General features: G+C 42.8%; 2 protein-coding genes across 3 annotated transcripts; both read right to left on the reverse strand.

Annotated features, from left to right (window-relative positions):
* Positions 1–1,929: 1,929 nt before the first annotated feature.
* GRK7 (G protein-coupled receptor kinase 7) lies at positions 1,930–37,285 on the reverse strand. The gene is made up of 4 exons (XM_004278229.1): positions 36,584–37,285; positions 34,793–35,230; positions 11,911–12,185; positions 1,930–2,936 (listed from the first exon to the last, which is right to left on the reverse strand). The coding sequence occupies exons 1-4, from the start codon at positions 37,187–37,189 to the stop codon at positions 2,600–2,602; spliced, it is 1,656 nt and encodes a 551-aa protein (XP_004278277.1). The 5' UTR covers positions 37,190–37,285; the 3' UTR covers positions 1,930–2,599.
* A 22,984-nt stretch (positions 37,286–60,269) lies between these two features.
* On the reverse strand, positions 60,270–66,887 carry RNF7 (ring finger protein 7). Of its 2 annotated transcripts, none has more exons than XM_004278230.3 (3): positions 66,572–66,887; positions 62,825–62,872; positions 60,270–61,213 (listed from the first exon to the last, which is right to left on the reverse strand). In XM_004278230.3, the coding sequence occupies exons 1-3, from the start codon at positions 66,744–66,746 to the stop codon at positions 61,095–61,097; spliced, it is 342 nt and encodes a 113-aa protein (XP_004278278.1). In that variant the 5' UTR covers positions 66,747–66,887; the 3' UTR covers positions 60,270–61,094. The 2 variants fall into 2 exon arrangements, with proteins under 2 accessions (XP_004278278.1, XP_012391604.1); XM_012536150.3 differs by having other exon boundaries at positions 61,157–61,213; positions 66,579–66,858.
* Positions 66,888–72,089: the final 5,202 nt, after the last annotated feature.

Here is a 72,089-nt window from a genome sequence, read left to right on the forward strand (position 1 = left end):
CCATGTCTCCACTTATTCCAATTAGATTTTTCTTTCATTGTGTGTAAAAAATTTCCTTCTCAACCACTCCCCAGGAAGCAGCTCTCTTGCTTCTCTCACCTCCTCTGGAACTTTTAATGAAGGTTCAGGTCTTAATAGTTTGTCCTTGGACCAGGAATCATTCGACCTGCTGCTACTTACTGACCGTGATCTTCAATTTAGTATGCCCTTACTATATGCAAGTCAAGCACTATGTGCTTCCTATACGTTATTTCTAGTCTTCACAACAACCCTGCAGAGCTGTGTGACCTTGGACAAGCCACAAAACATCTATGGGCATCAGTTTCCTCTTTTAAAATGTGAATAATAACACCCACAGGAGACTGCATGCTACACTACACCACAGGGCCTTTCTTAGATGGTTGTCTTATTTCTCTACTGTGTCCCCAACATCACCCAGTGCAGGGCTCAATGTATAACTAGAGCTCGACACATACTTACTTGGTGACTGTTTGAATATAGGTATCTTATTCAATTATTTTCCTGAGTTACTTCTAAAACATGAAACAGATTTGCATTTAAAGTTTATCAAAAGCAGTAGGCATTCACATGAAAGAACCAATGCAAGTAGAAGTCACTTTTTAAAATGTCTGATGTTTATAAAGCTAAATCCTGAGATCTCTACTCTTGGAATGCTCTAGTTAATTGAATTTCTGTTAACTGTTGATTAGGTTTTGTTAAACAGACTTAGAAATTTTTATCAAATTTTAATCTACTTTCTTGCCTTAGGAAGAAGAATCTGCAGGACACACCTGTATTCTGCTTTGGTGATTCAGGACTCTACAGTGTCTCTAGGGTAGGGTTTGGAGCTTCAAGGAGCTCACTGAGGATGGAGGATGAGCAGGTGAGTGGCAGGTGTTCTAACCCAGGACTCAACTCCATGGAGGTTTCTTCCTCCTTGCTCCAGATATGGTTGATGTTGTCTTGTAGTTGAGGATTACTGTTAGCTGGATTCCAGTTAACCAAAAAATTTTTGGCCAGTGTTTTTTGTAATTCTTGGTACCTTTACTCAAGGGACAAAACTTTTAAAATAACTTCAGCCAGGTTTCTCACCTTTGGGCCAAGGAAGATTTCCTTAGGCACACATACATCTTAAAAAAAAAAAAATATATATATATATATATATATATATATATACACACACGTATACACACACACACACACACACACACACACACACACACACACACACATATATATATATATATATATGGTCACCCCAGATGTATATTTGTGTCATATATATGTATATATATATTTTTTGCGGGGGGGGGGGCGCTTAAAATTCTCACTTTGGCTGTGCTTTCGAGAAGTGCTAATTCTGCTATAAAGTGCTGGCTGGGCAGCCACCTGAAATGGGGGCCACTGTTTGTTCAAATCAGTTTCTAAGCCCATATGTCTCCTTCAGGTCTTGAAATAGTCAAGAGATGTACTTCCCAAGATATGTGTAAAGAACTAAAGTGTGCAAGGGCAAGGAAATCTACAAGATGAATACGGATTATCTTCAGTTTCATTTAACTGCAATTGCCAAAGTTATGCATTTTTTTGGGTATTTGAAAAGTTGTTGTCAAAATGTAAGACTGAGGTTTTGAGCAACCAAAACAGGGACCCATATGTACTAACATTTAAATCTGCATGACTGTGGTTCCCAAACTTTGTTGCACACCGGAATCACCCAGGGAGATTTTGAAAATCTAGATGCCCAGGTTGTACTCCAGACCAATTAAAATCTGGGAGTGGGAGTCACATGTTAGTATTTTAAAAGATTTCTGGGTGATTCCAAAGTTCAGCAAAGTTTGGGAACTGATGGCATACGGAATTATACAGGTAAGCAATTTGTAGACTACTACCTAAAGAACTCAACTTACAGAATACTTTAATCCCCAGACCTCATGTGTATTTACGTTTAACATGCTTCAACATTATAATAGTAGAATATTTCAGAAATAATGAAAAGAGACTCTATAAATTAAAAATGATTCTGTAATCTGAAATATTTCCAAAATAGTACAATCCACTCCTTTTTTGCAGGGAGGGGGAAAATCAGAAATATTTATTTCCACGTTCAAAATCCCTTTTATAAGTACAGAAGAAGGAGAAATACTGAAAGATGAAAGGATGAAAAGATATAAACAAAGAAAAACTAAAATGATTGTTTACTAAGAATTGCAAATGCTCGTTTTCTGAGCATACCACAAAGTTCCATTCTCTGTTCTTAGGACTTTGTGTAATTGTCAGGGACATGATGACAACGGCTCATGCTTTTAGTTTAGCAAAATAAACCTGAGGGTTCCTTTTCAACCAGGTCTCAGTGAAAACTGAGACTGTACTCTTCTTTATGAAGGAAGAAAGAAAGGAAGTAAGTTAGGGGGAAAGGGAGGAAGGAAGGAAGGAGAGAAAATACGTCTTAGTGGTGAGCTCACCTATCCTTTGAACTGTTTTGTGGTTGAAATGCCCTTCCTGACTGATCAGTGCTCATTCAACAGATTTTCACGTATTAGGAACATTCGAGGATTATGTCAGCTGAGACTCCTGCTGCCCGTGTGGTAGAGAGAACAACTTATAATAGCAAACATATACCAGACTTAGACGAATTACCCTCCCCGCAGCCTGCGGGCCTGTTGGGGTCATTCAATTCGGCAAACAGCCCCGTTTCTATAATCTCTTCCTGCCAAGCTATAGGGACAGCACCTGTTGCAAATCTTTGGAAGAACTGCGTATCTTTATCATCAAATTCAACTCCTCGAACCTCAGAGAAATCTTCGATTTCACCGATATCTTTGGCATAAACCACTGATGGGTCTGGCACAAATGGAGGCTCAACTAGGCCAGCTTCCAGGCGAGGAAAGTTGATGGTTTTGAAGAAATGGTGTTTCCTGGGATCATCAGACTTTTCTCTGTGAAGAAAGGAGATGGCCAGCCTGAGACACAGTAACAAACCCAAACAGGAACTGTTCTAGCAATTCAAAATACGTGGCCTTCTTTTCCTAGAATACATTTCATTTTAATTGCAGAGACAATATCACATAAAGAACAATTTAGGAAAATAACAACTTTCAAAACCACCCACAGGGAATTCCCTGACGGTCCAGTGGTTAGGACTCCATGCTTTCGCTGCCAAGGGCCTGGATCCGATCCCTAGTTGGGGAACTAAGGTCCCACGAGCCACAGATGGCCAAAAAAAAAAATTTACCCCACACTTCTACTATATGCAGATAGTCGCATTTTCATTGTTTGTAGACCACCTTCACACTTAGATGTAATTTTTTTTTTTTTGCGGTATGCGGGCCTCTCACCGCTGTGGCCCCTCCCGCTGCGGAGCACAGGCTCCGGACGCGCAGGCTCAGCGGCCATGGCTCACGGACCCAGCCGCTCTGCGGCATGTGGGATCTTCCTGGACTGGGGCACGAACCCGTGTCCCCTGCATCGGCAGGCAGACTCTCAACCACCGCGCCACCAGGGAAGCCCCTGGATGTAAATTTTAAACAGCGAAGTAGTTGAGATGACTTTTGTTCTTGGTGTTTCATGGAAACACCAGCAAAATTCAGTGGGGTCAGAACCTGCTTGCCTGCAGCTTCCAAGGTGCTCACTGCCTCTTGCTCTGTCCTTCAGGGTTACATAGGACAAGTGAAGCATGTCTCTTCTTACCTGACCGCCACTTACATTTTAAAAGACAGCAGTCAGATCTCCTCACTCTTCATATGACATGATTTCTAGGAGCCCCACCTACCTCCCTCAACTGCCACAGTAATCTTTAAAGACTTTTAAATAATCCATTAGCAATTTTTAGCAGCATAACTGAGCATACATTCGGTGCTCAAGACTACAGTTGTTTGTTATCAAACCCTCCTTCCCCATGCTAGAAATTATTCTAGTATTTGCCTTAGAATATGGGGGAAAAAATGTGTGTTTCCAGTTAATTGTGTAACCTTTTATATTAGTTACCTATTGCTGTGTAACAGATTGCCCCAACATTTAGTGGCTTAAAACAACAAACATTTGGGACTTTCCTGGCGGTCCAGCGGTTAAGATTCTGTGCTCCCAGTGCAGGGGGCCCGGGTTTGATCCCTGGTCAGGGAACTAGATCCCGCATGCTACAATTAAGAAAGAGTCCACATGCGGCAAATAAGAGTTCACGTGCTGCAACTAAGAGTCCTCATGCTGCAACTAAAGATCCTTCATGCAGCAATGAAGATCCTGTGTACTGCAGCTAAGACCCAGAGCAGCTAAATAAATGAATAATAAATATTAAAAAAAGGCTTTATTTAAAAAAAACAAAAACATTTATTATTATCTCACAGTTTCTGTGGGGCAAGAATCTAGACTTGGGTTAACTGGGTGCCTCTGACTCAAGGTCTCTAGAGACATCACAGTAAAGCTGTTGGTCAAGGCTGTGGTCTCATCTGAGGGTTCGACTCGGGTGGGGGGTCAGGGTTGGGGTAAATTGCTTCCAGGCTCACTCATATGGTTATTGGAAAGCCTCCATCCCTCACCATGTGAGCCTCTTCACAGGGCTGCCTGATACCATTGTAACTGTCTTTCTTCAGGACAAATGGTCATAGCAAGAGAGAGATAGAGAGAGAGCTCAAGATATAAGACACAGTATTTTTATTACCTAATCTTAGAAATGACATCTCATTACTTCTGCCACATTCTACTTGTTAGAAGCAAGTCAGTACGTACAAGTAAGTCCAGCCCATCCTTAAGGGAAGGGGTTACTCAAGGGTGTGGATGGCAGGAGGTAGGGATCTTTGGGGACCATATTAGGGGTGGTCTACCATACACTCCTCTTGGTTCTTCTTGAGTCCAAGTTTTAAAGAAATAAAAAGAGGGCTGTTTTGTGGCATCAGGTTCAAACGATTTTTTTCTCTTTTTCATTTTTTTTAAAAAGATTTATTATTTATCATTTATTTATTTAATTTATTTATTTATGGCTGCATCGGGTCTTAGTTGCGGCATGCAGGATCTTCGTTGAGGCATATGGGATCTTTCATCATGGCGCACAGGCTTCTCTCTAGTTGTGGTGTGCAGGTTTTCTCTTCTCTAGTTGTGGCATGCAGGCTCCAGGGAGTGTGGGTTCTCTAGTTGAGGTGCACAAGCTCAGTAGTTGTGGCATGCGGGCTTAGTTGCCCCACGGCATGTAGGATCTTAGTTCCCTGACCAGGGATTGAACCCGTGACCCCTGCATTGTAAGGCAGATTATTTACCACTGGACCACTAGGGAAGTCCCCTCTTTTTCTTTTATATGAGTAGGTATGCTGGTCTGACTAAGAGATGTCTTCCTTTTGGAAGAAGTCAATTTCTGTCATAAATCAACCTTAATAAAGTTAATTACATTCATGGTCTTCCCTTTTTCATTTTTGTTCTAGTAATCAGAAAGCTTTTAGGAAAGGGATTGAGAGCTTCCCTCATACATCCCCTTCAGAGACTCCCTACTGTGTTTGAGGATTACTGCAGCAGACTCTGTCCAATAAGATGACTAGAGTCTAAACTCAATAATCACGTTACTAATAACAAGTGGAAATGACCAACATTTATGCAGAGCTACACTCTCGGCTAACACAACGTTATGCTCTTCACTTACTTTGCCACATTTAACCATCACAACAACCCTATCTGTCTTTTAACTGTATTTTAAACCTCTTTTAACCTCTTTATACTTGCTTTTGCAGTTATAAATAGCTGTGTATCTGAGAAAGCCAGCAAATATAGGTGAATTTTTCAAAGGAAAAATTGTAGTCAAATATTATTATGGAAAAGAGAAACTCAGTCGAAGGCTTCTGATGTCCAGCAATTCCCCAGTTCTTGTTTTGTGATTCAAGCCTAGCTCCATCCAGAAAGGCCCATCCAGGACTCTTTGGACTTTTCCCATTATGACCCCACTGAAAAGAGAGGTATGGAAAACTGTATCATAAGATACTATAAGGTAACTCTGTTCTCCCCAAAGTCACTGAGTCTCCATGAATTGAAAGAAAGGGAAATGCAGGCTTGCCATCTATTAGAACCTACTGATCAGACTTCCCTGGTGGCACAGTGGTTAAGAATTGGCCTGTCAAAGCAGGGGACACGGGTTCGATCCTTGGTCCAGGAAGATCCCACATGCCACGGAGCAACTAATCCCGTGGCCACAACTACCGAGCCCGCCCGCACGCTGCAGCTACTGAAGCCCGTGTGCCTAGAGCCCATGCTCCCCAACAAGAGAGGCCACCGCAATGAGGAGCCCGCGCACCGCAATGAAGAGTAGTCCCTGCTCGCTGCAACTAGAGAAAGTCCACGCACAGCAACGAAGACCCAATGCAGCCAAAAAAAAGGAACCTACTGACCAATGTCTGTGTGGTTTACATCCTGTAGAGTAAGAGCCTTGAGGGAGGGTTACTAAGATGAATTGAAACTTCAAGGACGGATTTTTTTTTTAAAGTCAGATCTACTGAGGTATAATTTACACAGCAACATTTTAAAGTATCAGAAAGATTTGAGGAATGGGGGTTGGTACCAGATTTTAAATGTGTCAGAACAAGGATAGAGGTAAAATTCCACCCAAGTAGATCAGGAATGAACCTCAGGCCTGTGTGTCTCAAAGAGAACAGAGGAGTTAGAATGGGACCAGGTGCCATGAGGAAGAAGCTTGTACCATCTTGATGGCCGCTGGCAGGTATGAACACACTGTACCAGAGGTCAAGAGGGCACCTTTAAAGTCACTCTGAGCAGATTTAACTTGGATAAAGGAGAGTGCCCATGGGCTCGGTGACCGTGGGGAACTTGCCATACCAGTCCTCACATCAAGATGCACAGTTCTCTTATCTAGGAAATAGACTCACAGATGTAGAGGACAGACTTGCAGTTGCCAAGGGGCAGGGGTGGATTGGGAGTTTGGGATTAGCAGATGCAAACTATTATATACAGGATGGATAAACAACAAGGTCCTGCTGTATAGCACAGGGAACTCTATTCAACATCCTGTAATAAACTATAATGGAAAAGAATATGAAAAAAGAGTATATATATGTATAACTGGATCACTTTGCTGTACAGCAGAGATTAACACAACGTTGTAAATCAACTCTACTTCAATAGAATAAACTTTTTAAAAAAGGCACCGTTCTTAACTAACATCTCAACCAGGCCCAGATGGCCTTGGCGTGTCCATTAGGGATGGCCAACTGCAGCCTTTTTGCAACTAGTCACAGAAGACTGGGGAAAAACGGGCCACACTGAGGTTTTCTTTATGTTCCGCCACATCCCCAACTAGATGCCCCTGGAGGGCGGGGCCCGTGCCTTATGCCCCTTTCCAATAAATATCTGTGGGTGCTGATGGTAACAACAAAAGACTAGGCTCTCCAACTTCTGCTCCTTTCCCTCTGCGTCCAGGCTACGGGCAAGCTGATCACTTGGCTATTTTGCACTAGCCATGCTTACCTCAGTTGTGTAATTAGAGTGAAGGTTATTTGACTCCTGAACCTTTCCCTGGCAGATTTGTTCAGGGCTCTTTTGGCCCATCATCATGCAGTGCCCTTGGGCAAATAGGGGAGACTATGGAGGGTGGCAGCACCTTTTGTAAGGGCCAAATCAGCAGCTGCAGGGAGACTTCTCCTGCTTATTGAATATATTTCAGAGCATGGACAGGGGCTATTGTGTTACCAAACCCCACACAGAGATTACAATGGATTTTCTAAGAACAGTCAATGAAGGAAAGATACCAGCTGCCCATACACGAGGACCACGCGGTGGGGTTTGGTCTGCCAAGAACAGTGGCTATTGGCCTGAGAAGCACTTAAGTCAGAGACTTGCATGGTTATTTGCCCTTACTTGGCTGCACTGTCTGATTAGAATAAATCCTGAAAAATACTTAAGTCTTCACCTTTTATTTTATTGGAACACGCCATAGTTGACCCTATCTGGAGTCCCTGTGAGATGATCAGAAAAGCTTTTGGCTTCTCTGCAAAATTAATTCACAGACCCATCAAGGCAAAAGAGGAGATTCCCTTCAGTGATGTCTAAGGAAGGAGAAGGGTTTTTTTTCTTTCTTTCAAATGCTCGTGAATGCAACAGGGAGGGGGCACTTGACCTCTCCGCTGTGCAACACATTGTCTAGGTATTTGCTCGGCTTTGGAGGATGCCCACGAAAGCAATCAAACATTATCTCATTTGAATGAATGTTTAAAAAATACAAAGAGTTGAAATGAAAACGTTGGAAGGTTTTCTCTTTCACTGAACAGCTGGTTTTTATATGCTTTCTCTCTAATGTTGTAAACAGTTTTTATACAAAACAGTCACAACAACAAATGCTTTTTGAAAAGGTTTTGCTTGACAGAGCAGCTTCAGGCCATGATCCAGTGCTTTAAGGTGGCGTTTTCCCGAAGAAGTTAGTCAATGTTTCATTTTACAGATTCAAAGTGTGCTTATAGACCGCCTGGAGGGGTGGGATAGGGCGGGTGGGAGGGAGGGAGACGCGAGAGGGAAGAGATATGGGGACATATGTATATGTATAACTGATTCACTTTGTTATAAAGCAGAAACTAACACACCATTGGAAAGCAATTATACTCCCATAAAGATGTAAAAGAAACAAAAACGAAGTGTGCTTATAAAGTACTGAGATAGATTTCTATTCAAAGACACCAAGTGGGTTGTGTCCCCTTCAGGGAAGTCATCTAAAGAGACTGTTCACTTCTTTCACTGCCTTGGCCACTGTTGGTACATTCTCTGATTCCCCCCGCATGGGCTTGAGAGCCAAGATGGTAGAGATGGTCTGTGTTCACCATATCCAGCTCTCCTCTCCTTCCTGGACAGACAGAAAGCAGGACTAGTCGGCTCCCTTGCCCTTAGGCAGGGCCCGAGGACTCCTTCTGTCCAACAGAAGTGTATCTGAAATGACCTGTAAAGTGGGTCTGAGGCAGGGCAAAGCTCCCCAGGTTCTCTGCATGCTCTCTTGTTGCCATAGCAACCGAAACCACCAGTTCCAGTGGGGCTGAAAGGTGGAAGCAGCCTGAAGCTCTGAGTCACCATTCAGAAGGGAGATACCTGGAGAACCCCTGGACCCATAAAGGACTTCATATGAATGAGAAATAATCCTTTAGTTTTAAGCCGCTGAGACTTTGGGATTTGCTTGTTATCACAACGTGGCCTATTTTGACTACACTAATACAACAATGTTGGAATCTACACAGGAAAATCACTTCCACATCAGTGAAGAGTTCCATCTCATTTCAAAATACTCATTTGTTAGTTTCGCTATCTTTGAAATGCTTTGAAAGTCATTACAAATGAATTTTGTTTCGCTATTTTAAAAGATCAGATCAAAAATAAAAAGCTTGCCTCCATACGTAAACATTGCGAGCTAAGGCAGCCCTGTTCTAGAGGCTCCGCTGACAACTACTCAGAAGATTTAGAGTAATTTGCCTCTCGAAGTTTTGGTGTAATATTAAAAATCAGTCATATTACTTTATGGTTGTAACTTTCTTTCTGTATGTATTTTTAGATTTTGAAAATTCAGTCCAAGTAATTTAAGACACACGAGCTCGTAGTTTAGTCAAAATATTATCTGATATCACCCTTAGAACTAATTAATAATAACTGCTATCACATTGAATGATTCCTAAGCTATGTTGTATCTAACTTTGCAAGCATTATATCTAAACCTCGAAATATCCCACTGAATTAGTTAGGGTTCCTTAGAGAAACAGAACCAAAAGGGCGCTGAACTGTCCAAAATGCACAACAGTGGCATAAAAATTATTTTGAGCTGAAGTTATTTGAGAGTCAGCAGATGCAGGTTTTGAACTCCCCTTTGTCTGCCTTTAAGATAAGCAGAGCCTTGGAAAAAAACTCAACTCATAAATCTTCTCTCCGGGTATTTCAGGAGTTTTGGAACCAGGAAAGATTGACTCTTATCACCAGTGACAGAACTCAGCACCATACCTAAATAGACATTGCCACAAAGCTATCATATCTCCCATCTATTCTTCTAAGGGCCATTTATCTTTCCTAAAAGTCAACTGTTCTCCCATAAGTGCCCTTACCCCACTATTTCAAAGAAGTCATTTGTTTTCCTGTAAGTGACCTTCTCCCCATCCCCCTCCCCTATTAAATGGAATATAAGCCCTCAATTCTAACTGCCACCTAGTAACATTTTTTTTTTTTGCAGTACGTGGGCCTCTCACTGCCGTGGCCTCTTCCATTGCGGAGCACAGGCTCCGGACCCTCAGGCTCAGTGGCCCTAGCTCACGGGCCCAGCCGCTCCGCGGCATGTGGGATCTTCCCGGACCGGGGCACGAACCCGTGTCCCCTGCATCGGCAGGCGGACTCTCAACCACTGCGCCACCAGGGAAGCCCCCTAGTTACACTTTTTTGTGAACTCTTGTGTATGTACCTAAATAAAAATCTGTCTTTTCTCTTGTTAATCATCTTTTGTCAGTTTAATTTTTAGGCTTCCATTCCTAAACCTAACAGGGTAGAAGAAAAGTTCTTTCCTCTCCCCCCAGTACATGTGTATGTATGAGAGAGAGAGAGAGAGACAGAGACAGAGAGAGAGAGAGAGAGAGAGAGAGAGAGGGAGGGAGGGAGGGAGAGAGAGAGTTTATTTTAAGGAACTGGCTCAGGCAATTGTGGAGGCTTGGCAAGTTCAAATTCTGCAAGGTAGGCTGTGTGGCTGGAGACTCAGGGAAGAGTCACAGTTCAAGTTCAAAGGTGGTTTGCTGGCAGAATTCCTTCTTCTCCCAGGGAGGTCAGTCCTTTTCTATTAAGGCCTTCAACAAATCGCATGAGGCTCATCCACTTAATGAAGAATAACCTGCTTTACTCAAAACCTACTCATTTATGTGTTAATCTTACCTAAAAAATACCTGCACAGAAACATCTAGAATAGTGTTGATCAAATATCTGAGTACTGGGGCCTAGTCAAGTTAAGACATAAAATTAACAATCACACCCACAAAAAAATCCCATTTTGTATATGAGGATATTGAGACTCCAAGAAAGTAATTCAGTTGCTTGGGGTAAAATGATCAGTATGTAGCCAAGCTGGGTATGTAGGTATGGTGCTGAGTCTATGTCTGTGACTTGAAAACCCTTGGTTTTTGTCCTTACATAACACAGTTACTCACTGCCAAGGGTCTTTTCATAGATCAGGTTTTCTTATTTTTTTCTTCTAAAATATCTTGATCTTATTATTCCTTTGTAGGCAATAAAACTTGACTTTCCTCAAAACTAATTTCAACTGTACTTAACATAGCTGGCAACATCATATGTACTTAATAAATATTTGTTGACCGATTAATGATATTTTACAGAGATGTTTAAAGGGGCAGAAACTTTCACTTTAAAATACATCTTGGAGGACTTCACTGGTAGCGCAGTGGTTAAGAATCCACCTGCCAATGCAGGGGACACGGGTTCAAGCCCTGGTCTGGCAAGATCCCACATGCTGCGGAGCAACTAAGCCCATGTGCCACAACTACTGAGCCCGCGTGCCACAACTACTGAAGCCCGTGTGCCTAGAGCCCATGCTCGGCAACAGGAGAAGCCACCGCAATACGAAGCCAGTGCACGGCAACGAAGAGCAGCCCCCGCTCGTTGCAACTAGAGAAAACCTGCGTGCAGCAACAAAGACCCAGCACAGCCAAAAATAAATAAATAAAACAAAATTTAAAAACTGCAGTATTTATTTTTAAAAAAATACGTCTTAGAGATTGTTCCATATCAAGTGTTCATAGTGTTTGAAAGTGTTGAAAATACTTAACCACATAATATACAAATAATAACAGGAAAATACTACTACTACTTAATCCCAAACCTTTGTCATTAATCCAAAGTATTCTCCAAATCCCTGTGGAAATGCTGACATCGCTAATCATGTCTTTATATGATAGTTACCTGCTTCCTAAGCGTTGCTCTGGTGTCTTAGCCAAGAAGAGTCTGCAAATGTCTTTTGCTTCCTCTGTGAAGTTATCGTGTTGGAATCTGACTTCCTCTTCCAGTGTTCTTTGCTTTAAATCCTCTTTACTGACTTTTTCCTTGTAATCTTTGAATGGTGTTCGCCCAGCAACCATTTCATAAATACTGCATCCCATTGCAAACCAGTCCACAGGATAGGAATAACTCGCTTTTTCCATTAGGATTTCAGGAGCCATATAACCATTGGTTCCAGCCTGTAATGCCCCAAACAAAAACAAAACAAAACAAAACAAAAACACTAATGTGAGTTGAACAGACACTGCTGACAGCCTACTCAATACCCTTTCTCCTTTTCTTTCCTTGTTGAGGGAACCCTAATTTACTTGGAGTGGCCATGTGTCTAACCTATTCTATTCCCTGCTTTCCCAGCAGCCTCTGGTGCAGTCAGGGCGGGCCATGCAATCCATTCTGGCCAATGAGACATAAAGAGGACTTGGTTGGAGTGCATTATGAAAGAGAGAGACACGGCTGATCTTGAAGTGGGAAAATCACCTAGACTCTCTTAGTCCCCTCACCTCATCTTTAAGGTAAAAAGTTCACGCGGCTGTCTCTAAGATCCCCTAAGTCCTGCTTCTGCTTTTTATTCACAGATAATAGAAAATTAGATGCATGATTTTTTTTAAGTGGAGCTCTTTATTGCTAATATTGGACGTTCACATAATATTATCTAGTCTATGATTTTTTTACTCTATTTGCTATGTAAAGATACTAATATATCAGCCATCTTTGCCTGTTTGTCTCTGCACTGAAAATTTAATACAGAAATTTTAATCCATAAAATTCCACACATGAAACTTCATTTAACACGCAAGACTATATATTGTAGGCACAATTCTACCGACAATATATACCAAATGACCATTGGGTTAATGTGTGTATATATATGTATATATATTTAAATATATGTAGCATACAATTTACCATCTTACCATTTTAAGTGTTTAGTTAAAGAGTATTAAGTACATTTATGTTGTGTAATGAATCTCCAGAACTCTTCATCTTTAAAAGCTGAAACTCTATACCCATTAAACAATTCCCCATTGGGCTTCCCTGGTGGTGCAGTGGTTAAGAATCTGCCTGCCAATGTAGGGGACATGGGTTCGAGTCCTGGTCCGGGAAGATCCCACATGCCGTGGAGCAACTAAGCCCGTGCGCCACAACTACTGAGCCTGTGCTCTACAGCCCATGAACCACAACTACTGAGCCCACGTGCCACAACTGCTGAAGAGCCTAGAGCCTGTGCTCTGCAACAAGAGAAGCCACCGCAATGAGAAGCCTGAGCACTGCAACAAAGAGTAGCCCCCGCTCGCCGCAACTAGAGAAAGCCCGCGTGAAGCAACGAAGACCCAACACAGCCAAAGAAAACAAAGCAAAACAAAAAAAAAAAACCCAAAAAACAATTCCCCATTACCCCAACTGCCCAGGCCCTGGCAACCACCATTCTACTTTCTGTCTCTATGAATCTGACAATTCTAGGTACCTCATATAAGTGGAATCATGCAGCATCTGTCTTTTGTAACTGAGTATAATTTCAATACGTTCATTCATTCAACAAATATTTAATGAACACCTGCAACATATCTTGTAATTATAAAGTATATAGTTACATTATGTTTTCATAAAAACTAAGGTGCTTTTGATTAAAGTATAATGTATAACCTTTGCAGCACTTAAAAATGCAAAGAACACCGTAAAATGACAATAAGCTTCTATTAATATTTACATAAAAATGAGAACATAAATTATTGGCAGAGTTGTGAGAAACAGATGTGCTCTGTAATTTGACTCCGATTTTTAGGAGAGCAGCAAGACACAGAGCATAGACAATGAGATGTATCAACTGTTCCTGTTCTTCAGCCAGGTCACTTGACTTTGGAGCAAGTAGCTCAAAGAATTGATTCAGAAGAAAGGGAAAGGGATCTACATCGCGATGTTCGTAGCGTCATTATTCTTCACGGTTGCAAGCTGGAAACACCCAATGCCTTTCAATAAAGACAATAGACCAGGAGACTTCCCTGGAAGTCCAGTGGTTAAGACTCTGTACTCCCACTGTAGGGGGCATGCCCATGTGCCCGCCACGCGACCAAAAAAAAAAAAAAAATAGACTAGAGTCTAGTGTTAATACCAAGAAGTGCATATATGTAATGGGTTTTGCATACTGATTATACTGATTATAAATGTGAATTCAGTACCTCAAAAAAGGTTGGAAAGTATTTTTAGTTGTTTACTGGGTGATTTTTTTTCTGTCTAGTTGCTTAAATATATGTTTTTAATGTACACAATATATGTAATACCTTAGGAACATTAAATTTCATGGATGATTTTTACATGGATAACAACAATGAAAAACATAAATGACCTAAGCACTAATGAGGAGTAACTGGCTTGAGCAAGAAAATTGTGGAAGTGACCTCGGTCTGACAGGCTGGGCATGAGTCAGCATGGCACTGCTGTTTTCGTAGGAGTGTGTATGTAATTTGGGTGACCATATGTTCCGGTTGGCCTGGGACAACAGTTTACATCTGTTGTCCTGGCATCTTGTCCAGAGTTACGTCTGCCAAAACAAAAGGGTGCTGTAGGCTCCTCTGAGGCCCAGGATACAGTCTTACTCATCTTCGTATCAAACTGGGTATTTACCCCCCGAGCCTCCCTTGCTGCACGCCCAACAAAATGTTTCTTACGTAAACAATAGTGAAGATGGTAGCTAGATGTTTTCCATCCACTATCCAACAAATATTTGTTAAGCCACACCCTGCAGTGATTTCTAGGGATACCAAGACATACTAGGTCTGGCCCCTGACCTTGAGGATTTATAGGCTGGTGGAGACAGGTCAAAAGGTTAATTCAGTAAAGGAGGGTAAATGCCTTAATGGGAGTGGAAAACAAACATAGGGAGGCCAGAGGGTGTGTGTGTGTGTGTGTGTGTGTGTGTGCATGTCAGTGTGTGTGTTGGGGATACTTTACTGAAAAGTGACAGCTGAGCTGAATTATGAGGGAAGAACCTTCTCACAAAGAGAAGGCTGTCCAGGTAACGGACATGTGCAAGAGACGGAGTCCGGAAAAATGTGGGGTGCTTGGGGAACTTTAAGTAATTTGGCATTTCTGGAGTATAAGCTCTGTGGGATGCAATGGTGGGAGGGGAGACTGGAGGGGGAGATGTAGATGAAATTGAGAAACATTGTCTGCCAAGGTGGCGAAAGTCCATTCCCAGGCTCCCTATTCCCTTTGTCCCTTTACTACAGAGCCAGAAGGCTAAGCACTCCATCTCCCGACCTCACATGTTGCACTGAGGGTGGCCATGTGGTAATGTGATATGAGCTTCACTGAGAGGTGTGCAAGTTGAAGGCACTGACGGTTGGGCAAAAGCTTAAAAAATGGGGGAAATATCCAGTGAGAACACGAGTAAAACTTCAAGTAAGTCCTTCATAATGTTTAGTTTTCATGTAAGAAATACACACTCATTTTTTAAATATCTCATTTTTAAAAGCTCATTCTCTAATTTTAAGTACTTTGGAAAGGAAAAAAGTAATATCTATCAGAGGAAAAAGAAAGTTAACTAGGCCAGAAAATAAGATATATATTTATAAATTTCTTATGTCAGAGAGCATGGTATTAAAAATGTGAAGGTCAAAGCACATGTTGACCTGCAAATTTTTCATCATTGCTCTTATTATCTTACGTAACCTCACCCTGAATGACTCCGAATTTTGTCTGCTCAACAACAACAACGACAAAATGGGAGAAATACCTGAAAGATATAAGATGGATTAATGGATCAACAGAGGGATGGATAGATGGATGGACATGTGATAAAGCAAGTCTAACAAAATGTTATAATGCACAATGGAATATTGTTCAGCTATAAAAAAGAATGAAGTATTGACACATGTTATGACATAGATGAACCCTGAAAACATTATGCTAAGTGAAAGAAGCCCGTCGCCAAAGGCCACTTACTGCAGGATTCCACTGAAATGCAGTATCTAAAATTGCATGCAACCAATTTTAGTGTTGTTTAGGGTTGGCAGAAGGGGAATGGGAGTGATTGCTAATGGGTAGGGGGTTTCTTCTGGGGGTGCAGAAAATATTCTAAAATTGTGATAATGTTTGTATATCTCTGTGAATATACTAGAAACCATTGAACTGTACACTTTAAATGGGTCAATTTTATGGTATTTAAATTATATCTCAATAAAGGTGTTTAAAATGTCAAAGGTAAACTCTAGGTCATGGGTGTACAGGTGCTCGCTGTGAATTCCTTCAACTTCCCTGTATGTCTGAAAGTTTTCATAATAGAATGCACAGGGGAAAAAGGAGTAAGGGGTGGGGGGATGTGATGCCAGACGTTACCACACTGGCTGCTAGTTCATCAGGCACATGAAACTCTTCTGCAAGAGTCACAAGGAAGAACCACAGGGGAGAGCAGAGGAGGGGCATCTATCGGCCCAGCTCCCTCCCATCTCCTACTTCCATTAGTCAATAGTTAACCCCATATGATATCACTTATACGTGGAATCTAAAAAATACAACAAACTAGTGAATATAACAAAAAAGAAGCAGACTCACAGATACAGAGAACAAAGTAGTGGTTACCAGTGGGGCAAGGGAAGGGGGGAGGGGCAATACAGGGGTAGGGCTTTAAGAGGTACAAACTAATAGGTATAAACTAAGCTACAAGGATATATTGTACAACATAGGGAATATAGCCAATATTTTATAATAACTATAAATGGAGTATGACCTTTAAAAATTGTGAATCACTATACTGTACACTTATATAATATTGTACAACAACTATATTTCAATTAAAAAAGAGAAATGTCATTTTGAATTCTCTGACATGTAAATGTTTAATCATATATTGAGATTATACATCACTAAAAATAATAAAAAATAGAATTGTTAAAGCATGAAGTAAAAAAGAATTATCCCAAAGCTAGCTTGTCTCTATTTCCAGATATGTCATCCAGACCCTTAGCAGTTGTCTGGAAAACCAGGTCCCACATCATACTACAGTATAATATTTCACCCAGCTCTAAAAGTGGAGGAACAACTTGGCCTACAAGTGGTGTCAACAGGGTGTTGCCCGAGAGAGAGGAAAGGAGGCTGTAGAGAGAATGTAAGAGGGTGTGTGAGGTCTGTGGCCCAGTACACCAACTTCATGAAATTTCTCAGTGACAGGCTTTGCTGTGAGGTATTTTTCATCCCTGGTGCTGGCTACTGGCTGGCCTCCCAGTCCAGAAACTAGTGGCTGTCAGTATTGGGAAATTTTCTGAAATTATTTCTTTGATCATTTTCTCCCTTTCATTTTCTTTCTTCTCTCTCCCCTCCCCCCTTTTTTAAAATCCTGAACTTATCCTTTGTGTTTCTTATTTTTGCTCCTACTTTCTATCTCTTTGTCTTCTGTTTTCTTTCTTTCTTTTTTTTTTTTCTGGGAGACTTCCTCAATTTTTCTTCTAACTCCTCTATTTTTTTAAAGTACTTTAATAATGGGAAATTTCACACATACACAAAAGAAGACACTAGAATAATAAACCCAGTGTACTCTATACCCAGCTTCAACAATTATCGACACATGACCAATCTTGTTTCCTGTGTCCCTACTCAAGCCCAATGTCCCCCACCCCTGCCACTAACTTAGATATCATTTGTAAGTATTTCACTATGAATCTCTAAAAGATAAGGTCACTTAAAAAAACAAGCAAATAAACACAAAGCACTGCAAACACCATTATCTCACTTTAAACATAACAATAATTCTTGAATATTATCAAATATCTGGACATATTTATACTTTCCCAATTGTCCTATACACTTGCCCCCTAAATAGTTTGTTTAAATTTAGGTCCAAGTAAGGTTCACACAGTGTGATTGATTGATATGTCTCTTAAAGCTTCAGGACTATATACATTTTTCCTCTTTCTCTCCTCATCCCCCGCAAGATTTTGTTGGGAAAAAAAACTGGTTCAACTGCAGTTTCCCACAGTCAGATTTTGCTGACTGCATTCCTGTGGTGTTATTTAACATGTTCCTCTATTCTTTGTATTTCCTGTAAGTTGAGAGCTAGATCAACTTACAGGAAATAGCTAGGTCTAGAAACTTCTACTGAACTTTTCATTTCCGCAAATATGTTTTTATTAACATACAATTAACACAGAATAATGTGCTTATACTTTGGGTTCAGTACATTTTGATAATTGACTACACCCATGTAAATACAACCCAAACAAGATAAAGAACATTTCCATTCATTTCCTTTGTGCCCCTTCTGGTTCATTCTCCTCCCCTCTTGCCAGGCAACCACTTTCTGATTTCCGTCACCATATATTAGTTTTGTTTGCTCTTGGATTTCACGTAGATGGGACTGTATGGTAGAAACTCTTCTGTGTCTGACTTTTTTTTAACATAATGTTTTTGAGATTCATCCACGTTGTTCTGAAAACATATTTTTAATTTCCAAATGTCCTTGTTCTTCTCTGAATGTTCTTTGTTTTACAACATCTGTCCTTGTTTCATGGATGCAGTATCTTCCCTTAAATCTCAAAAGATATTAATTGTAGGTTTTTAAAAAATTGTTCTTTTCTACTCCCTGCATTGTTCCTGTCTCCTGCAATTTCTTTCTTCTGTTTGTTTTGGCATTGTCTTTCATTTTGGAGGGTTTTTTCAAGTGACAAGTGATCTTTGACTCTCTGTTTGTATTTAAGAGTGTGACACCAAAATGCTGACAAGAAGCTGGTCAACTGATGGGCTTCACTGTAGGGTGATTATGCCAGGCTGTGTCACTGGGGACCCTACCTGTATCTGTAGACCTTCTGTGTTAGGCTGCTCAGTTTCCCCAGAGGGAGATCCTCCAATATCCCACCTGAGAGGTGTCAGTCTGTTTGCCCTCACTGTGGGAGCTGAGATGGGAAAGGGGCTGAGGGTCTCCCTGTATGTAGTATTTCATTCCCTACAGCTCTGAGTTGGGCTATATGTTCCTGGGTCATGCTTCTCCCTGGCTCAGTCTCTTGAGCTGGGGTGGGAGAGGCATGAAGAAAGACTATAAACAACATCCCACTGCATTTCAGACGGTGGTGATTGGTAAGTTCTACTCAGCCACATTTACTGTGAGCTTGCTCCGTGTGTGGCAAGTTTCCAGCGAGCAGATTTCAGAGGCGAGTGACTTCAAGGATTAAAATCGCTAAGCAGGACACTGGATAGACATCAGTCGCTCAGTAGAAGGTGTAGGGTAAAAAGTGGGCAGCATATGCCAGTCGTGAACAAAGGATTGTGAGACACACACCGGGAGAAAAATTGGAAATAATAATGGGCAATACTTATTGAGTGTTTATTACATGCTAAATATTTTGTCAAGTGCTTAACGTGAACTTCTTGTTTAATCTTCATGATAAACCTATGAGATAGAGCCTATTTTATCCTCCATTTTGCGGATTAGAAAACTAAACCACAGAGAGGTTAAATCTTGCCTAAGGTCACCCACCCAAGATTCACGCACAGGCTTGCACTGTGAACCACTACATTACACTGCCTCTGTGGAAACAGGCGAGGTAGCCTTTTCTTATCCTTCCAAGTTCCCTTCAGGATTTCTTTTCTCCCTCTAGAGTATCCCCCTTCCCTCTCCCCATCTGCCAGGTACTAAGTCCTCATCTTGGTCCGTTCTTGCTTAAGCTGCTTCTCTTCTTTTCCCAACAAGTTCTCTGTTCTTTGCTGGCATCACTGCTCAGGCAAGCTGGCTGGCCTGCTCCACACCACAGAGGTTGCTGGTCGGTGGGCACCAGACCCTGAGCCACGCTGGGACCAACTTGGTCCCACCCCCAGGAAACAAGTGAAGAATCGCTGGCCGTCTTTACGGCACTATAACCCCTTGGAATCTTGGAAAGAGCGCTAATGGCATGCAGGGTAACCTCAGATTCCTTCCAAATAATTATCAGGACTCTACCTCTTGGCCCTAAAGACAGAAAATGTCAGTGATGGAATTCTGAAGGGCACCACCTCCTTGAAGAGTGGAGGTATTTCACAGAGGAGAAGAATGGAATTAGCAGTGTACGCCAGAGTCCAAGCGCCCAAATTCCATCGCGGCCTCCAGCTGAAAAAATGAATTGCCTGCCCTTTATGCCATTTGTCTTCGGCATGTGAACTGCCTCCTCAGAGTGGGGTGGGAGGAGAGAACGGGCCAAGCAGCATGGGGCAAGGTCTAACCACGCTGACCTCTCGTGGCTCAGTTTAACTCCTGCAGTTACAAAGGGCCCCCCCGCGCGTCAGTCTCTGTGGCGTCAAAACAATGTCTTTCAGATCGTGAGACCAGGAACTGCCATTGCCAGGGCCGTAGTGATCACTCGAGTGTCAGCAGCAACAGAACTCCGTGGTGGGTTTTGTGTAGAGTTTAACTTTTTTTTTTTTTGCTTCATTTTGTTTTGCTTTGGTTCTAGAGCGCCCTTTGGTGGGTCCACTCCGTCAGCACCTGGTCAGGCAACACAAAGTATGCCCAGCATTCGGGGCATCAAGCATCAGGAGGCCAGATGGGGTCCAAACCCCTCCCCCCGGTGGGCAGCAAGAAGTCCATCTACCACTGTCATCGCATGTGGGTTGCTTAGTCCCATCAGGGCCACCTGTCACCTACAGGTGTCCAGACTTTGAGGAAGGTGGATCAGAGCCAGCTCGTGGGGACCTGTGCGGACACCCCCTTCCTTGCTCTTGCTGTTGGATGCTGGCTTCCACTGACCCTGCAGCTGTTGTCACTCTCACCCCTGGGCCCATGGGAGCTAAGTGGCAGGGCCCAGGCGGGGCGGGGTCTGCACATTGAGTAGCCCCGTGTGGCTCTGGGCAGGAGCGAACTGTGACCTCATCCGCAGTGATGAGAACAGGGTGTGGCCTTTCAGTGGGGGGCTTAGAGGGCATAGTTCTCATCCGACTAGTTTTAAACGTCCATTAAGAAGTGTGCGTGTCCCCGCGCATGCTTGCGTGTGTATGTGCAGGTCCTTCAAGGTCAAGGTCACTTCCAGGTCCCAGTGAACCTGAAAAGTTGGCAACCTTAAATTCCATCATTAAAGGAAATGCCTGTATCCTGGTGCCCTTGGTGTGGCCAGGCCAGGCTGGATTTACTGAGCCGCGCGGGGAGAAAGACGCCGTCAAGGAAGCTGTTTCTGCGTTTCCCGATGGCCCAGCAAACTGGCCGGCGGAGCAAGAAACCGCCCGCGGATGCCTCTTCCCCCCAGTTCAGCACAAACCAGATCCACTCGACAGCACAATCCAAACAGAAGAGGGAATCAGAATGTACATCTTTTGTTTGCCGTGGCAGGAGAACTGTTGAGCAGAGGAAAAAAACAAGCTGAGCTTAGCGCTATCGGCTGTTTCCTGGGGCTCGCTCCTTCCTTCCTCCGAGGGGGGCCCGGCCGCTTTGTTCTCGTTCCCAGCTGCTCCTCTGCGCCTTTAAGCGGTGGCCTTTGCAGACCTCAGAGGAATGCGGCCCGGGACCCCAGGGGACTTTGCTCCAAGGCTCCGCCCTGTGTGCTCAGCCCCGGGCTGCAGCCTCCAGAGCGCGGACCTAACTTTTGCTCCTTGCCCTCCCGCCCCGTCGCTTTCTGCCAGCCGCTTCCTGGGCAGGAGAGGGAGCCTCACCAGAGGGGCTTTCCTGCTCTCCTGACACCCCTGGGAAGAGGGGATCCAAAAGAGGGATCCCTGCAAGAACGAATTCTGCAGCTATACAGTCTGGCATCGGTCTGCTCTGGTGCAGATCTCAGCTCTACCGATTACTAGCTGGTCACCCCCAGGCCAGTTACTCAACCTCTCTGAGCGTCACAGCTCTTACCTCATAGGACTGTGATGAAGATTAAAGCCATAAGACACACGGCTTGCCTTTCCAAAGCCTGGCACATAGCACGCCCTCAATAGGTGTTAGCCACGCTGGTCACCAAGCCAGGTTCTGGTTGTCTCAGGCAGGGCAGCTACGCAAAAAGAAAAACCCAGAAGCCTCTAAGACTCCATCAGATTGAAAGACGGGCCTGGTACATCATCAGAGATCAATAGCTGGGATTCTTCCACTGGAGTGTGTTCTTTGGCGGTTTCACATTCTGCGAATCTGTCCAGCAGCAGGCTGATGCCTATTTTCCATGGTGACTCTAAGACACTCAGAATAAAATCACAGACGAAGCTCCACGTGGCTGTGAGGAAGTGAGACAATGGCACGTGGCTGCTCGACTCAGCTTCCAGGCGAGCTGCGCCTTCATCCACTGCCCACCGGCTGCAGCCTTGGGGTCCTGCTGGCTCCTAGTGTCCCTCAGAGAACAGAGCATGGCAGCAAAGGTCCTCTGAGCAGCTACAGTGCCTTTCAGGTGAGGCAGAAACAATGCAACAGTGGGGATCGTGGCAGAGGGTCTAGCGCTGGGCTTCTTGTAAAATTATCACAGCAGTCATTTTGTGAGTGCCTACCAAGTGGCTGACCTCTGCTAGGCATTCATCTACTTTGATCTTCTCATCAAGCCTAAGAGGGGAGCAGTATCAATCAGGCTCAGAGAAGAGGCATGACTTGTCTGGGGTCACATGCAGGACTATGGCGAGCCTAAGCGGCACATCTGGGCCAGTTAGAAGGAGGTTCTCCGCCTGGGTTTGTGGTCAGCCTGTGCGTCTGTACACAGCAGCCACAGTAAGTGGCAGAACCAGATTGGCAGACTCACTCTCCTTCCATCTTTTTGATCCCGTGGACCGTATTTCGTCAGCTGCACTTGATCTGAAAGGATGCTCTGAGCTTCCAACGTGTTTACCTCAAATCAGGTGAGGCGGCAACCGTTTGTTCCCTGGATCGCATCATCGTGCATGACAGCCCTCTCCTGCCACACCCCGCGAGCCTCACGACCCTCTTTCTCTCCTCACTGCCACAACTCAACAGACAATGTGCCAGCCTGGCACTTCCCACGGAAGATGGAGGGCCAACCCATGCTCCGCGCACTGAGCCACGCGCAGTGCCAGATTCTCTTCCCTCTCCCCTCTGTTTCCTGTATCTGTGAGTCTGTTTCTGTTTTGCATATACATTCCCTTGTACTATCTTTTACATTCTCCATATAAGTGGTATTATACAGTCTTTGTCTTTGACTTAGTTCACTAAGCATAATATTCTCTAGGCTCATCCATGTTGCTGCATACGGCAGGATTCCATTCCTTTTTATGAAGGAGTAATATTCCATTTTACATATATATTATACCCCCATCTTCTTAAGCCAACTGTCTGTTGATGGGTGTTTCCACGTCCTGGCTATTGTAAATACTGCTGCCGTGAACATTGCACTCCTCTCCTCCTTACCCTCATCCCAACTCCCTCTTCCTGTTGGCCCTTCCAAGGCTGATTTTGTCACTTTCCTGCCTGGAAACCTTCAGTGGCTCCCCAGCACCCTTGGCATTGGGCTCGAATGCCCTTGTCTGACTCCTGCAGCCTCCTAGGGCCTGACACAGGCTCCGCTCTCGGTAGCACCTGTTGTCTCCCTCACAGCCCGTGACTCCACCTCCAGACAGCTGCAGAGTCACACTGTTCTCGGCCGAGCCCCAGGCCTCTGGCCAGGGTTTTCACTGCAGCACTACGGACACGGTGGATCATTATTTGTGGGGAGGGGCTGTGGTGTGCGTTGTAAGACGTTCGCAGCATCCCTGGCCTTTACCCAGTAGATGCCAGTAGCAACTCCCCAGTCATGACAACCAAAAAGGTCTCCAGACATTGTCAAAGGGCTCTAGGGGCCAAAATCGCCCTCAGTTGAGGACCACCACCCTATGCTGATCCCTGTGCCAAGCCCACTCTCCTTTCTCTTCACCTGCTTCACTTTTTTTGTTTTAACATCTTTATTGGAGTATAACTGCTTTACAGTGTTGTGCTAGTTTCTGCTTTATAACAAAGTGAATCGGTTATACATATACATATGTTCCCATATCTCTTCCCGCTTGCGTCTCCCTCCCTCCCACCCTCCCTATCCCACCCCTCCAGGCGGTCACAAAGCACCGAGCTGATCTCCCTGTGCTATGCGGCTGCTTCCCACTAGCTATCTACCCTACGTTTGGTAGTGTATATATGTCCATGCCACTCTCTCACTTTGTCACAGCTTACCCTTCCCCCACCCAAATCCTCAAGTCCATTCTCTAGTAGGTCTGTGTCTTTATTCCTGTCTTACCCCTAGGTTCTTCATGACATTTTTTTCCCCTTAAATTCCATATACATGTGTTAGCATACGGTATTTGTCTTTCTCTTTCTGACTTGCTTCACTCTGTATGACAGACTCTAGGTCCATCTACCTCACTACAAATAACTCAGTTTCGTTTCTTTTTATGGCTGAGTAATATTCCACTGTATATATGTGCCACATCTTCTTTATCCATTCATCTGTCGATGGACACTTAGGTTGCTTCCATGTCCTGGCTCTTGTAAATAGAGCTGCAATGAACATTGTGGTACATGTCTCTTTTTGAATTATGGTTTTCTTAGGGTATATGCCCAGTAGTGGGATTGCTGGATCATACAGTAGTTCTATTTTTAGTTTTTCAAGGAACCTCCATACTGTTCTCTGCAGTGGCTGTATCAATTTACATTCCCACCAACAGTGCAAGAGGGTTCCCTTTTCTCCACACCCTCTCCAGCATTTATTGTTTCTAGATATTTTGATGATGACCTGCCTCACTTCTGTTTGCCTTGTAAGTCTCGACTCAGTTGTCATTTCCTCCTGAAAGCCCCTCCTGACCCCATGACCCAATGTCGGGCTGGTGCCCTTCCTATGCACTCAACTTGGACAGTCTGACTGCTGTACTGTCAGGGCCCTTTGACTTATCAGTCTCTTCCCTGTCCTCGGCTTCATGAAGGCAGGCATTTGTTTGCCTGGTATCCTGTTGTACTCAGGGCCAAGTCTGTACCTGTGACATGACCTCACCTAGTAAATCACCCTCGACAGCCCTCTCTCCCTTAGCCCATGTCCAAACGATCACTGAGGCCCAGTCATTCTGGAATCTCTTCCCAGTTCAAACACTGTGCTCTGGCTCCACCACCCCTCCTGTTGGCTGAGCTGCCATCATCTCTCACCTGGATTACAAATGACCACAATCCACCCGAATCCCTTCTGATCTGCTCTCACTTCAGATGGAGTGATACTTTTTTTTTTTTTTTTGCGGTACGCGGGTCTCTCACTGTTGTGGCCTCTCCCGTTGCAGAGCACAGGCTCCGGGTGCGCAGGCTCAGCGGCCATGGCTCACGGGCCCAGCCGCTCTGCGGCATGTGGGATCCTCCCGGACCGGGGCACGAACCCGTGTCCCCTGCATCAGCAGGCAGATGCTTAACCACTGCGCCACCAGGGAAGCCCGCTGGTTAGGATTTTGGTAGAGACCAATATGTGACCGTGAAGTAGCCAGAATGCCTGTCCTGTGTGGTTCTCAGAAGTAAATTCTCAAAGAGAAAATTTTTTGGAGCAGGGTGATAATGGTTGTGATGTATGTAGGTATTAACTTCTGTTGAAACACACTCAGAGATCTTTTTAAAATCACTTATTCAGGGCTTCCCTGGTGGCACAGTGGTTAAGAATCCGCCTGCCAATGCAAGGGACATGGGTTTGAGCCCTGGCCCAGGAAGATCCCACATGCTGCAGAGCAACTAAGCCCATGCGCCACAACTACTGAGCCTGTGCTCTAGAGCCCGCGAGCCACAACTACTGAGCCCACGAGCCACAACTACTGAAGCCCGGGTGCCCTAGAGCCCATGCTCTGCAACAAGAGAAGCCACTTCAATGAGAAGCCCGCACACTGCAACGAAGAGTGGCCCCCGCTCGCCACAACTAGAGAAAGCCCACGTGCAGCAATGAAGACCCAACGCAGCCAAAAATAAAATAAAAAAATTTTAAAAATAAATAGACAAAATCACTTATTCAGTGTGTCACTAGCATTGTAGTCGACATGACAGAAGCTTCAAAATAAATATTATGCCCAAACTCTATGACATTATCCCTCTGAATGTGAGGAGTTGGTTAGAGGCGGGACATGGTAACCAAACATATCACAAGCTTTTGGGTCCCTGCACTAACTTCATTCCAATTCCTGACACTATAGCAAGTTTTAAGGACTCACTCATATTCCACAATATCTGAAGGTCACTGTTCTCCACATAGATGGTTGAATTTGAAAAGTCCCAGCACGAGTCCCATTGCCCAATTTTCCTGTTATATTCACCTGGCAGTTCTAAAAATGCTGAGTTAGTTTTATTGTCTGCACGTGGATGTCAGCTGAGAACAGGCAGGAGCGCTTATCACATCTATTAAAGGTGAATATTGACAGTGGCTGGGACCACGTTTAATGATATTGTGCCTGGGTGTGGGAAGGCTGACTGAGATATTAGTCACATCGTTCCCTGTAAAGGTTGGGCCAATCCTTTTCCAAAGTCTTAACTCCATTAGAGGTTCAGCTAGGCTTGAGGTTGAGGTCCATATCAGACCAGACTGAGGAAGATATGCTGTGTCACCACGTGCACTCATTCTGAGTTTTACTCAGTGGAGGGCCTTTTATAGCATTACAGACCAGAGGCCACATGCTGCTCCGTGTGTGAACTTGATAAGGTGGAGTCAAAACCGTAAGTGCTCTTGAACCTGGCACACCTGGGTTCATCTCACGTATGAGAGATGTGACTTTACGGGGGTCACTTAACCTCTCTGAGTCTCAATTTCTCCATCTCTATAATACTCCCTATCTTGTAAGTCTTTATAGAAAGGCTCTAGATGCCATCATCCCTTGATTAAGAGGTCAGAACTCTTCCAAACTTTTCAAACCATTGAGATAACAGCAGTTATGAGGGGTACCCGCTGTTTTTGCTTATCTGAATTCCATTTCACCGTTCTCTTCCACCCCTCTTTTCTTTCTTTTTCTTTTGGCCACGCCACGCAGCATGTGGGATCTTAGTTCCCCCACCAGGGATCGAACCCTCGCCCCCTGCATTGGAAGCGTGGAGCCTTAACCACTGGACCACCAGGGAAGTCCCTCCATCCCTACTTTCCATTGGAGAACACGTTCCTCTGCCCTCAGTTCCTGATATATATATATATATATATATATATATATATATATAGGACAGAACGTGTCCCTGGTCCCTGAGCACAGCAGAGATCTAGCCTGGCTAATGGACTTGGTTATGGTTGGGCATGTGACTTGAGCTGTCCATTGAGAGTCTTCCCTGGGAATTTGAAGGAACTGTTCGTAAAGAACTGTTCTCTTTCCACGGGATTGCTTGGTTGGTAGGATATGCGTGGAGCTGTCGGCGGCCCCCACTCAGGAGCCCCTGAGAGCAGGAGTGAGGCCAACGCCGAGGAGAGCAGAGCTGGGGCACGGAAGGAGAGTTTCCCGCTGATACTGCTCAGACCCTGGATCACTCTGGGCTGCTTAGTTATGTAAACCATTAATTTCATTTTCTTAAGTAACTTCCCTTTGTCCGGTAAGAACCCTTACTGATATCCCAGTAAATCACAGTAAAACGTATGCCATGTGTTTACCTTTGGCGTTTGCGAGTCTTTTCCTACAAATAATTCAAAGACTATCTCATAGACTCATGAAATCTTAGAGATTAAGGATGTTCTGGGGCCTGCCTGAGATGCCAGACACAGTGAGTCAGCGATAAGCCAGGGTTTCTGCCTCCCAGGCCAGTGTTCTTTTTTTTTTTTTTGTGGTACACGGGCCTCTTACTGTTGTAAGAGGTTTTTTTTTTGTGGTACGTGGGCCTCTCCCGTTGCGGAGCACAGGCTCCGGATGCGTAGGCTCAGCGGCCATGACTCACGGGCCCAGCCGCTCCGCGGCATGTGGGATCTTCCCGGACCGGGGCACGAACCCGTGTCCCCTGCCTCGGCAGGCGGACTCTCAACCACTGCGCCACCAGGGAAGCCCGTGGCCAGTGCTCTTAAGCCTCCCCACCTCTTGTCGTGTGTCTGCCTCAGTCTTTTTCAGACTCGAGCAGAACTACCCTCGCCTTTCCTTCCTGAGTCACTGCCCAATTACCAGCAGCCAGGGGCTCCACAGGGCAAAAGGCACCACCTTCTAGAAGTGGCTCCGTTCTCTCCACAACCCCGTCCCCTCCACTGGGGACAGCCGTGATTTAAGAGAAGTGAGTACAGACGTGGGTCTTGATGGAGGCTAGGTGAAGCCAGGCAGCTGAGCTCTGGATGTAAGACTACTCAGAGCCTTGGGCCCTACTTCAACCCTCATTATCTCACGTGGGAGTTATTACAGTAGCTCCTTACCGGCCCCCCTTTCTCCTGAACCCCAGGCTCCCTCTACTTGAATTCATCATAGTTTCAGCCATCTCCTTAAAGAATCATTCTGTATACCCAGACAAAACGATAATTCAAAAAGATACATGCACCCCCATGTTCATAGCAGCACTATTTACAATAGCCAAGACATGGAAACAACCTAAATGTCCATTGACAGATGAATGGATAAAGAAGATGTGGTACATATATACAATGGAATACTACTCAGCCATAAAAAAGAATGAAATAATGCCATTTGCAGCAATATGGATGGTCTTAGAGATTATCATATTAAGTGAAGTCAGAAAGATAAAGACAAATACCATATGATATCACTTATATGTGGAGTCTAAAATACGACACAAATGAACTTATCTACGAAACAGAAACAGACTCACAGACATACAGAACAGACTTGTGGTTGCCAAGGGGAAAGGGGGTGGAAGGACTGGGAGTTTGGAATTACCAGAGGCAAACTATTATATATAGGATAGATAAACAACAAGGTCCTACTGTATAGCACAGGGACCTATACTCAGTATCCTATGATAAACCATAATGGAAAAGAATATGAAAAAGAATATATATATAAAACTGAGTCACTTTGCTGTATAGCAGAAATGAACACAACGTTGTAAATCAAATATACTTCAATAAAAAAAAAAAAAGAATCACTCTGGTCATGCCATTTCCTGTTGATAAACCTTCAATGGCTCCTTGCTGCCTATAAAGCAATGTCCAAAGTATTTCACCTGGTGTCCTGAAATAGCCTGACAGGGCCTGTGTCCCTCCAGGGAGGCTCAGCTCATACCTAGGGAAGGGTTACCCACTGGGAAGAATCAGTTCCAGAGTTTCAAATTCAATTAAGAGTTTCAAGTTCTATTATACAGGCATACCTCGTTTTATTGTGCTTTGCTTTACTGCACTTTGCAGATATTGAATTTTTTACAAATTGAAGGTTTATGGCAACCCTGAAAGTCTGTTGTGCCGTTCTGCCAATAGCATTATTTTTAAATTAAGGTATGTATATAGTTTTTTAGACATAATTGTATTGCATACTTCGTAGACATAACTTTTATATACACTGGGAAACCAAAAAATGTCTGGAATCAAACCCACAATATCTCTGTGGTATGTCTGCAGTAGACGGTAGGTGCACTGATCCCTGCTGGAAAAGAAAACGTCCCTCTAACAGTGTCCAGTACCTTGCTATCGTCACCATTAATGTTGATGCCATTTTTCATCTTTCCATTGGCTATCTTCCTTTATTAATGAGTTTTCTATTGGTGTGTAACAAATTACCACAAACTTAGTAGCTTAAAACAACACCCATTTATTACCTCACAGTTCTGTAGGTTTGAGCACAGCGTTGGAGGGGTTCTTTGGTCAGGATCTCACAAAGCCAAAGTCAAGATTCTGCTGGGCTGCACTCTCATCTGGAGCTCAGGACCCTCTTCCACGTTCATGTGGTTACGGCCGAATTCAGTTCACTGTGGTTGTAAGACTGAGGTCCCTGCTATGTTTCTGGCTGTCATTCAGAGGCAGCTCTCAGCTCCGGAGACCACCTACCTTCCTTGCCATGTGGTTCACTCCATCTTCAAAGCCAGCAATGGTGTGTTGAAGCCCTCTCATGCTTGCAGTTTCTGAGTTCTGCTGTCTCTGACCTCTATACCCATATTTAAAGGACTCACGTGATTAGGTCAGCCCCACTTGGTTAATTTCTCTTTTGAGTAACTCAAAATCAACTGATTAGTAACCATAAATGCATCTTCAAAATCCATTTTGCCTTATAATGTAATACAGTCACGGGAGTGATAGCTCACCATGTTCACAGGTCTCGCCCACAAGTCAATGGGAAAAAAATTATACAGGGGCAAGGGTCATTGGAGGTCATCTTAGAATTCTACCTACCACACCATTGTAACAATTATTTGCGAATTTTAATGCCTGTGTGAGTTAAAAACTGAACCAGATTTCCTCATCTTTTTCAATATTCTTTTCCTGGGGGCTGGTGACAGATGCTGTCAGCTCATCCAACACTTGATCTCACTCCCCATCTCCCTTATCATCCCCTGCAATAGAGGCTGGACAATGAAAAACTATTTTTCAGGCTCCCTTACAGCTAGAGGTGAACAGGTGGCATGGTCCTGGCCAACGGGGTGTAGGCAGAGTCTGTTAACATTCTCCTTTCTCCTCCTTTCTTCCATCCTGGAATGTGGACTTGATGTTTGGAGCTGCAAAAGCCATCTTGTGACAGGAGGAAAAGGCCAGGAGATTTTCACAGAGACCTTGGCACTGAAATTGTTGAGAATCTGGCATTCTTTCATATGTAGCAGAAAGCAATGCTAGCTTACAAAAGACTGAATGAGTAGCTGAATGAGAGGCAGCTAGCCATGTCTCCAAAGCCACGATGCCTTAACTTTTCTGGAAGGATTGCACAGAGTTCAGGCAGGTATCAACCTTCATAATCAGGGTGATTTTTCCTTCACACCTTCTTCATAATGTTCACAGTACTTCTTTAAACAGTATCTTGACATCAAAACAATGTTAGTGGTTACAGAAGCCCTGTAAATATGTTCCTTTTCATTTCTTCTGTGAAATGTTGTGAGTATAATGACCTTAAAATCCACTTGGGGGCCCAGTTACATGTGTGGGAGCTACAGTAAATAGGAAACCGAGGGGCTCTACTTAGCTATGTGGAGGGATAAACAGTGAAAGAGGGATGCTTTCCTTTTTTCTGTTTTTTTTTTTTTTTTTTTTTTTGCGGTACACGGGCCTCTTTCTGTTGTGGCCTCTCCCGCTGCGGAGCACAGGCTCCAGACGCACAGGCTCAGCGGCCATGGCTCACGGGCCCAGCTGCTCCGCGGCATTTGGGATCTTCCCGGACCGGGGCATGAACCCGCGACCCCTGCATCAGCAGGCAGACTCTCAACCACTGCGCCACCTGGGAAGCCCTGTCTTTCTTTTTATGGCTTCTAAACTTTCTCTCTGACTCTTCCCCTCCCCACCCTGCATCCTTCCTGAGGGTCCCCTGGGATTTGGAGGCAGGTCTGAGGACTGGGGCAAGTGGTCTAAACCCAGAAATTTGGTCTCATGGGACAAAGAGGGACTCAGGAAAGGCAAAAGGGTGAGAGGTCTTCAGTGAGTAAACTTCTCCACCAACTGCGTTCGTTATAGTGGACAATACTGAGGAGGCACGGAAAGCTTCCTCCAGTTTCCAAGAGTCAGGCAGCTGGACACAGGAGCCACTGAAGGAACTGTCCTTAAATATTCTCTTGGCCCATGAATAGAGCTGGAGGAAGACTGAGAAAGGATTTACAAGAGACAGAGCTATGTGTCTCCTCAACCTTCAGCAAGGTGGAGATGTACCACTGATTAGCATGATACATGCCTATGAGACACTCAGAAGGAACACGTCTCCTCTGCATAAGTGACAATGCGAATTCATTGTCACTTATGACAATAAGTGAAGAAATACACTTTGGTTTTTCCATGCATAGACAGACATGGATTCACGATGTTTCCGTTTTTTTTTTAATTTTATTTTTATTTGTTTATTTTTGGTTGCGTTGGGTCTTCGTTGCTGCGTGCGGCTTTCTCTAGTTGCAGCGAGCGTGGGCTACTCATTGTTGTGGTGCGCGGGCTTCTCATCGCGGTGGCTTCTCTTGTTGCGGAGCACAGGCTCTAGGCGTGTGGGCTTCAGTAGTTGTGGCTCGCGGGCTCAGTAGTTGTGGCTCGCGGGTTCTAGAGCTCAGGCTCAGTAGTTGTGGCACACGGGTTTAGTTGCTCCGCAGCGTGTGGGATCTTCCCGGACCAAGGCTCGAACCCGTGTCCCCTGCACTGGCAGGCAGTTTCTTAACCACTGCGCCACCAGGGAAGTCCCACGATGTTTCTGTTTTCATAGCAAAGTCCCACAGAGGCGAACACTCTGCTTCCCCGCCATCTTCCCGCTTCTTCCACCCCAACTTAGGAGACAGTGATATGGAAGTCCTCCATCCCATCCCCACCTCTTCCTCGGTTTCTCCACCCTCATTCAGCCTCTCCTTCCTACAGAACCAGCACTTTCTCTCCTGATTCTTGTGTCAGCATCTAAATCTCCTCTCCTTAAAACTCCATCCTCCTCCCTGTGTCCTCCTGTAGTGACCAGTCTCCCTCCTTCCTTTGTCTCACTTTCTACTCCCAGGTCAATGCAACCTCCACAGTCTGAGTTCTGACCTTGAACATCACTCTTCCTGAGGACACTGTGGTTTCCTGACTGTCAAATCCCCTGCTGACCTCTTGGCAGCACTCGACAGTGCTGATCACTCTCCTCCCTTAAACCCTCTTCTCCTTTGGCTCCTGTGGAGGAGGCTGCCAGTTACCTGCTCCATATCCTGCGTTTCTCATTCTAAAAAAAAAAAAAGTCATTTACCAGCTTCCTCTACAGGCGGGGTGGCCACATAATAGTTCTAGCCAATGAGATTTAAATGGAAGCTGTCAGCTGGGCCTTCCAAGGAAGTTCATATTTGGAGACATACTCGGTCGGTGCGTGCATGCCTATTTACTCCTGACCTTTCCTCCTTTCTCCTGCCTGGAACATGGACCTGATGGCTGGGGCTAGGGCAGCCATCTTGCACACGTCAAAAAGGCCAAAATGACAGAGATGATGATCCCGTTATCCTGGAGCTGCGGAACTAATACCAACCACGCTTATCGCCACACTACTTGTTACATAAGAAAAATAACCCCCTCTCTTGTTTAATCCACTATTATTTGGGTTTTCTATGATATGCTGCTGAAATCAACCCTTAACTGATACAGCTCCCATGACTCTGTCACTCTCGTCCTACTTCTTTAACCTCTTCAAGGCCCCTTTGCTTCAACACCCCCTACCTGTTGATGTTCCTTAGCTACCATGCCTGGTCCTCTTCCTCCACTGTTTCCCAAACAACCCAGTGGTGTCTGCTGCTTCCCAAGTCATGATGACTCCAAATCCCAATGTCTAGCTCTGACCTCTCATCAGAGCACCAGATCTTTATCTAAATGTCTACCTGCCTGTCACATAGGAGCCTCATACACACTACACTCCCAATTAAACCAGCTTTCCCATAACTCTGTTCCTCCTTCTAGTCACTGGAGCTAGAGACCTTCCACATCACTTACCCTCATACCCAGCTGGTCCTGAAGTCCCATCAGGTCTCTTTCCAACAGCTCCACTTTATTCCCACTCCTTCAATCCTACTGTCTTATACAGGCCTCATCATCTCTTCCTGAACCACCACATATGCCTTCTAACTAGCTCCTCTGCCTCTCATCTACAAATTGGTGTTTAAAAACATGCAAATCTAGGGCTTCCCTGGTGGCGCAGTGGTTGAGAGTCCGCCTGCCGACGCAGGGGACACAGGTTCGTGCCCCGGTCCTGGAAGATCCCACGTGCCATGGAGCGGCTGGGCCCGTGAGCCATGGCCGCTGAGCCTGCACGTCCGGAGCCTGTGCTCTGCAACGGGAGAGGCCACAACAGTGAGAGGCCCGCGTACCGCTAAAAAAAAAAAATTAAAAAAAATGCAAATCTAATCACACCATTCCCTTTCTTAAAACCCTTCAATGGCTTCTGGTCCCTCACAAGAAAGAATTCCAATGCCTTTGCATGATCTGAGCCCTACACATCTTGTCAACATTCCTTACATTACAGACACATAAATTCACCTGTGGTTTCCCAAACTTGCCATGAAAGCACATCTCACATCCTTGCCTGACTGTCCTCTCTGACCTGTAAGCTGGAAACTGTGCAAAAACAAAGTTTTAAGTGGATATTTAGGAACCTGACGGACCCTTATCTTCCTGGGAATTCTCCCACCTTTGTGCACAGAAACTCAGTGGTAAAGAACTGTCAGAATCGGAGAGATTTTTGTATTGTTCACTTAACATAATTGCTTAATTATAATTCCTTTTTTAATCAAAGAATTCTCTGCCATCACCTTGAACCAAATTGATCAAAATAAACATCAATTGCCTTTGTTGTCTTGTATATGTATTTTCATTGAAAATTTCACCTTTGTCCAATGTAAAACATTCCCCCAGTGCGCACTCAACAGAAAAGGAGATATTTACTTTAATGTGCTAAATGCTGGGGTTTCTTCTATTTCTTATCCTATTAAATTTTACCTCCTAGAATCCTGAAATTTTAGGGTCCAGCCCCTAAAATTTTCCAGAAAAGGAAACCAAGGCTCTGTTGACTCAGGAACATGGCACCAGGGAGGTGGTTATTGGTGGGACATACCTAGATCCTGGCTAGGGCTTCAGCTCTTACCATCTCACGGTGAAGGCACAGATCATCTCCAACTCACAAAGAAGGCTCCCCTCTGCTTCCAGTGAGAGGAAAGTAAAGTACCCCCAAAGAGCTAATCCTCTTACACCACTCCACTTAAGGCAAGATGACAGCATAAGGGCTTTAAGAACAAGGAAATTAAAAGCATTAAGTCCAAGGTTCTGCTTGTCCTGGGAATAGAACGGCCCTCTCCCCTCCTCTCTGACTCTATGCCCCACCTTTGGGCCCACGAAGAGCCACTCACCCTCTGGGTGATGGGCTTGCCATCCCGGATCTCCACAGCCAGCCCCAGGTCGGACAGTCTGCAGTTGCCGAGGTCGTCCAGAAGCACGTTCTCGGGCTTCAGGTCCCGGTAGACGATGCTGAGGGAGTGGAGGTGCAACACGCCGCAGGTCATCTGGGCCGAGTAGAAGACCACCCTGCTCATGTCCAGGCCCCGCTCGCCCACGCTGTAAATGTGGAACTTGAGGTCTCCCCCATTCATCAGGCTCATAACCAGGCAGAGATGGGACTTGCTCTCAAAGGCATAGGCCAGAGAGACAATGAAAGGGCTGCTGACCCTCTCCAAGATTTCCTTTTCCAAGAGAGCCATTTTCTCACCATTTTTCTTCTTCAGCCGCTTCTTGTCCAGTTTCTTACAGGCATACATCTTGCCGGTGTTTTTCACCTGGACAGCACATACCTTAAGGAGAGAAAGAAAGGGAGAGGAAGAAGTAGACAGTACTGGAGACAGGAAGGGGACGGGGGGATACAGAGGGTGGAGGAGCAGAAAACCACCAAGGTGGAAAGATGGCAGTCTTCTGAGAAAAGAGAAGCTGTGAGTGAGAAGGATTCTTTGAGATAGAGCTGGGACCACAGTGAGGTATCACTTCACCCCCACTATGTGAGCCATAATTAAAAAAAAAAAAACAAACGAAAACTAACAAGTGCTGGCAAGGATGTGGAGAAATTGAAACCCTCACGTGTTGCTGGTGGGAACTTAAAACTTGGAAGTTTGGTGATTTCTCAAAACGTTAAACGTGGAATTGCCCTAAGACCTAGCAATTCCACTCCTAGACATATACGAAAGAGAAATGAAAGCAGGTATTCAGACAAATTCTTGTACATAAATGTTCACAGCAGCACTATTCACGCTAGCCAAAAGGTGGAAACAACCCAACTGTCCAGCAATAGATGAATGGATACGTGAATTGAATGTAGTATTCCCATACAACGGAATGTTACTCAGCCCTAAAAAGGAATGAAGTACTGATACATGCTACAACGTGAATGAACCTCTGAACCTTACGCGCAGTGAAAGAAGCCAGCCACAAAAGCTCAAATACCGTGTGACTCCATGGATAGGACACACCAGAATCGGCAAATCCATAGAGACAGAAAGCAGCCCAGTGGTCGCCAGGGGCTGGGTGGGTTGGGGGAGTGGGGGAAATGGGTAGTAATTGTTAATGCGCACAGGGGTGACGAAAATATCTTGGAACTAGATAGAGATGATAGTTATACAAGATTGTAATGTACCAAATGCTATTAAATTGTACACTCTAAAGTGGTTAACGGCTAATGTGACTTTTACCTTAAAGAATTTTTTTCAACTTAAAAAAAAGAAAGATGAGCACAGCATTGGTGCAAAAGGAATTCCAGGCTTTAATTCAAGATGAGTGTTTTCTTAGCTCTCTGAAGTTTTTCTCAAATTACCTCCATTACCACAATTAAGGGGAAAGGGGGATCCCCCATTGTTTGTTGCTATCATTCACCAGAGGGGCATTTCAGTGTGTGCCTGCCTGTTGTAGACCCCAGGATAAAGATTCTTGGCCAGTTCCACATTTTGTTAGTTTTTCCTATGCCATTCTCATTTTATTTCACGCGGTGACCGGAAAGAAGACGTGAGAGCAAGTTAGGAATTCTTTCTCCACATGTGGCACTGAGATTAGTTCTAAGTTCCCTTGAGATTAAAAAGGAAAAAAAAAAAAAGAGGTGAAATAAAACTCTATTATGCTGTCTATTTCGTCTTCCAGCCTGGCTATTCTGAAACACTTACCTCCCCAAAACCACCTTTCCCCAGCACCCGGAACTCTTCGAAGTACTTGTCTGACACGGGTTGCATCTCAAAGACTTTCCACTGCAGAAACTTGTCATAGAAGGGGCTGGCCAGGAACTCTAGGAAGGGCTGGTCCTGCAAGAAGGCCATGGCCTCAGCCTTGGCCAGCTCCACCAGGGATGCTCGCTCTTCCTCCGTGGTGGCTGCTTGGCACTTGGTGACCAGAGCTGGGCTGAGGAAGGGGTGTGGGTGCCCCGGGGAGGCCGCACAAGTGGCCACCAGCCCCTGCAGCGTGCTGCCCTTGGCAGGACCCTCTTCGGCCAGCTCCCAGCTCTGCACCTCCTCCAGGAAGCCCACGGCCTCCTGGTACGCGGGCACCGTGGCTAGGAAGTCCCGGAAGAGGCGGCGGCCGATGGGCTGCTGCTCGCACAGGCTGTGGAAGTCGTTGGGCGGGGCCTGGCGGAGCTGCTCGCAGCTCTGCGGCCCCGGCAGCATCAGGGTCCGGCGTCGGCGCTGCAGTTCCTTGCTGTCGGCATCCGAGGACTTCCGCGCCTGCAGGTAGGCCGAGTTGGCGATCAGGTTGTCCAGGCCCCCCATGTCGACCATGGCGGAGCACCAATCGTGCTCCCTCGGCACAGAAAAGGAAGGATGGAGGGCTGTGGCAGGGACGCCGTCAGGCCCGGGCCAGCTGGCTGCTGTCCGGTCCAAGGTGCAGTGACTTCTGCGGGATTTACAGCGAAGCTTCGGGTCTGAGGGTGGGACTGATGGAGGATGAGGAAAGAGGTTTCTCTTGTAAGAAGCTTTGCTGGCTATGTATAGCCGGCCAGGGAAGGGCGCCTCACAGGTCACCCACCGAGGGGAAAGCAGTCTGTGACACCTGCAGGGTCTACTGTTCATCATGGGGCCTTTCTCATCTACACCTGCTCCCTGAATCCCCAGCTACCAATTTCCAAAGGAAAGGTGGTGTGTTATTTGTTGATGACAGCAGTGTTTTCAACTGTGTCTGATTTTACGTATTTCCCAGCAGGTGCAAGGTAAGTAAACTCCTAGGAATGACAGGTCAGGAAGACGAGCTGTGGGAAGCTGGAGAGGTTGTCTTCCTTGTGTCTAGCAGCGTGATCCAGAGCAGGTTACAGAAGGGGATGCTCTGAGCTGTGAGTCACGAGACATGTTCCCAGAGGCCCTTGGGAACCCGGGTCGTGGCCCTCAGAGTGGCCTGTGGCTCTCCCATAGCCGGCGACACCCTCTACAGCCTACAGAGATCCTCCAGCCATGGCTTTCTTAGTTCTGAGGAGTCTGTGACCTACAGTACCCAGTTAAAAAGGGGAGGGTCACCTTGACACAAAACATTCCGTGAAATGACATCAGCAGGAAAATCACACCACTTCGCATCATGTGGTCCAGACTATTCCAAGGGGACAAGCCTAAAAGGGGAATCTGAAGGTGAAGGAGCTGTGTGTGGAGACCCCGAGCCGTGAAGTTCCAGGCGTGGCCCTTCGACACCTCGGCCCAGGCTCCCTCATGAAGCCAGGAAGCTTCCCTCCACAGAGATCACTCAGAGCCGCCCCAGACCACGACCTCACAAAGAACAGAAATTGGTTTAGACAGAGATCAGGCTAAGAATCTCTGCTCCAAAAATAACACTTGTGTCCTACAGGGAAAAACACTCAGGCTTTTTCTTCACAAAGCAAGGCTAAGGCAGCTTAAAAACAAAGTCATTCAGTATTATGCCAGAGTGTTTAAAAGGGGAAAAAAAAAGAGAGAGAGAGAGAGGAAGGAGAAAGGGGAGGAAAAATACCTGGTGAGTCTTTTTCCAAACAAACAACCTGTAGCACACTCTGTCAAAACATCATCATGACGGCCGTGGTCTGCCTGACAGAGCCTGCTGACCGTCCCCCAGAGCAGATACGCACTTGGCCACATGCTACCAAGAATTATGTAATGAACTCGTGGGTGCCCTTTGGCTTTGCACTGCTGTGCTGTAAACCCTCAGCCCAATGGCAGAGGTGGGGGATCTGCACGAGGGACCACCGCTCGGAACGATGCCATCTGCTTTGCAACCCACGCTAGAAATGTTGGGACATTTTTTGTTGTTGGTATGTCATTCCAGGCCCACATTTCTGAGTAGTGAAAAATCAGTCTGAGACTCTCTCCTAAGGAGGAAATGCCTTTTCCTGGGGTTCTTATGAATACAGCAGCAACAGGGCAGAACTTTGAGAAAATGGTAGAATTGTCATCACATGACTACTTCACCTTATCGCTGAAAAAAGAACGTTTTTCACTGATGACCATATCCGCTATGAGCTGCTTGATCCCACTCGCACTGATACTGTCTTTTATCCCCGAGTAATCACTTCACCCAGCACTGTCCAATAGATAAATGCAAAGCCACATACGGAATTTCAGATTTTCTAGCAACCACATTAAAAAAAGTAAAAAGAAACATGTGAAGTTAGCTTTAAAATATATTTTACTTGGCCCAGTATATGGAAAATATTATCATTTCAATATATAATTGATATAAAAATTGCTAATGGAATATTTTGCATCTTTTTTGTGTCCTGAGTTTTCAGAATATGCTTTGCATTTTACACTTACCAGTTCTAGCCACACACATTTGAAATGCTCAGTAGTCACATGTGACCAGTGTCTACCTTTTTGGACAGCACAGACAAACCTTTTGGATGTAGCTTTGTCACTCATAAATAAGAGAAAGTTTTTCTCGTGGTTTTTTTTTTTCTAATCAGAATACCATAGACCATCTGGGTTAAAAAAAAAAAACTCTCTTAGTAATTAAAAATGATCTGACTGATGAGAACAGAATTTAAATAATATCTGACACAAAGTTTAGAAGTTATAAAATGGTTATACATTGACCACCGGCCATTTTAAGCAGAGTACCATTATTTTCAAAGTTTTACCCACCTGAAAAAAAAAAAGTCTATTTAAAATGGAACACTCTATGTGATTACTAACAGTTAGGGTCCAGGGCTTCTCCCAACTTGATGAAACAGTAATTTTAGGTCCAATTAAAGAACAGCACTGAATACTTAGCTTAGAAGCACAGCCAAGTGCTGGGCACATTCAGGATACCCTGCGCCAACGGGGGAAAATATCAGAAATCTTGGATTGGAGATGTGGCCCTATGGTTACAAGCACTAACTCCAGCACTGCTTGGGAGAGCTGAGTCCTGGCTCTAGCGAGTCCTAGCTGTGTGACCTTCTGCAAGTTACTTAACTTCTCTGAGTCTCAGTCTCATTATGTGAAAACAGAGCTAATGTTGATTCTTCTTTTTTTTTCAATTATAGTTTGTGTACAATATTACATGTTACAGGTGTATAATATAGTGATTCACAATTTTTAAAAGTTATACTTCATTTATATCAGTGTTGAGTTTTGAGTAAGTTCTTGAGAGAATTAAATGCCAAATAGTGCCTGGCACAAAGAAGTGATCAAAAAATATTTGATAAAATACTTTTTATCAAAGTATAAAAGTATCACTTTTATTTTATTTATTTTAAAATAAATTTATTTATTTTAAAATAAATAAATAAATTTATTTATTTTAAAATAAATAAATAAATTTATTTATTTATTTATTTTTGGCTGCGTTAGGTCTTCGTTGCTGCGCGCGGGCTTTCTCTAGTTGCAGTGAGCAGGGCCTACTCTTTGTTGTGGTGCAAGGGCTTCTCATTGCAGTGGCTTCTCTTGCTGTGGAACACAGGCTCTAGGCGCGCGGGCTTCAGTAGTTGTGGCTCCCGGGCTCTAGAGAGCAGGCTCAGTAGTTGTGGCACACGGGCTTAGTTGCTCCACGGCATGTGGGATCTTTCCTGACCAGGGATTGAACCCGTGTCCCCTGAATTGGCAGGTGGATTCTTAACCACTTTGCCACCAGGGAAGTCCCTCACTTTTAAATAATGACTATCAATCATCAAAACCTGATCCAGAATTATGCTTTTCTGATATGCAGATTGGAGACAGGAGATACCTAAGCAATGTGGAAGAAGGTGGGTTCCGTGCCCATCTAGCATAAAGCTGCCAACTCAGGGTCTCACATGACCTTGGAAAGCTGTGGGGACCCGTGGAGCAGGAAGACAGGGAGATCGGATTCATTAAGTGACATGCAAGACTTAGAACAACAAACTATTGCAACTAAGCGATTTACTATGTTCTGCCATAAAAAGGAAGACTAAACTCTGTCATGTGAAAAGAGGAGATATTTCAGTTTGAAAGAAAAAACAACTTTGATGCTAGGAAGAAAAACAATGAAAATATTTTAGTATCTTTTATGTCTAATTTTGTAACCTAAAGAAAAGGAAAAAATGCTCTTTACCCAGCCAGGTCTTCCATTACATTTTGTATCATGTGGTTTAAAGCATTATTTATGACATGTATGTTCTTACATTTTAAAATGCTCTGATGTCATACAACATCTGAAACACAAAGAACATTTTTTAGGAAGTTTAGGTTAATGGTTAGTAATAGGGTGTGCTTGGTTTGCTTCTCTTTCTGAGGATTTTTAATTTTGAAAATACACCCTAGGTTGAGGAAAATGTAAAGCTAGGTTTCTAGGAAGAACATGACCATCCTTTACAATGCACAATTCTCTGCATGGTCCAATAGCACATATTTGAGGTTCAAGAATTATGAAATTATAGAGTTTGGTATTATGTGGTCTCAGAACCAGAAGGTATTTTGAGCAGTGTTAAGTTCTGAAGCAGATGAATATGTTAGCATTAGGACACCCAAAGAACCCAGATTGTTCTTCAACTTCTGATTGAAATCCTTCCATAGTAAAGATTTTTGCTTTTTTTGTTCAGTAGCAGCCCTCTACTGGAAGAAAAAGCAAAAGGGTCTTATCCTTCCAACCACAGCTGACCACACTTCACATTTACTAATTTGAAGAAATCAAGGATATCCCTTGCTTGTTAAAATTCACAGATACTAAAGAGAGAAGAGGTGGAGCTAGATAAACTTTATTGTTTCAATGTAGTCACAGAATTTTCACACAGAAATTTAGTTTTCAAGCACCTTGTCTTTTAGATTGAAATATTGAATAGTAAGACCAGTGGTAGGCCTACTGAATTGCCTTCAACAGAGTTCTACAGACAATTGAGGTTTTCTTAGTGAAGTAAGAAAGGAGTCATACACAAGATATTTTCATAGAACTAAGTGTAAAAATTCTATAAGGGATAAATCACCATTTTATCACACCATTTTTAGAGATCTTTTTGTTTTGGAAAATCTCAAATGTGCATAAAAGTGGTGAGAATAGTAAAAGAAACTCCCATATGCTCAGCATTCAACTTTATCATCAGCATTATTAGCATTGTCCCAATATTCTTTCACTTTCATCTAACACCCCCTTGTTTTGTTTTAAATACTTAAATTTTTTAGAGCAGTTTTAGATTCATAGCAAAATGGAGAAGAAGGTACAGAGTTCCCACATGTCCCCACACATGCATAGCCTCCCCCATTATCAACATCCCACCACCAGAGTGGTACTCTTCTTATGATTCATGAACCTACATTGACACATCATAATCCTCCAAAGTCCACAGCTTACATTAGGATTCTCCCCAGCCCTTTTTTTTGCTGGAGTATTTTAAAGAAAATCCCATGTCACTGTATCTGTAAATACTTTGGTATATATAATATACATTTATATAGGTACATACGCATACATATATATTATGTATTTTGTGTAATATAAACAAACAGGGTTTGGTGAAGCAGCTCAGAGATTAGCTCTAACAGAAGGCTGGTTCCACCCCTAGGGCTGGAGGAGGTGTGTTCTCAGAGCCTAGGGCCACAAACACCCAATGGGCCATGGAACCATGAGGGGAACTATAGTGGATTGAACGATATGTTCAAGTCCTGAAACCCAATACTTGTGAATGTGACCTTATTAGGCAATAGGGAGCTTGCAAATGCAGTCAAGTCAAGATGAGGTCATACTAGATTAGGGTTGACCCTAAATCTGATGACTGGTATCTTTATTTAAAAAAAAAGAAAAGAGAGAGAAAGAGATTTGGATGCAGAGACACAGAGGAGACACATGGAGAAGAGGCCATGTGAAGACAGAGGCAGAGATTGGAGTAATGCATCTACAAGCCAAGGAACATTGCTGACAACCACCGGAAGTTAGGAGAGAAGCACAGCACAGAGGCTTCAGAAAGAACCAACTCTGCTGACACCTTGATTTTGGACTTCCGGTCTCCGGAAAGGTGAGAGAATAAATTTCAGCTGTTTAAGCCACTCATTCTGTGGTATTTTGTTAGCAGTCCTAGCAGGTTGATACAACAAGGGAGGCTGGGAGGTGAGCCCCCTGAGATGCAGGTTCAGAGAAGGGCAAAGTCAGAGGACATATCTGAGAACAAACATGTCGATGGTCAGCATGACTATTATGCCATTGTCCCCCCAACACAGTTCCCAATAGTTCCTTGATACAATGTCATATCCAGAAATAAACTTTTATGTGTTAATTGTTGAGATTTGGGGGTTTCTTTATTACCCAGCCTAATATCCTAGCTTATCCTAAAATTAGCTTATCCTAAAATTGTTTATCAGCCTGTATGTATTACTGCTTGCTCCTAGTCAACTGCTATTCTAAAACATTTGTGCCTGCATTCATTTGTTCAGAACACTGAATAATGTTCACCTACTGTGAACATTATTGTGAATTGTATTGAATAAGCACCTACTGTGTGTCAGAAATCACAGCCAGTTTGTAGGGGTACAGTGATGAATAAGGTCCCTGCCACCTGCTTTCTTCCTCCCTCCAGCATGTCTTTATTGGGGCCTCCCATGTGCCTGGCATTGTGCTAGGGCTGTGGCCACAGTGGAGAGCCAAGGCAGATGTGGTCCCTGCCCCCATGGAACTTATCATCTAGTGAGGAAGGCGAAATTTACCACGTGATTTTCCATTTGTGTGAAGTGATCCAGTGATCTTCTGGACTGGAGGAAACAAGGATTTCACACAGAAATGATCCTTGTGCTTTGTTTCCTGCCAAAATGGCAGCTTTTCTAGTTCTCAGGCTTACATGGTGTCATGGTATAACACCAAGCATTTAGTTCAGCTCTACTGCAATTGATAGTGAAACAGTCACTGTGCACCTGAAGGAAAAAATCCTTTCATCAACAGGAATCCTGATCTTCTTTAAAAGCCATACCAAGAAATCTTGCTTTTGAGGCTACTTAGGATAGAAGAAGTTGCAAAAGGCCCAAAGAATCTGTAGGCCTTGTTTAAGGTCTCTTGTTTTTATCATAAATTAAATTCATAAATATTGAACCTTAGGATCCGTAATCTGGTATAACATAAATATCTTCCTCTCGAAACAAGAATCTGATTGTTCTAATAATGACTACACACCCATAACAGAGTATATTATTCTTAAACAAAGAGCCATAATAGCTGAGAGAGAAAATTAAGTAACTGGTATATTTGAAGGAAATAGAAAATACTTCCCAACAGAGGTTCGATTTGGAAATGGATCATGGCAGATGCACAAAAGAAAATGAACTGTATGTGTTTACCCAATGAAATTTTAAACATCTATAAACAACTTTCCAGAGAGTGAGAGATTTTATTAAAGAAGACTAAGAGATTATTAGAGAAGACCAAACAATATAATGTTAACAAAGAAAAAGCAAAATAAAATCCACTAAACATATATTTGGTAAGTGAGGGAAATGTGGGAAACAGCAAGCAAGAGTTCTTGTGGTTATAAAGAGTGAAACAAGGCAGTAAAAGTCAAAGTGATTTTTAGTAGAACATAAAGGACTGTTGTGGAGGTGCAAACTATCAGGTATAAAATTAGCTTAAAGGATATATTGCACAACACTGGAAATATAGCCAATATTTTATAATGACTATAAATGGAATATAACCTTTAAAAATTGTGAATCACTCTATTGTACCCCTGCAACTTATATAATATTGTATAATAGATCACCTATATATCTGTGTATTCATTCATCCTACAGGTAGAGAGAGAGAGAGAGAGAGAGAGGGAAGATAGGTAAATAGATAGATAGATAGGACATATGTCAAGTATTGTTCTAGGCACTAGGTATGTAGCAGTAAACAAAACAGACAGAATGTCTATTAGGACATTACATATTATTAATGTCCATAAGGACATTACATTTTAGTGGATGAGAATGTCAATAAACAAAATAAGTAAAATATATAATACATTAAATGGTGGTGTTACAAACTACCCCAAAACTTCATAGTCTAAAATAATGACTTAGAACTTCTCAGGGTTCTGTGCTTTGACTGGCAGCTCTTTGCTGGTCTCACTCAGTGGCTGAATTCAGCTGGCGGGTTGGCAGATGGCTGAGGTCAGGTGGGAGAGCTGGAAGCCACTGGAAGTTTTCAGCAGAGGAATGCTATGGTGGATGGACGTTTTAACAGGATCATAGGTTGAAGTGGGCAAGGGTAAAAACAAAATCAATTTGGAGTCTATGGCAGTAGCTCTGATGAGAGGTCAGTTGAGGCCATACGAGGGTTTGTTCCTGAGTTGAATGTGGGGTGTGGCAGAAAGACAGAGGACAGGGTGAACTCTGGGGTTTTGGGCCTGAGTGACTGGAAGGATGAATTTCCCCTAAACTCAGCTGAAAATCCTCTGGAGGGGCAGGTTTCAGGGAAGATGAAGAACTCAGTCTTGTACCTGTTCAATCTGAACTGCCTATGGGGCATCCGAATGGAGATCTTCATCTGCTGGATCTATGGGTCTGGAGTGCAAGGGAGAGGCCTGGGCTGGAGATATTCATTGTCACCCTGCATATAAAGGGCATGTAAAGCCGTGGGACTGGATGCAACACACTGGGGTGATAGCAGAGAAGAAGGCTGAGGACTGAGCCCTAGAGGTGGGGGGGGAGGGGGAGAGGGCAGTGGGGAAGAAGGAAAGCCGGCAGAGGATGCTAACCTAGGAACCACGTGCAGAAAGGCTGTCCCGGAAGAGAGTGATCAGCTGTGACAAATGCTGCTGGTAGGCCAAGCGAGATAAGGATTGAAGAACTAACTGACTGTTGTTGACAGTTTTATTTATTGGTTTCTTTGTGAAGCTGAAAAGGAATATTAAACGGGATGAAAGATACTGACTTTACTTATAAAAGTGGGTACTTAAAAATGAGAAGTTATGCTATGTATAAAGGAAAACCAACCAACCAACCAACCAACTAACCTAGTAGTATTGTCAGCTGGGTGGCACACCAGCATTGATTCTTTGGGCAGACAAATGAATTCTGTTCAAGAGAGCTTTAATTCAGAATTTTTCCAAGGTCTAGTTTTCACTAGCAGATTTGACTTTGAAATATTTCTGTTGCTTATCATGATCAAGGATATTTGAAATCACTACTGTGTCGTGCTACCTCTTCCGGCGGGGGGCCGGGGGCGGTGGCGAGGGAGACAAAGTTAATACAGTTCTGATTAATAGCAGTTAAATATGCTATTTTAATAAAATACTGAAACAAAAAGTGTTGCAATTTAAAGGTCACTAGGGAGCTTGGCAAGAGCAGTTTCAATGGAGTGATGTGATGAAACCCTTATTAGAGTCAGTTCAATAGGGAATGGAAGGAGATAAATTGGAAGCTGGCAGCGTAAGCTTCTCTTTTGAGGAGTTTTACTCTGGTGTGACCACTGGAGTGAGAAGCCAAGGTAGGGGTGGAGAGCACACGATCACTGGAGGAGAGGAGGTCAGGGGGTTGAGAAACCAGGGTATTACAAGCATCATTCATGTGAATGATGAGATCACCAAGAATTATCCAAAGAGCAGTGATGGAGAGACTGACAGAGAGCCAGGAGCTAGCATCTTCATCCAACAAAGGGGAGTGACAGTGTGAGGCCATTAGTGAGCAGTGGAGTCTAATGACATGAGAGTGCAAGCTGGGTGGTTTTAGGGAGGGAAGCAGCAACAGAGAGAAATGAAGACATCTCCCACATTGCCAGGTCCAGCGGTATGAGGGACCAGGAGGGTTACCGAAGGAGCAGTGTTCTCGGGGGAGAAGCAGGTTTAAGCGAGAATAAGAAAGTGAAAGGAACTTTTGGAGAAGGATGAGGATGGAGGATGTTTTTGGTGTGAATATAAGAGGGCACAGAGGAAGAGTTTCAGAAGTTGGGGAGGGGTGGGAGACGAAGGAATAAAAGGGAATTTAAAGAACTACTTCGGGGGCTTTGGTGGCGCAGTGGTTGAGAGTCCGCCTGCTGATGCAGGGGACACGGGTTTGTGCCCCGGTCTGGGAAGATCCCACATTCTGCGGAGCGGCTGGGCCCGTGAGCCATGGCCGCTGAGCCTGCGCGTCCGGAGCCTGTGCTCCGCAACGGGAGAAGCCACAACAGTGAGAAGCCCGCGTACTGCAATAAAAGAACTACTTCGGATTAGATTTCAGAGAATGCGAGGTGACTGGGAAAGCCTGGGTTTCTCGCGCTGACTAGGGATGAAGAGCAGGGTGAGATTGACCGTCTCAAAGCAGATGATGGTGGTCAGACTCTGAGTTTTCCAGGCAGGGAGGGGTGCATGCAGGGTGCTAGAGCTGGAGCTCCCACTGGACCACTGTGGCCAGAGTTGAGAGAGGTCTCATTTGGAGACCTTGGGCCCCTCCCACCTGACCCACGGAGGAGGAGCTGGCAGGGGGTTGGTCTGACCTGAGCTGGGAGGGCCTGGAGTATTCACATGGTTAGACGATGGGTTTGAGGGCTGCGTGTGGAGACCTCATAAGGACTTTAAGAGGAAACTCCTTTGACTTTGCATCTGCCTAAAGGACCTAACAGCAGGGCTGTGGAGGAGTTGGGGGGACTTCAGCATTCCTAAGCTTTATTAGGTATCTGTAGGCACTCATAAAACCTCAATTCCAGGCCATCTGTCCAACAGAAACCCAACACTACAGCCTCAGGGCTGTCAAGGGCTATTTTAACCATAAGGTCTGGGAAAGACGCACATCCATATCTTTATCCCTAAGAAGATCTAAGCCTGTTAGAAAAGTTCAGAGTTAGTGTTGTTCAGTTTAGAGTTCAGTGAAGAATTTCAGGCTACCCTAAAATTTCCATCTTATAATAGGGGGCAGCTCTAAGATTTTGTACATTTAAAACCCTGAGAAACATTCTAGAAGAGAGTTGGAAAGAATAAAACGTTTGCTCTTTAAAAAAATCACTTCTTGCTTTACTTATTTCTTCTGCATTTTGCTAAACTTCTTGAAAATGTAGCCCTTCTAATGAACTCCAAGGAGCTTTCTCAGATTACCTCCACAGGGGACCAGAACAAGATGAGAAAACACAATTATTTTGATTTGACTGCTTTCTTGAAGAGTTGAACAATAAGACAAATGGAACAACCATTAATGCATTTTCCACTTAGTAGCAAATGTAAAAGGGTGTTGGCTGTGATCTTAAATAATAATATCCCTTTCTCTTTTCTAAATTTATTTATTTATTTATTGGCTGTGTTTTGGTCTTCGTTGCTGCGCGCGGGCTTTCTTTAGTTGTGGCGAGCGAGAGCTACTCTTCGTTGCGGTGCTCGGTCTTCTCATTGTGGTGGCTTCTCTTTTTGCAGAGCACAGGCTCTAGGTGCACAGACTTCAGTAGTTGCGGCATGTGGGCTCAGTAGTTGTGGCTCGTGGGCTCTAGAGTGCAGGCTCAGTAGTTGTGGCACACGGGCTTAGTTGCTCCGTGGCATGTGGGATCTTCCCGGACCAGGGCTCGAACCCGTGTCCCCTGCATTGGCAGGTGGATTCCTAATCACTGTGCCACCAGGGAAGTCCCCATTTCTCTTTTTACATGTGGGTTTATTTTACATAGAATAAAATGTATAGATCTTAAATGTACAGTTTGAAGAGTTTTGACAAATGTATAAACTCACGTAACCATCACCCAAGCCAACTTATAGAACATTTCTATCACCACTGAAAATTTTCTTATGCCTTTTCCAGTCAATAGCCCCGCTGAGAAGCTACCATTCTTCTGATTTCTAACACTGCAGTTTAGTTTTGCCTGTTCTTGAACTTTGTAGAAACAGAATCACGTAGTTAAGTACCCTTTTATGACTGGATTCTTTTGCTCAACACAATGTTTTGACATTCATCCATATTGTAGCATGTATCAGTTTTTCCTTTTTTTTTTCCTGCTATTCAATTCATTCTATGAATAGAACATTATTCTTCTGTTGATGGACATTTGGGTTGTTTCCAGTTTGGCGCTAGTATAAGTATGAAAAAAAGCTCCTTTAATTCATCTATGTATTTTTGTGGACAAATGTTTTCATTTTTCTTGGGCAAATACCTAGGAATAGAATTGCTGGGTCGTAGGATAGATGCATACTTAACTTTTTATGGTACTGCTTTCTGTTTTCCAAAATGGCTGTTCCATGTTTCATTCCCACCAGCAATGGAGGAGAATTTCAGAGCCTTCACATCTTCACCAAGACATGGTGTTATCAGTCTTTTAAACTTGAGCTGTTCTACAGGGTGCGTAGAGGTATTTCATGGCAATTTTAACTTGCATTTCTGATGAGGAATGTTAGGTATATTTTCATGTGCTGACTGCCTATTTGTATATCTTCTTTTCCGAAGTATCTTTTCAATTATTTTGCCCAATATCCAGCTCCTTAATTAAGCTTTTGTTGGTAATATGGCCTCATCAGGCAGTATTCTGTTGACCGATCATGTTCTTTAGTAGAGAAGCTGAATGTTTTGCAGGAAGGCAGTGAAGGCAGAAATAAGATAGCTAGGTAAGAGCATTAGATTTATATCTTTCCAAACACTTTAAATTTCTCAGGATGACTGTAGAAGTAACCGTTTTTATTTGTAAAAGATTCCATGTGCTATTTCAGTTCAAAGTTTCAAAATACAAAGACCAATTACTCTATAATCTCTGCATAAAATTAGAGTTAGGGAAAATATATAAAAGTGGTGTTACAGCCTGTATAACATGATTTTTTATAGAGTTATATTTTTGAGACATACAATTTTATTAGACTATCCAAATTTGTGTCATAATGGACATGTACTAAAGTCTCATTAAATTTTTTTGCTTTACAAGTCAGCATATCTAAAAACATAAACACACGGGCTTCCCTGGTGGCGCAGTGGTTAAGAATCCCCCTGCCAATGCAGGGGACACAGGTTCGAGCCCTGGTCCGGGGAGATCCCACATGCTGCAGAGCAACTAAGCCCGTGCGCCACAACTACTGAGCCTGTGCTCTAGAGTCCATGAGCCATAACTACTGAGCCCACAAGCCACAACTACTGAAGCCCGCCCGCCTAGAGCCTGTGCTCCTCAACAAGAGAAGCCACTGCAATGAGAAGCCCGCGCACTGCAACGAAGAGCAGCCCCTGCTCGCCACAACTAGAGAAAACCCTGTGTGCAGCAACGAAGACCCAACACAGCCAAAAATAAATAAATTTATAAACAAGACGACAACAACAAAAACATAAACACAAAGATGTCATTTCAGAGAGAAAATGATCTCTAAGATCCTTTCCAATTCTAAGAGTCTATGAGAACAAGTCTCAAATCTGCCTCCCTGAAGGCGAGGGACTTGAGATATTTATGGGATAAATGAGCAGAGTGGTCTTAGGCATGGAGAAAGGTGACTGGAGGTAGAGAAACAGTGAGGTAATCAGTGTTCTGTGCAGGTGTATCTGGGTTACATGCTTCTTCGTGGGATGCATGATCAAAAATGGAGGTGCTTAGCATGGTCTGAGGGTGGAGTTTTTGGCCCTCTAACATCAAAAGGTCATTTATGGGACACCCGTGCAGGCCCAGTTTTGAGATCGGTGATCTCAACCAGTCTTATCTGGCTCAAATTGGACAAGAGCTGACTCCAATTTCCTAAAAAACAACTTAAGCCCCCGTTACTAGCAACCCATAGGTCAGAGGTGTTATCTATAGGGGTGGTTAATGACTCTTGTGATAGATTACCTAGGCTGTGTGAAGCTTGGAGGGTAGGCAATTAAGGAAAAAAAACTAAAGCGTGCTTAACCAGTAAAGGCAGGTTACAAGCAGAGGGGTTTTTAACAAGCTGTTCCCTTGTTTGCTGTTCTGTAAGACAAGCTCAAGAATTTGTTAGTCCCCAGCTTCTGTGAACCCTATGGGGCATGGTTTCACATGTAGCAGCAACTCTCCATCTATAAACAATTGTTAAGTTATTTGCTAACATGAATCGTGGCAGATAATATGGGTTGATTCATTCAACACCTATTCCCAATTACTTTTCCTCTTTTATCCCTCTGCTGTAACAGCTGGAAAGCCAAACTTCATCTCTCTTTCCCTTTGCGTCTAGAAGGGGCTGTGTGACATAATTCTGGCCAATGAGTAATGAGTAAAGACACTAGGAAGGACAGCCCTTCCCGAGTAGAAGTCAAAGTCGTGCTAAAGAAAAAGTATCCTTTTCCCCCTCACATTTCTCCAAAAATATGAATACGAGGCATACAAAACAGCAGCCATCCTGGGACTGTGAAGGAGAGGGCATGAGAATGAGATGTTGTTTTTTTTTTGGTACGCGGGCCTCTCACTGTTGTGGCCTCTCCCGTTGCGGAGCATAGGCTCCGGACGCGCAGGCTCAGCGGCCATGGCTCACGGGCCCAGCCGCTCCGCGGCATGTGGGATCTTCCCGGACCGGGGCATGAACCCATATCCCCTGCATCGGCAGGCGGACTCTCAACCACCGCGCCACCAGAGAAGCCCCGTGATTCACAATTTTTAAAGGTTATACTCCAGTTATAGTTATTATAAAATATTGGCTATATTCCCCGTGTTGTACAATATATCTTTGCAACTTATTTTATACATAATAGTTGTACCTCTTTTGAATGTTTGAATTTAGATCAGATATTACAGCAGTATACTAGAGCACAGTAAAATGATACAGAGCACAATAAAATGGTATAGAACATTATGAAATGGTACAGAACACAATGAAATGGCTTGGCCAGTACTTGAAAACACAGAATATACAGCTCTAAACTACAGCTATGAATAAAGACGTATGCGTGTGTCTTCACAGAACTGAAAATGGAAATATGTGAACAAACTTTACAAAAGCAATTTTGGAGAAAAATATATTCAAATGAAGTATTCTTTTGAGACAATATAAGCTAGTGGTGAAACACAAATTCTAGAACTAGTCTGCCTGGATTCACATCCTGCTTTTCATTTACTAGTGTTGTAAAGTTAGGCAGGTGTTTTAGCTTGGACTGCCTTAACAAAATACCATAGACTGGGTGGCTTAAACAACAAATATATTTTCTCACAGTTCTGGAGGCTGGAAAGTCTAAGATCAAGGTGACATCAGGGTCAGTGTCTGGTGAGGGCTCTCGCTGGTTCGCAGATGGCTACATTGCTGTGTGTGCACGTGGTCTTTTCTCGGTGCATATGGGGTGCCAGGATGGAAGGAGACACAGATAGAGAGAGAGAAAGAGAGATCTCTTTCTTTTCTTATAAGACCATCAATCCCATATGACTAGGACATATAAATTAATTTTTGGGGGGGACACCATTTAGTCCATAGCAGCGGGTTACTTAGCCTCTTGTGTTTATGTTCCCTTAGCTGTAAAAAGAGTTAATGATAATGGAAAAGAGTTTTTGTGAGGATTCAATGAGTTAATACATGTAAAGCTCTTAGAAGAGAATTTGGTGCATAGTGCTGTGCAAGTTTTATCATTGTTATTGACCATAGTTCAGTAAGTTTCTAATAGGGAATTCCAACTTCTCAAAAATATTATAAAAATGTATATAAATTAGCATTAACCAGGACTTCTGAACTTCAGCGCTATTGACATTTGGGGCCCCATAATCCTTTGCTGTGGGAGACTGTCCTGTGCACCGTAGGATGTTTAGCACCATCCCTTGCTTCCACCCCTAGATTCCAGTAGCACCCCCGTCTCTAGTTGTGACAACCACAAATGTCTCCAGACATTGCCAAATGTCCCTTACAGTGCAAAATCACCCTTGGTTGATTGGTTGCTATAACTCTGTCAAGGACACAAAAGCAGCTACATGAATTTATAGTTTAAAATATTGTAATTTTGAAAGTATAAGAAACTCTTACAAAACTTAAAGAACAGGAAACTGTCAACAATCTTTTTTATACTTAATACTGGGGTGTTTCAAATAATTTTGAAGTTCTGTATTTGGGTCTTTCCCCCCTAGGTACAATAAATTGACCAGCTAAAGGTTTAAAAATGTTTAATTCTTGGCCGTCATCAAAAAAGTCTACAAAAAACAAATGCTGGAGAGGGTGTGGAGAAAAGAGAACCCTCCTGCACTGTTGGTGGGAATGTAAGTTGGTGCGGCCACTATGGAGAAGAGTATGGAGGTTCCTCAAAAAAACTAAAAATAGAGTTGCCATAAGATCCTGCAATCTCACTCCTGGGCATATATCTGGAGAAAACTATAATTTGAAAAGATACATGTACCCCAATGTTCATTGCGGCACTATTCACAATAGTCAACACATGGAAACAACCTAAATGTCCATCAACAGATGAATGGTTAGGGGGCTTTCCTGGTGGTGCAGTGGTTAAGAATCCGCCTGCCAATGCAGGGGACATGGGTTTGAGCCCTGGTTCGGGAAGATACCACATACCATGGAGTAGCTAAGCCCATGTGCCACAACTACTGAGCCTGTGTTCTGGAGCCCACGAGCCACAACTACTGAAGCCCATGCGCCTAGAGCCCGTGCTCTGCAACAAGATAAGCCACCGCAATGAGAAGCCCACACACCTCAACGAAGAACAGCCCCCGCTCACCGCAACTAGAGGAAGCCTGCATGCAGCAATGAAGACCCAACGCAGCCAAAAATAAAATAAATGAAATAAATAAATTTATAAATAACACACAGATGAATGGTTAAAGAAGATGTGGTACATATATACAATGGAATACTACTCAGCCACAAAAATAATGAAATAATGCCATTTACAGCAACATGGATGGACCTAGATATTATCATATAAGTGAACAAAGTCAGAAAGAGAAAGATAAATACCATATGATATCACTTATGTGTGGAATCTAAAATATGACACAAACGAACTTTTCTATGAAACAGAAGCAGACTCACAGACATACAGAACAGTCTTGTGGTTGCCAAGGGGGAGGTAGGATGGGTGAGGGATGGAGTGGGAGTTTGGGGTTAGCAGATGCAAGTTATTATATACAGAATGGATAAACAACAAGGTCCTACTGTATAGCACAGGGAACGATACTGAATATCCTGTGATAAACTATAATGGAAAAGAATATGAAAAAGAATATGTATATATATAAATATTTCATATTTTCGATATATATATGACTGAATCACTTTGCTGTACAGTAGAAATTAACATAACACAGTAAATGAACTACAATAAAATAAATTAAAAACAATGTTTAATTCTTTCTTTGTCAAGGATAAGATTTAGTTAGTAAAATAAGGTTCATGTTCAGCATTCTAGTTTCCAGAGATAATCCTTTTTTTTTTTTTTTTTTTTTGCGGTACGCGGGCCTCTCACTGTTGTGGCCTCTCCCGTTGCGGAGCACAGGCTCCGGATGCGCAGGCTCAGCGGCCATGGCTCACGGGCGCAGCCGCTCCGCGGCATGTGGAATCTTCCCAGACTGGGGCACGAACCCATGTCCCTTGCATCGGCAGGCGGACTCTCAACCACTGTGCCACCAGGGAAGCCCCAGAGATTATCTTTTAAAGGGAAGGTGGAAGGTCACTTAAAACGGAGTTTGATATGCCTGAAGCTCCCATTATTCCTTAATGCTGATAGAAATACCTCATAACTGGATGATCTACACCTGCACTGTCCAACAGAACTTTCTCCCATGAGGGAAATGTTCTGTGTGATATCCAATATGGAAGCCACCATCCGCATGTGATGGGCACTTGAAATGTGGCTAGTATAACTAAAGGACTGAATTTTAAATTTTAGTTTAATTAATTTAAATTTATTGGCTAGTGGCTACACTCTTCAATAACACAGATCTATACCCTTCAAGAAAGAAATGATTTTACATGTTATTTTCTTCCTTAAGGGAGTCTTTTTGTCAATGGGCAGGCCCCTTTCTCCCATTGCCCTACCTAGAAGGGTACCACCAGGCAAACATGAGGGTGTGTGGGGTGTTGATAGAACTGACGGCAAGGTTGGTGGGCAAGGATGTGGCGGCAATATGAACAACTACTTTAAGGGGCCGCCTGTTCTTGCCCCAGAAATGCTAGGGAGCTCATACGTATCATATACTGTTAAATAAAAGAGAAATGTGTTTTCATGATCCACACAAGAAATGATCCTCATAGGCATACGCAGTCATCCCTCAGTATCTGTTGGGGATTGGTTCCAGGACCCTCGCCTGATACCAAAATCTGAGGATGCTGGTGTGGTATTTGCATAGAATCTACACACATTCTCCTCATACTTAAAATCAACTCTAGATTACTTATGCTACCTAACACAATGTGAATGCTTTGTAAATAACTACCAGTGCATGACAAATTTGTTTTGCTTTTTTGGAACTTTCTGTAACCTTTTTTTTTTTTTTTTTGAGAATACTTTTGACCTGGATGGTTGAATCCTCGACGTAGAAGCCGCAGATACAGAGGGCTGACTGTACTGTATACGTTGCAGGAGAATGTGTTTTGTCCCTTCTACTTCCCAGAGCACTGCATGTCTCTTAGAAGGCTCACTACATTCCACTCCACAATTCCATTGTAAATCGAACATTCCCTAACAGGCCCTGTCGTATCTGAAGACAGCAAACTTCTTTGTATTCAAATTCCTTCTATTGTTATGGCAAGCAATAAATAATCCCATTTTACTATCAATATGTAATGTCATATATATATATATATAATGTTTATAAAAGTAGAAAAAGCAGAGCAGGGGTTAGCACTGCAGGGGTTAATTTACAAGGAGGGTCTAAGAATCGCTACAATTCTTAGATGACTGTATACCAACCATGCAAAGCTTGTTCTATGCTATGTAGTATTTGGATTTATAAAGTCACAGCCCTGGTGGTCTGGCAAGAATTCTGATTATTCTATTACACTAAAATTTTGGTAGAGAGAATTTAGTTACATATTCGATATAAGTTCCAATAAATTTAGATAGTTAGTAGGCTTCTCCTTAGAGTCTAGGATAAAATGCAACTGGCATAGAACATTTCGTCTGTGCTAAAATAGTTCCAAGTTTTTTACCTGAGATTTTCATCTGGGCAGTTGTTTCTAACTCTCCTCCCTGCCCGTTTGCTATACACACACTTTTTTGGGAATCTTTGTGGGAGGGCCTGTTGTTACTGATGGAAATGTGCTTTTCGGATGTGTTGAGGTGGATTAAAAAAAAAAAAGAAAGAAAGGTTGAAAACCTTTCTCCTAAAAACCCATCTTGACAGTTCTTTACAGGTTATAGGTGCACACAAACATCAGGATTCTTACAAGAAGCATCACTGCAAGCAATATACCTTTCTGAAAGGCCATTCTCTAATTAAGCCAGAGATTGGTAGTGGCAGTAGTGATCTATAATGATGGCTACCATTTATTGAGTGCCTACTCTGTTTCAGGCATCATTCTAGGCAGTTAACATGCACTAATTCATTTAATCTTCATGGCAGCTCTATAAGGTAGATACTATTATGATTCCATTTTAGTTGAGGAAATAGGCACAGAGAAGTTAAGGACCTTGTGCAATATCACACAGATGGAGCTGAGATTCCAAGCCAGGCTGAGTGGCTCCAGAATTGCCATCTTACTACTGTGCTATATGGCAGCTATAGTCACTTAGGACAGCTTGCTTGCAGCCAACCTAGGAAAAGCAGGGTGAGTTCTAGCCACGGACTCAGGTTTATCCAGTGCGTAGACAAGAGAAAGCAGGAGATTGATTGTAAAGCTTATTCCTGCTTTGAAAGTCTTTCAAGATAAAAACCGAGGGCTGTCAAAAAGACTGATTTTCTAAACATGTGGATATCTCCAAAATCAAGTGGTCAAAAAATGTACTGCTTGATATAAAGAACAGACTTGTGGTTGCCATGGGGGAGGGATGAACTGGGAGTTTGGGATTAGCAGACGCAAACTATTATATATAGAATGGATAAACAACAAGGTCCTACTGTATAGCATAGGGAACTTTATACATACATATATATATATATATATATAACTGAATCACTGCTGTACAGCAGAAATTAACACAACATTGTAAATCAACTATTCTTCAATAAAATTTTTAAAAATGTACTGCTATATTCATATCTGCAAGGTCTGATGAAATATTTCTACTAAGATGGGACACCTAAAATTAAAAATAGAGCTCAACATTTAGGACCTTTCCTTAATATAAAATCTGGAAATCATGTTGACTGAATGATTAGAAAAAAATGTAACAGGCAAGTCATGAAGGCCTCATTACCATCCTCCACAAAATCTCATAGCGCTACAAGTAATCTAACATGTTTACAATTAACTTTTTCTTACAAAACTTTTGTTGAGAACAGTTAGGAGTGCTTTACCCCATAACTAAAAACACATTATTTTTAAAGTGCCACTTCTATTAGAGGAGCTTCCAAAAATGACTAAAATGAAGTAACAACAGTAGCACTTACTATGTGCCAGAAACTGTTGTCAGTTTTACGTGTGTATTAATCCATTTCATCTTCAATCCTCAAAATGATCTAGTAAGGTAGGTATTATTATTATTATCTACATTGTACATGAGGAAATTTAGGTAAAGAGAGGTCAAGTAACTTCAAGGTCACACAAATAAATGGTGGCACTGGGATGCAAATCCAGGTATCCTGGCACTAGAGTTTCAGCTCTCAGCCTTTAAACTGAGTAGCAAAATGCAGAAAAAATACTTTTCCTGTAAGACATATTTTGTTGAACAAAATCTAACCGTGGTAGAAATGGAATGACATAAAGATGGCAAAAGAGGGATGGTGCAGCGGTTAAGACTCTGCACTTCTATTGCAGGGGGCACAGGTTCCATCCCTGGTCGGGGAACAAAGATCTCACATGCCGCGTGGCATGGCCAAAAAAAAAAGATGGCAAAAGAGGAACGATCATGTAAACATTTCTCATGTATTTTGTTACATCATTCAGACATCCAATATAAAATAGCTTAAATTTTATTTGTACTTTAATTCCAATTTCCTTACATCCAAATCAGTAATGTTTTAAGTATTTTTTAAAACAAGGGCTTACTAAAGTAAACATGGAAATTTTCTCATTTTCTTTTCAGAGCTTTACCCAAAGTTAGCCCTTGGCAATATTCTAAAAAAGCAACAAAGCATTGTTTTAACTGTTACCTTTCTTATCAGATGTCTACCAAACTTCTAAAGGAACAATTAAAAAAATGTTTTTTCTGATCGTAAAGCCTCCTACATTAGCTTCAGTTCTATAAAACAATTTTAGGCTTCTTCTTTAAGCCTAAAGTGAGTATTCACCATCATATGTGTGTCCTAGGTATTAAACACTAATTTAATAGCTGTTCACACCTCTAGAGAAGAGGGCACAGATCTGTAAGATTTGGCTCTATGAACTCTTCGTTTTAGGATAGCAGTTATTCAAAATTCTGAACCCTTTATACTTAAATTATTGTGTGTGTCATATTAGGATTAGGACAGTGGCAGCAAAGTATGTAATTGCCTGTACAAGCACTTAAACCGTTGCTCCCCAAACAGCCTATGCTACCTCTAAAAGGGATGTTTCGGAAATGTTCTCTTTGGATGGCACAAAGATTGATGGTACCACTGGTGTTTGGTGGGTAGAGGCCAGGGAATTCTGGTGTCTTGTAACGTGTGAGACAGTCTCACATGAAGAAACATGGTTCAGCACCCTGAGCGACTTTCGAAGGTTCATTCATGTAGTAGAAAGTCTGTTTATTATTATCTGAGCCTAGAACCTAACTTCTTTTTCCATAAAAACACAAAGTACATTTCTGCATCGCTTTAAAATCCATTGAGGTTTCCAAATATGCAACTAAATTGCAAATCAAGATTGTAAATTTGTGTTGTTCAGAACTTTACTAGCACAGTTCACCATTTTGGGGGAAAAAAAGTCTTATCAATGGAAATGTTCCTCATGTTTCTGAGTCACAATAGTCTACATTGTTGCTGTCTTCGTGTAGTGATTACACACACTACACACACACACACACACACATGCATGCATTCATCAGCCTACTTCATTATGTCTTCTGGTGTAACTGTGCTCAAGCATTTACATACTGAAAAAGAAATGAATTATAAATTACTTTCCTTTTATTTCTACTTTATATTACAATTATTATTGTATACATTTTAATTAGTGTGGAGATATATTTATGAATTTCACTTCAGGATAGTAAATGGGACTTTTTTTTATAAAAAGGAAGTAGTGGGTTTGGTAGGGTGAGATTTACTTAGATGTCAGCTGTTAATACAAGAATGCAACTTGCATAGATGGAAAGTTATACAGCCAAAGATGACAAATGTGTTTCCAATACACTAGTGAAGTAAAATTCAACATTGTTTAATCAAATGGAAAGAAAAACCTGTTCAATGCTTTGCATTGGAATTCATAAATGTCACAGCATGTTCCTTCTGATGAAACAACGTGTACTGAACTTTCAGATGGCTATGCAAATGAGCTGATATCATCCCAGGTTGGGTATAGGATCAGTGCTGCTTTGTCCCAGTCCCTCCTCTTCTACCCTGAGATGCTGATGTGTAATAGAAACAGAGCTTTGTTAGACGGTGGACCTGCAGTTTTGCCGTGTGGAAAATCAACTTATTACCACCATCCTTTACATTTCATTTACATACTGTCTTACTGACAGAAATAACTCAACATTCTATTTCTCTCCATTGCAAAGCCAAATATTTAGTTCACATTTTATAGACACAACCTTTTAAAAAGATTAAAGAGCTGCTAAAACAGCTTACTGCACAAGAAACACATTCAAATGGTCCAAACATATTTGTATACTGTGATTAATTCTTTCAGTAGATAATTGTGAAAAAAAGATAATAAAGCAAAATCTACAAGAAATAAATAGGCAAGGTGAAGGCATACAGAATTCTAGTTTTTATTTTAATTATATATATATATATATATATATATACACATATATATATATTTTTTGGCGGTACGCGGGCCTCTCACTGTTGTGGCCTCTCCCGTTGCGGAGCACAGGCTCCGGACGCGCAGGCTCAGCGTCCATGGCTCACGGGCCCAGCCGCTCCGCGGCATGTGGGATCTTCTCGGACCGGGGCACGAACCCGTGTCCCCTGCATCGGCAGGCGGACTCTCAACCACTGCGCCACCAGGGAAGCCCTAATTATTATATTTTTAATATTCTTTTATGTATTCACATTCCTTAGATTCAAAGAGATTCAGATTGGCAAATTCTGAAACTGCAGAAGTGAATGGTTAAGATTTTGGTTTTTTAAATGCATAGCAGTAGCCTCTATTATGGAAAAATTCATGGGTTCATAAATTGTGGCTCACAAATTGTTCCTTGATAACTTCCACTGAATGTGAGTTGGTTTGATAAAATTTAAGTATTTTCTTACACTTATGTTTCTAGGTAATAAAGTTAAAATTTTATTACCACCAATGAAAGAGCAAATGAATATTTTTTCAAATTAAACAAAAGCATTCACTTGACAAATTAGCTTATTAAGTTGAAGGTTGTGCATAAAATTGCAATAATGACAATTCAAATGAGGTAAACAGAATAAACCGTTTATTAAAACATCGTGTGATAAAATAAACTTTTTGATCCAATGCTACAAAGGTAAACATTTTCCCCTCATTAACGTTCCACCTAAAACACGGTTAAATTACAACGCAATATGACTAGATCTTGAAAATACTTCTGTCCTTTACCACTCAGTAATTGAACAGTGAGGTGAGTGCAGATCTAGGTTTTCTTGATGAGTCAGAGACAGAGGATGATAATGTAGAACACCACTGAAATCTCATACAACCAAAGGTTAAATTTTATTTACCCTGTTCACTGGTCCAAACTTTAAATTCTCATAATATCAAATAAAGATTTCATGAATCATCCCCCTCCCTGCCAAAAATAAATATTAGGAACAGATTAAGGATAAGAGTTGGGTTTTAAACTGCACTTTATTTGTTACTATAACATTGTTTTTTTTTTTTAAACTGATCAACCATAAGCATGCAAAAAGTTCTCTTCTGAACGGAACTGCTTCCATAGCTCCTTGGATATCAGTAGGTAAATTATAAACGTTGTTCAACTTATAGTTCTCTCCTTTATAGCACTTATAAGCAGTGTGTGAGACACATACCACAGAGGTAGGAAAGACCATCTTTAATAAATTATCTTCTTAATTGTAGAGAATTTCTGCAAATAAAACTGAAAAAGGCTAACCCATGCCTCTGATGAGTCCCAAAAGACCGCAGATCCAGCGCCTCCGATTCAAAGAATTAGCCCCCTGGAGAGTACTAGCCTTTGTAGGGCACCTGATAACAAGATCCACCAGGGCTCCGAACAACTGCACAAAGAACACCTTCCACTGCTCTCATTTGCCGATTCTTTGGACCACCCAGTCCTGCTGGCAGAGAGGGCAGCGATTGTTCTGTTTCACCCACAGGGACATGCAGCAGTTATGGAAGGAATGATTACATTCTCCCCAGACGACTGAAAGAAAAAAAAGAATATGTGACATTACATATTTCAATTTAAATTACCGAGCTCAAAATTCTAGCTTATTTTAGATTATGTAATAATTAGGGTTCATAATCTTGAATAAAGATGGTTAACTGGTCAAAATAATTTTTTCTAGCTATAAAGAAATGGAACCTTACATATGTAAATTACACTTAAGAAATGAGATACACCACTGTGCTTGGGAACTTTCCAACACTGCTTAGAATCTGTGGGTGCTGTGGTGGCCCCCAGTTCCTACATAGCTCCACATGGTGTCTTTCTCAAGTTAGGAGATTAAAAGGCTTTAGCCTTCTTTAGATCCCAGACTACCTCAGTCAGGCACTGACCCTGGAGACCTGTGGGTCTTTATTTTACTGAAAAATGTTCTCCTGATTTTTATTTAGCAAGATATAATGAATTTTAAATGTTTTTAGCTCATAGCAGGCTATTATAAACAGGTGACAGGCTTCTAAACATTATTAGTTGTACCTCTAATGAGTTGTTTTCTGGAAGTGGTGAGGATCTGTGTCAAGTCATCCACAGGCAGTGCAATTCCTCACGTGACAAACAGAATGGAATTTTCAAAGTGGCTGGCTTTGAAAGAGAGGTCTCTTTCAAGAAAAGGGTCTCTCTATGATCAAATAAGGCTGGCCTACACCTCACAATTCCCAAATGAAAATTTTTAAAACAAACAGAATCGAAGAAAAAATTTTAACCAAGGGAAATCACCCATAATCTGGGATACAATCTCAAACATGGGCTTCATTTATCCCTTGCTTGACCAACTGAGCTATAACAGAACAATAAAAGAAATAGGAAAAAAAAAACAGGAAACAAACCTTTTTGTGAAAATTGGTTGTAGGAGTAGGAAGCTAGGGGACTCATTCTAAGTCTTTTGGGAGGAAGAAACAGGATTTTATCAAAACTACATAAATCATTAAGAAGCTGTATGTAAACCACACAAACACAAAGGTAACCTTTCATTTCAGGAAAATCCTTAAACACTTTTATATAGCAATCTAGAAGTGATGACCTCCAGAACTGGGACATAAAAACCTTTGAGTTGCTTAAATATTTGGCCTAAGACAACTTCTGTAGTCCCAGATGTAAATAAAATTTAACAAACTTTCTATAAACTACATCCAAAAAAATCTTGAGATTTAGAATTGTTTTTACCTCAGTAGAAAAGTTAAATACCGGATCATAAAAGAATATTGAATACTGAAATGCTTTGTTAGAATAAAATCCTGACTGACCAAAACTAACCTGTAACATACTCAAAACTTGAAGGATGTTTTGGCAAGTTCCTTATTTTATACTCTTCTTAATAGAAAAGAATTATTTTTTTTTGATTATCAAAATGTTTACCATGCCCATGTCTAGAATATATAACCAATTCTCTTCAATTAAAGCAACTGAAGGACTTACAGATTAATTCCATTAAGACCATTTGAGAACCAACACATTTTATATTAATAATGGATCACTGCTTTACAGTTTATTTTTGTGTATTGATAAAGTCAATCTTAATTGCAAATTCAAACATCCCCACTGAGAGAAAACCTTCAGTTGAAAAAGCAAGAGAACAAAATTACAACATACCAACACAATCCTCTTGTTTGTTTTCAGCTTGACATCTAAGACAGGCATCTAAAAGTAAACAAATAGCAATTCTCATTCTGATGCTCAGAATGCAATTTTTAAAACCCATACACTTCAAAGTCAAATAAAGGCCCAAAGGGTTAGAGATGTAGATTAAAAGACTCATACTATTAATTTCTCATCTGAACATAACTGCTTAAAGATGAATAAAGTACAAGGCACTCTACTAATTTACTTATGACCATGAGCAATTTCACAAGGGTTACTGACCCTCTATTTTTACAAGCTCTGATGAAAAGACCTTGGATGTAACCACCAGAGAAAAATATGCTATACTCCACTATATTAGGAGTTATAAGCTCACTGGGCATGTTCACACAGATCAACCTTATGAGCAGTTTATTTTCAAGACATCCTTTTAAATAAGCCATGCATATATATTGTATTTGCTTACACACAGATAGAAACTCTAGAATGATATCCAAGAAACTAATAATAAAGTTTACCTGGGAGGGGATGGAACGGGAAGGAGTTTTCACTGTGTACTTTCTCAAGTTTTTAAGTTATGTGACTGTATAATCTCTATAAAAATTAAATGTAAAAAACTCCTAAATACTAGGTTCTCTTTTTTTCTTTTTAAGGAAATGCTCCCTCTGAGCCCAAAGCATTCACCCGACAACAGTAAAATATTTTAATAAATTACCTGGGAGAAAACATGAGGAATGGGAACCAAAAGGGTATACTAGAAGTTTTCAAAATTGAATCCGTACTACTATTTGTTTGATGAAGGAGGTAATATAGAATATTTTAGGAACCAATGAAATGGACTCATTCACTAGCTGAAAGGAGTCAAAGTTGGGTAAAAGGAAGTTCAAACCAACAGAAAAAAATAGTTTTTAACATAAATTGGAGGAAAATAATTCTGTAAAAATAGAAACACGGTGGAGCTGAAGCCTGCTTCTCTTCTTACACTGGATTATGCTCAGGCATTTGTTTGCTCCTCTCTGCGTGCTCTCACCCTTAAGAAAACACACCACCCTGGCCTCTTCAGTGTGGATTAAAAACAACCACCGCCTCCTGAGGCCTTCTTCAATTCCACAATTACTGAGTATCTACTCTGGGCAAAGAGTAATACACTGCCGACACCAAAATGACCAAGTCTGGGTCCCTGGTCTCACCAGTAAATGGCGAGGTAGATAGGCAAACAACTAAATATCATAAGGATCATGATATAAGGGTGAAGACATGGCTCTGGTTCTGTGTAATCACAGAATTAGAGTTCATGGTCCCAACTGTCTCTTTTACAAATTAGGAAAACAAGGCTCCAAAAAGTTAGCTCAAACGTCCACGTTAACATACAGCTGTGGAAGGTTACTCTGGCTCTTCATAACTTGACAGCACTAGCAAACCTGGTCGCCTCTTCCTCACCAGTGCTTGCTCGCTGTGCCATCTGCTCCTTTCAGAATGAAGGGGGGAGAGTGGAAACCCAGGAAGAGAGTGTTAACTACATCAGAGTGGGCTGGCAGGCAAATCTTAGATCCAGAAGTCATAACCAATCATTTAGGCGTGTGAGATGAATTCCAAATATAAAGGACATGGGATTAAGTGGGCTCTTTGTATAATCTAGAAGTCTCTGAATTATGCTTATAGCTTGGATTTAGATTCATTATCAAAAACTGACCTAAATGGCTAAAAATGACTAACGTTGCAGATAAAGGAAAACATTTTCTTTTGATGATGTTCCTAGTATCTAAAACAGCACATTTCTAAAGAGTATAGTAACACCTTTCAGAATGATGCTAAAAAACAAACTTCCTTCTGCTGTCACCTGACCACTAAGTGGATTTTAACACCTCATAAACAAAATACAGAGGTCTAGTCCAGAAAACTTTCCTGAACCCAAAGCACAGCTGTTGTAAATCTGTAACATTAATCCACAGTAGCAGAATACTTGCTATAATTAGAAAGTTAATGTGAACCCTGAGTCATTTACAGCCCATACTTTGACTTACTTTAAATATCCCAGGAAAGTTTATTTCTTGCAAAATTGCAACCATTATTTTAAATTTTGCATTTCTGTTTACTATTTTAAAATTTTTCTTTAGGGAGAAAAATAAAATGTTCTTTTAGGAAATTCTTTTTTTAAAACTAAAGGAAATTTAGGGGATAAAATTTTTAACAGTTTGTCGTACAAAAGAACAAAAATCGCCCGGATAAGTGAAAAATGTCACTCAAACTGGAAATTATGATTCTAGTTTTTAAGAAAGGGGAAGGACAAGGGAGCTGTATTGCAGGCCAATAAACTAGGTACTTTTAAAACACACAATATAAGCGGATCACATCTGAAATCAAGCTCTTTTAAAAGTAAAAAATGTTTGAATCCCATGGTTGTAAATTCTCTTTAAAACAAATCCTTATGAATAAAAAACATAAGAGCATACTACAGAGACAGACAGTAAATTGAGAAATCGCTTGATTCTGGTAGGTTTCAATTTTCATTCCTCAAGAAGGGAGAGCAATTTTTAAGTTATTTTCTCCAATTCTCTCATTTTTCAGTGCAAGACACAAAGATTTCAAACTATAGAAACCTCAGTGTTCTCCAAGTACCTTCAAGAAACAACATTTAAGGGCTTCCCTGGTGGCGCAGTGGTTGAGAGTCCGTCTGCCGATGCAGGGGACATGGGTTCGTGCCCCGGTCCGGGAAAATCCCACATGCCGCGGAGCGGCTGGGCCCGTGAGCCATGGCCGCTGAGCCTGCGCGTCTGGAGCCTGTGCTCCGCAACGGGAGATGCTCTTAAATGCAGGAGTTTTAAATGCCCTATTTAAAAACATAACGTGCATTTCAGGAGCACCTCTTCTTCAAGGTGGTCGGAGATCTTAAAACATAAACCATATAAAACATAACGAGATGAATCTGTTCTAAAAGGTTTCACTTGGTTCAATATTTTTATTAAAAATATCATAGAAAGAAGTAACAGTTATTTGTAAAAGAGGGTTTTCCATAAAGGTCTGACTTCAGGGCACTGTCTTCTCCAAGAAATGGCATCCTATGATAGGAAGGGACCAGGAAGGAGATGAAGTTTTATGTTTCTGAATAAAAGGACTTACATCCTTCCCGTTCAAGCCAAGCGAGTGCTATCTGACCAGTCTCGAATCATCCAGCTTTAAAAGCCAGCAGAACAGTAGCCCATCCAGAAAGGCAACGGCTAGGAACATTTTTCTTCCCTGCGCCTCCTCAGAGCACGACTAGGGGTCGTTTTTGTGGAAGATGACTCCAGAGCATCACTTTGTTGTGTGTGACCAGAACCACTTTAGTGACCCGCTGACTCAGGGCCTTGACCCTGACCTCTCTGCGATCTTTTTGAAAAGGGTGCCGTAGCTGGCCACACAAACCGAAGTGGTTCCTCCCAGCTCCCATCAAATCGCCTACTTTTATTGTTGTGATCACACCCATCATTACCTGAAATTACCTTGTTTAACTGCACTGCTTACCACCCATTTCTCTCCCCAGAATACCAGTCCCCAGCGCTGGGCGCCTGCTGAACGACCCCACGGCCCCTGGCGGCGGCCGCAGCCCTCTGACCGGCGACAGCTCGGGCGTGGCCCGCGGTCCCCGGGCACCGGGGAAGGGCGACCCCGCCCCCACTCCTCCAGGAACAGTCTCTCCGAGGCTCGGTCTGTCCCCTACGCCCGGAGCCGGGCCCGCGGAGGCCGCAGCGCGGCCCGGGCCTCGCGTGCAGCGCTTACCCATCACCTGGACCCTACAGATGGCGCACGTATCGCACTCCACGTCCCAGCTCCACATGGCCACGGCGTTCCACTTCTTGAGAGAGAACATTTTGTCGCCTCCCGACTTGGATCCTGCGCTCCCGGAGTGAGAGGACAGGGCGCAGGGTTCCTCGCCGTCTTCCACGTCGGCCATGGCGGCGGCGCGAGGCCGGCGGCGGAGACGTTGGGTCGCGGGAGGCGGGAGGCTATGGCGGCTCCGCGGGGCCGCCCGACGGGCCACAGCGCCTCCCGCAGGCCGCGGGCCACCGCCGGCCCAGGACTGGGGCCGCCCGCGATTGGCTGGCGCGGCCGAGTGACGTCACGGTACGTCAGCGCCCGCGGCTTCCCGGTGCCTGGGTGTCTTGGTGTCCCGGGGTATCAGCGACCCCGCGCCTGGCCAGCTCAGGGGCCTGAGGGGCCCGGGGCCGACTCAGCACAATGGAGGGTTCCACTGCGCATGAAACACGTGTCCTGCTTTATGCCTTCATGACACTTACCGCTCTCAGAAGTTGTCTTGATATATTCGTTTGCCTCCTCCCTCCCAAATGTAAACGGCATCGGAGCGGGCTCCACGTCTGGATCACCACCATCTCCTCGGTATGTAAAAAATGCAGCCTCAGGAGGGGCAGTTATTTGTTGAGTGAATGAATGACGGTCTAGGAATCTGGTTCAACGGTTCTGAAACTTTATGGTCTCGCGACCTCTTTACACTTAAAAATTATTAGGACATTAAAGAACTTTTGTTTTTGTAGGATGGATGTATACATATACACAATCATACGTATATATTTCCTTTTTAAGAAAACAGGAAAAAATTTAAATGTATTCATTTAAAAATAACAGTAAGAAACCCATTACAAGTTATCCTTAGAACAAGAATATCGTGCACTCACAAGAAAGAGTGAAGAGAAATAGCTGTGAATATTGTTATCCAAATAGTTTTGACCTTGTTGGTCCCCTGAAAGGATCCCAGGAACCCTGGGGACTATACTCGGAGAACCTCTGATCTAGTTTAACCTCCTTTTATACGTAGGAATAATGAGGTCCAGAAAAGTGAGTAACTTAAAGAGCACACTGCCCTTCCGTGAAGGTGACAGTTTGGAAACCAGCGTTCTTCTGTTGCTAGCCCAGGGTCTTATTATTATGTTGTGCCAAGCAAAGCAGATAACATCTCTGTTTAAAAGATAAGAGATAAGAAATCTGAGGCACAGAGAGCGGAAGAAGATGCTTGATTACCACTACCACCTAGTGGTGGACACCTGCTGTGTCAGGTTTGGGACTCAGCCTCCCACCTCTTCTTACTGGGCCTAATCATCCCTTCATCTCCTGATGTCAGGCCTTGTGCCTGGGCCAGGACTACCCAAACTCCAGAAATCTGGCAGAGGAACAGGGATGCTTATGCATTTACGTAGTTATATATGTAAAAATATAAATGTGGACACATGGTCACATTTGGCTAGATGCTAATGTGTGCTGTTCATTGAGTGGTGCAGTTAGGTGCTGTGAGGGACAGAAACATTCCTCAGGACGGATGTAGTGAGGGAAAGCCTCATGGAAGAGGTGAAGTTTGAACTGGGCAGAGATGGGAGGCCTTGGAGGCCAGGAAGTGAATGGAGAAAGCAGACCTCTGCGAGGCTGTCACCTTGAACAGAGCAGTAATAGTGGTGGCAGATGTAAATCTGACCACAGTAACTTTATGAGCCAGACAAAAATACCTGTAAACAAACCTAGATGAACCATCCAAAACACATTTCATTCAATTAAGCTATCACACATCTGACTAGAGATGGCTATAAATGCTAGATAGTTAAAAGAAGGCTGGAACCAGATGAGGATAAAATGCCCCCCGTTGGTGGGAACTGGGCAGTCTGAAAGAGAAAAGGAGGGACCTCAGATGAAAGGCTAGAGGATGATTAAGAAGGAGAAATGGCACATGCCCATGCTGAATCTGAACCTCATCACCCTGCCCCTGGATTACTGTGGCCTGACTTCCTTCCTGTCTCTCCTCCCCACTCTAGCATTCAATCTAAAGTGCCTGTTTAATTTTCCTCTGTCCACTTTTCCACTTGGCACTCTGCTGCTCAAAATGTTCCGTGGCCCTGCATTATCACTAGAACAAAATCTAAATGTGCCAGTTGGTCCCTTAAATCCTGCCACCATATAGCCCCAGTCTACTTTTCCAGTAGTCATCCCTAAGCACTCCTCACTGAGACTGTCATCAGATTAGTCGTCTCAGTCATCTAAACACACCCTGGACTGTCGGGGTTTTTTGCCCCTCACATTGTAACATCTCTGAAATTGGTCAGAACGTCTCCCTTCCTGCTCCGGCTACATTGCTTCTGAAATGAGGAAAAATTCACTTATCTTTGTGTCCGTACTGACCACTCTTTGCCACTATTTATTCATTCCTCCCAGAAAAACCATAGCACTTAATTCACTCTTTTGGCATCAGGTCACATAACAACCCAAAAGTGCTATTACTGATGTTCATCAAACAATTTTAAGGTTTTTAAATTGACAGCTCATAAGTGATAAAAACCTTAAAATAGGAAAATGAGTATCCAATGGAAAAAAAAGCAAGTACTGTTAATGGACTCTCCAGAAATTGCTACGTATGTACTGCAGACACATAACACATCAACTCATTTAAAAACTTTTTAACTGTGGTAAAATACACATAACATAAAGTTTACCATCATAACCATTTTTAAGTGTACAGTTCAGTAGTATTAAGTACATTCACATTGTTATCAACCAATGTCCAGAACTTTTTTATCTTCCAAAACTGAAACTCTGTACCCATTAAACAACTCACCATTTCCCCCTCCTCCCTCTGGCAGCCACCATGCTCCTTTCTGTTTCTAAGTTTGAGTAATCTAGGTACCTCATATAATTGGAATTATATAGTATTTGTCTTTTTGTAACTGGTTTACTTAGCATAATGTCCTCCAGGTTCATACATGTTGTAGCATGTGTCAAAATTTCCTTCCCTTCTAAGACTGAATAATATTCCATTGTATGTATTTACCACATTTTGCTTATCTGTTCATCCATCAGTGGACACATGGGTTGCTTCCATCATTTGATTATTGTGGATAATGCTTTCATGAACATAGGTGTACAGTTATCTCTTCCTGATCCTGCTTTCAGTTCTTTTGGATATAAACCCGAGACAGGAAGTCGGTAGGGCACAACCTTTAAAAGAATGACATAGGGCTTCCCTGGTGGCGCAGTGGTTGAGAGTCCGCCGATGAAGGGGACACGGGTTCGTGCCCCGGTCCGGGAAGATCCCACATGCTGCGGAGCGGCTGGGCCCGTGAGCCATGGCCGCTGGGCCTGCGCGTCCGGAGCCTGTGCTCCGCAACGGGAGAGGCCACAACAGTGAGAGGCCCGCTTACCGCAAAAAAAAAAAAAAAAAAAAAAAAGAATGACATAGCCCAAGGGCACGACATAAACTGATTAGAACCAAATAGGTCCAAGATGGCTGAGTCGAGTTCTACTTGACCTTGAGCATCAGTATATGCTCATTGTAGCACATCAGCACACTAAATGACACACCCCAGCTTCCATGGCAGTTACAAGGACGACCACAAAAGGTCAAAAAGTGAGCAGTGGCCCAGTTACTGGAAATCCTCACCCCTTCCTCAAAATGGCTAGAATAATCTCCCACTCATTAGCCTATGAAATTACCCACCCCAATAAAAACTGACAGCCCCAAACCCTCTTGCCTCTCTTGCCTTCCGAGATGCCACACTCTGTCTGTGGAGTGTGTATCTCCCTGAATAAACCTTCTTTCACTTTACTATGGCTCACTCTTTAATTCTTTCCTGTGTGAAGCCAAGAACCCACACTTGGCGGCCATCCCAGGGACTCACCTGAGACCTGGGATGGGACCCTCCTCTCGCACCCTACTCTCTTTTCTGCAGCAAACCCAGAAGTGAAGTTGCTGACTCATATTAATTCATTGCTAATGTGAAATTGTCACATTTTATTCTCCAGGCTGCTCTTTTTGTTCAGTAGTATGACTAGGGCATGTCTCCATATAAGCACTTTCATATCCACATTATTCTTCTTCATGGCTGCATAGAATTCCACTATATACATTTCCTGTGATTTATTTCTCTAAGAACCAGTTGAGAGACATTTAGTTGTTTCCAATGTATAATTAATAGTGCTGCAGTGAACGTCTTTATACATATTTCCTTGCACATATGTGAGAATATATATATATATATATATATATATAGTACATTTCTAGAAGTAGTATGCCTGAGTTAAGGCCATGTATTCTTCATTTTGATACACATTGCCAAAAGACCCCTAAATAAGCACAGATTTTACACTCCCAACCAGTGGATGTCGGTGGCAAATCTTTAAAAAGTTATTATTATTATTTTTTTGAGTGGAAACAATTTCTCAGGAAGCCTCATACATTGGATATATAAGTTCTAGAGATCTGTCAAATTGATGTCACTACCCTATAGGCTTCCTTACCCTGACTAATGATTTATACTGTTTCAACTCATGCTCTAATGTTTACTTTTAATGTATGAGGATCTTCTCTTCCTTGCTAGATGCTAAGATCCTCAAGAGTGGACATAATTTACTGTACTCATCCTCACCTCTACAATTAGTTTGGTACCTGGAACTTGCCAGCAATTGTTACATTGTACATAGAATGAATGACAGTTTTTGTTTTTAACTTCAAAATGAAGAGATCTTAAGTGTTTTTTTTTCTATTGTTCTTGTGTAGCTATTCTAAATGAAATAACTGGAATCATCAATTCTAACAACACTGATACCAGCCATTAATATTTATTTTTGAAAACATACTATGAAACAGGTATTGTCCTAAAATACTTGAGATGTGTTACCTCATTCAATGCTCACCAAATGAAATAGGTGCTATTCTTATCTGTATCTTACATAAGGAGAAACTGAGGCACAGTGAGGTTAACTGACCTGCCCAAAGTCACCTGTAAAGCAGCAGGTTTCCACAGAGAATTCTGGTTCATCTAGTTGCCCAATCTATGCTTTTTATCCCTGCATCACGTACAATTTAACAAATCCAATTTATCATCCATACATTGATCAATGACACCTCTTGCATTTCCCATGGAGCTGTCTGAAATCGTAATGAGGGTAGGGGGTAGAGTGAGCAGAAGTTTCCTCATTTGGGAGAAGATCCCCATTTTTAGGGATGTTGTCTTTTAGAAAATGGTTATTATTTCCCCAAATTCCTATTGTTCCCAACCATAGATATATTTATGAAAGAAGAGTCTTTCTTTCTTAAAGATCATGACTTCCTTCAAATTATAAATTTCACATGCACAAGAGAAGAATCCCACTTATTTTTACTAAGGCATACTTGTGAAACCCACATTTTAGAAAATGACAAGCGTGACAGAACTAACACTACGTTAAACGTTCATAAAAGAGTCTTATCAAATTTTAGAACTTGAAAGGGGTTTGGTTACAGTGAAAAATATTATAGAAC

Source organism: Orcinus orca, chromosome 5 (assembly GCF_937001465.1).
Source record: "Orcinus orca chromosome 5, mOrcOrc1.1, whole genome shotgun sequence".
NCBI classification, from domain to species: Eukaryota; Metazoa; Chordata; class Mammalia; order Artiodactyla; family Delphinidae; genus Orcinus; species Orcinus orca.

What these genes read in the sequence shown, in the direction of transcription:
- GRK7 (XM_004278229.1), bottom strand. Translation starts at nt 37,189, where the DNA reads ATGGTCGACATGGGGGGCCTGGACAACCTGATCGCCAACTCGGCCTAC. An exon ending in GGAAAGGTGGTTTTGGGGAG is followed by an intron (nt 35,231 to 36,583) that starts GTAAGTGTTTCA and finishes TCTCTCCTTAAG; the next exon opens with GTATGTGCTGTCCAGGTGAA. An exon ending in GAGCAACGCTTAGGAAGCAG is followed by an intron (nt 2,937 to 11,910) that starts GTAACTATCATA and finishes CTTTCTTCACAG; the next exon opens with AGAAAAGTCTGATGATCCCA.
- RNF7 (XM_004278230.3), bottom strand. Translation starts at nt 66,746, where the DNA reads ATGGCCGACGTGGAAGACGGCGAGGAACCCTGCGCCCTGTCCTCTCAC. An exon ending in CTGTAGGGTCCAGGTGATGG is followed by an intron (nt 62,873 to 66,571) that starts GTAAGCGCTGCA and finishes GTTTACTTTTAG; the next exon opens with ATGCCTGTCTTAGATGTCAA. An exon ending in CAAACAAGAGGATTGTGTTG is followed by an intron (nt 61,214 to 62,824) that starts GTATGTTGTAAT and finishes TTTTTCTTTCAG; the next exon opens with TCGTCTGGGGAGAATGTAAT.